Here is a 72,089-nt window from a genome sequence, read left to right as displayed (position 1 = left end):
CAGTCTATCTCTTTTGTTAATCTTCTCAAATAACCAGCTCCTGCATTCACTGATGTTTTGAAGGGTTTTTCGTGTCTCTATCTCCTTCAGTTCTGCTCTGATCTTAGTTATTTCTTGTCTTCTGCTAGCTTTTGAATGTGTTTGCTCTTGCTTCTTTAGCTCTTTTAATTGTGATGTTAGGGGGTCGATTTTAAATCTTTCCTGCTTTCTGACGTGGGCATTTAGTGCTATAAATTTTTCTCTTAACACTGCTCTAGCTGTGTCCCTGAGATTATAGTTTATTGTCTCTTTGTTCTCATTGGTTTCAAATAACTTCATTATTCCTCCCTTAATTTCATTATTTACCCAGTAGTCATTCAGGAGCAGGTTGTTAATGTAATTGTGAGGTTTCATGTAGTTGTGAGGTTTTGAGTGAGTTTCTTAATGCTGAGTTCTAATTTGATTGCACTGTGGTCTGAGAGACTGTTTGTTTTGATTTCCATTCTTTTGCATTTGCTGAGGAGTGTTTTACTTCCAATTATGTAGTCGATTTTAGAATAATTGCTATGTGGTGCTGAGAAGAATGTATATTCTGTTGATTTGGGGTGGAGAGTTCAGTAGATGTCTATTAGGTCTGCTTGGTCCAGAGCTGAATTCAAGTCCTGAATATTCTTGATAATTTTCTGTATCATTGATCTGTCTAATATTGACAGTGGAGTGTTAAAGTCTTCCATTATTATTGTGTGGGAGTCTAAGTCTCTTTGCAGGTCTGTAAGAACTTGTTTTATGAATCTGGGTGCTCCTTTATTGGGTGCATATGTATTTAGGATAGTTAGCTCTTCTTGTTGCATTGATCCCTTTACCATCGTGTAATGCCTTTCTTTGTCTTTTTTGATCTCTGTCGGTTTAAATTCTGTTTTATCAGAGACTAGGATTGCAACCCCTGCTTTTTTTTTCTCTTTCCATTTGCTTGGTAAATATTTCTCTGTCCCTTTGTTTTGAGCCTATGTGTGTCTTTGCACATGAGATGGGTCTCCTGAATACTGCACACTGATGGGTCTTGACACTTTATTCAATTTGCCAGTCTGTGTCTTTTAATTGGGACATTTAGCCCATTTACATTTAAGATTAATATTGTTAGTGTGAATTTGATCCATTCATCATGATGCTAGTTGGTTACTTTGAACATTAGTTGATGCAGTTTCTTCATAGTGTCTTCGGTTTTTATATTATGGTGTGTTTTCGCAGTGGCTGGTACTACTTTTTCCTTTCCCTGTTTAGTGCTTCCTTTAGGAGCTCTTGTAAAGCAGGCCTGGTGGTGACATAATCCCTCAGCATTTGCTTGTCTGTAAATGATTTTATTTCTCCTGCACTTATGAAGCTTAGTTTGGCTGTATGCAAAATTCTGAGTTGAAAATTCTTTTTTTTTAAGAATGTTGAATATTGGTCCCCACTCTCTTCTGGCTTGTGGGTTTTCTGCGGAGAGATCCACTGTTAGTCTGATGGGCTTCCCTTTGTAGGTAACCTGACCTTTCTCTCTGACTGCCCGTAACATTTTTTCTTTCATTTCGACCTTGGATAACCTGATGATTATGTGTCTTGGGGTTGCCCTTCTCGAGGAGTATCTTAGTGGTGTTCTCTGTATTTCCTGAATTTGGATGTTGACCTGTCTTGCTAGGTTGGGGAAGGTCTCCTGGATAATATTTTGAAGTGTGTTTTCCAACTTGGTCTCATTCTCCATGTTACTTTCAGGTATACCACCCAATCACATGTTTGGTCTTTTCACATAGTCCCATATTTCTTGGAGACTTTTTTCCTTCCTTTTCCCTCTTTTTTCTCTAATATTGTCTTCACACCTTATTTTAGTAAGTTGATCTTCAATCTCTGACATCCTTTCTTCTGGTTGATCAATTCAGCTATTGATACTTATGTATGCTTCATGAAGTTCTCATGATGTGTTTTTCAGCTCCATCAGGTCACTTATGTTTTTCTCTGAACTTCTAGTTAGCAGTTCCTGTAATCTTTTGTCAAATTTCTTAGCTTCATTGCATTGGGTTAGAACAAGTTCCAGGGGAGTTTGTTATTTCCCACCTTCTGAAGCCTACTTCTGTGAATTCATCAAACTCATTCTCTGCCCAGTTTTGTGCACTTGCTGGAGAGGAGTTGCAATCATTTGGAGAAAAGACATTTTTCTCTAGAAGAATGTTTTTGGAATTTTCAGCATTTTCGTGCTGGTTTTTCCTCATCTTCATGGATTTATCTACCTTTGATCTTTGAGGTTGATGACCTTTGGATGGGATTTTGTGTGGGGGTCCTTTTTGTTGATGTTGATGTTATTGCTCTCTGTTTGTTAGTTTTTCTTCTACCAGTCAGGCCCCTCTTCTGCAGGTCTGCTGCAGTTTGCTCAAGGTTCACTCCAGACCCTATTTGCCTGAGTATCACCGGTGGAGGCTGCAGAACGGCAACTATTACTGCCTGCTTCTTCCTCTGGAAGCTTCATCCCAAAGGGAAGCCCAGTGCCAGCTGGAGCTCTCCTCTATGAGGTGTCTGTCAACCCCTGTTGGGGAGTCTCTCTCAGTCAGTAGGCACTGGGGTCAGGGATTCACTGGCAGAGGCAGTCTGTCCCTTAGCAGAGCTTGAGCGCTGTGCTGGGAGAACCCTCCTTGTCAGGATCCACTGTTCTCTTCAGAGCCGGCGGGCAGGAATGCTTAAGTCTGATGAAGCTGCGCCCACAGCTGCCCCTTCCCCCAGGTGCTCTGTCCCAGGAAGATGGGAGTTTTACCTCTAAGCCCCTGACTGGGACTGCTGCCTTTCTTTCAGAGATGCCCTCCCCAGTGAGGAGGAATCTAGAGAAGCAGTCTGGCCACAGCCACTTTGCTACGCTGTGTTGAGTTCCACCCAGTCCAAACTTCCAGGCCTCCTTAGCACTGTCAGGGGAAAACTGCCTACTCAAGCCTCACTAATGGTGGATGCCCCTCCCCACAACAAGCTCGATCATCCAGGGTCGACTTCAGACTGCTGTGCTGGCAGTGAGAATTTTAAGCCAGTGGTCCTTAGCTTGCTGGGCTCCATGGGAGTGGGACCCGCTGAGTGAGAGCACTTGGCTTCAGCCCCCTTTCCAGGGGAGTGAACAGTTCTGTCTGTTGATGTTCCAGGTGCCACTGGGGTATGAAAAAAAACTCCTGCAGCCGGCTCAGTGTCTGCCCAAACAGCCACCCAGTTTTGTGCTTGAAACCCAGGCCCCTGGTGGTGTAGGCACATGAGAGAATCTCCTGGTCTGCGGATTGCAAAAACCGTGGGAAAGGTGTAGTATGTGGGTGAATAGCACAGTCCCTCACAGCTTCCCTTGGCTGGGGAGGCTCCTTGCACTTCCCGAGTGAGGCGATGCCGCACCATGCTTCTGCCTGCCCTCCAGGTGCTGCACCTGCTTCCTAACCAGTTACCTAACTGGTACCTCAGTTGGAAATGCAGAAATCTCCTGCCTTCTGCATTGGTCTCACTGGGAGCTGCAGAGCAGAGCTGTTCCTATTCAGCCATCTTGCCAGATTTGCCAACAAGTGCCAATTTCCTGCTTTCATTTCAGAGAATGACACCCCCAGCCATCTGCTTGTTCAATCCAGGAATCTAGATCAGCACAGTGCACTCGTTTAGGCCACAAAGTGAAATGTAAAACCCAATATCACCACTGCAAGTCTGAGTAACTTTAGGCAAATTATTTAATTTCTCTGAAACTTATTTTAAAATTTTTTACTTGTAATATGGACATAATATGTCTCTTTCATTGTGTGCGTGTGTGTTTTTGGTGTGTGTGGGCATGTGAACTGGGTAATACAATGATTGTTGAATGGTTATGTTATAATAAGCATTTAATATATGTTGGTTATGACTACTATCCTTAATTTATCCTTCTTCGTCATTTTATACCAAAATTGTAACACTGTATATTCTAATATCTCTCAAATGCCTCTATTTCTATCCAACCAAATTGTCACCACTCTAGTCTGCAGTATATATATAACGTGATGTTATAATGCATGTATATATTTTGGAATGAGTACAGCAGGCTAAATAACATATCTGCCACCTCACATACTTATCATTACTTTGTGGGGAAAATATTTAAAATCCACTCCATTAGCAATTTTGGAATATACAATACATTTTAACTATAGTCACCATGCTATGCAATAAATCATTAGAAGTTACTTCTCCTGTGTAACTGAAACTTTGTACCCTTTGACCAGTCCACCCCTGTCCACTCCTACCTCAAACTCTGGTAACCACCATTCTATTCTCTACCTCAATAGATTTGACCTTTTTAGATTCCACATATAAGGGAGATCATGCAATACTTGTCTTTCTGTGCCTGGCTCATTTCACTCAGCATAATGTCCTCTAGCTTAACCCATGTCAGAAATGACAGGATTTTCTTTTTCTAAAGGCTGCATAGTATTCCACCAGGTATATATAACATTTCTTTAGTCATTCATCTATTGGTGAAGATTTAGGTTGTTTCCATGGCTACTGTGAATAATGCTGCAAAGACCATGGGAGTGCAGATATCTCTTTGAGATACTGATTTCAATTCCTTTGAATATATATCCAGAAGTGGAATTGCTGGATCACATAGTAGTTGCATTTTTAGTTTTTTGAAGAAACTGCACTGTTTTCTAAAATGGCTCTATTAATTTACATTTCCATTAACACTGTGCCAGTTCCCTTTTTTCCACATTTTTGCCTTAAAATACATTTGTTGAATAAAATGAGTAGAAGGGTTAATTCCTCCTCAGAAGTGGAAGGAAATGTTAAAAAAGATGAAAGGGGAGATAGAGATTTGGAATAGGGAGAAAGATTGATTTGAGAATACAATTTTGGAGTTCTTCTGTAGATGGAATGAAAATTGTCCCAGTGAATTTATTCAGTTGTGGTAATGTGAAATACTATATTATGTGAATTTTTTCAACTTATCCTCTCCCTTCATTAAAAATATCCACAGTAGTTCACGAGGAAAGAAGACAGCAATTACAACAAAAGCACAATTAAGCCACCTCTCAAACTTGACATTGAAATGCATATTTGTCTATAGGTGAGGGCAATCGATAAAGTATATAGTTTGAATGAATATACAACAATTATCTTCATTTTTAAGTTTTTATTTTGCTTTATTTATCTAAGTTTTTATAATTTGCTTCAAACATCAAACTGCAGATTAATTTTTCTCACTTGAATTAGGCCTTGAGCATTTTAAATTAGGGGATTCTCCCTACAACTGTTTTAATTTTATTAAACTTTTTATTAACCAACTTAAACTAAGCTCTAGAAGAGTATCTTTTAATAACACAAACATGAACATTTAAATTAATCTATAGCTGGTCCAGGAAATAAACAACTACACTAGAAATTGATTGTTCAAATAAACATATTCAAATAAAAACCAGGTATTTAGAAACAATTGGATTTAACCATCAAAACACTGCAGGCATAGCACATTGCCATTAACAGTCAGAAATAGAAGTCATAACAATTTGTAACCAGTTAAAATAATTCAGTTGTATGAACGTAGGTTATATTCAAAACAAGAGAAGTGTTTTTTAAGGGCATTCTGTTGTCATAAGTTAATGGAAATTAAATTTTTAGCCACTCAATTGAAAGTATATTAGCTTTGGGAGTGATAAAGCTACCTTTTTTTTACCTGCTAGCTGCGTGACATCTTCCAGACGTTTATCTTGCTGAGGCTTGGTGCTCTCATCCAGAGAATGGGAATGATAAATATTACTTATCTTAAAGGATTTATGTAAAGACTAAATGAGATGCTGTGTAGGAAGTGCTCAGAGATTATCAGCATCCTTCTATATGAAGCACTTAACAATAATTTGTTGAAACAGACACTAATTCCTGCACCAGCCAAATAGCTCTTGAATTTTCCAGATTGATGATCTATAGCAATAGGTTTCTAATTCATTAGGATAAGTCTCTTGGAAAGTTTATAAAAATTCAGATAACCTAACCCCAAATTCAGGGAATCTAATTCAATATGCTTCTTGTTGAAATTTATCATATCAAAAATGAACAAATAAAACAATATAAATATTCATTAATAAGGGTGGGATATATAAAAACTTTGCTATATTCATACAAATACTTGAATACAACTCAAAGATCATGTTTTAGCATAAAATGTATTGCCACGGAAAATTAAGGAAAAATCAGATTAAAATAGGTACTTTTGATCCTCTATTCAACATTTCTATATGGAAAATGGATCAGAAGAACATATACCAAATCATTAATAGAGATTTTCTCTGGTGACTACTAAAGATTTTTAATGTTTTAAATTTTCTTTTCTATATTTTTCCCAAATATTCTAAAACAAATACATTAATTTTAATCGGAAAAGAATATAAAACAAAATTTATATTAACGTTGAAGTATGAAAAAGGAGAGCAGGGATGGCTTCAAAGAAGCAAATGAATACCAGAGATTCTTCTAGAAATCGCATTCTACAGCACAAGTTCACACATCCCCAGGAAAATGCTGGTGAGCATGACCCAGCCATTATTAACAGAGAACTCTAGGACATATGGTGTCCATTTGTATTCTAATTTAAAACTTCCAGTGTTGTATATTTAAAAAGATTTGATCTGCAGGTGAAACATTGGATGTATTTATATCTGTGTTGCATGGTAGGTAGGAGCTATGGTTTGCAAAAGAATGCTGCTTCTCTGGTTTGACATAAATGGTGATTACTTTTATTTGTAACCGTTTTTTCCCTTATTTTTCAGGTAATGCTATTGCAGCATATGATTCATTTTTATAATCTGGTCTTCTCTTTGCCCAATTCCTGAAAGGAAACCAGGCGACATCATGGAAAGAAAGAATAAAACAGCTATAACTGAATTCATCATCTTGGGATTCTCCAACCTAAATGAATTGCAGTTTTTACTATTCACCATCTTCTTTCTGACTTATTTCTGTACTTTGGGAGGAAATATATTAATTATCTTGATGACTGTGACTGATCCACACCTGCGTACACCTATGTATTATTTTCTAGGGAACTTGGCCTTTATTGACATCTGCTACGCCACCAGCAATGTCCCCCAGATGATGGTGCACCTCCTCTCAAAGAAAAAAAGCATTTCTTATGTAGGGTGTGTGGTTCAACTTTTTGCATTTGTTTTCTTTGTAGGATCAGAGTGTCTCCTACTGGCAGCAATGGCATATGATCGTTACATTGCAATCTGCAATCCTTTAAGGTATTCAGTTATTCTGAGCAAGGTTCTATGCAATCAATTAGCAGCCTCATGCTGGGCTGCTGGTTTCCTTAACTCAGTGGTGCATACAGTGTTGACATTCCGCCTGCCCTTCTGTGGCAACAATCAGATTAATTACTTCTTCTGTGACATCCCCCCTTTGCTGATCTTGTCTTGTGGAAACACTTCTGTCAATGAGTTGGCACTGCTATCTACTGGGGTCTTCATTGGTTGGACTCCTTTCCTTTGTATCATACTTTCCTACATTTGCATAATCTCCACCATCTTGAGGATCCACTCCTCAGAGGGAAGACGAAAAGCCTTTTCTACATGTGCCTCCCACCTGGCCACTGTCTTTCTCTTTTATGGCAGCGCCATCTTTACATATGTACGGCCCATCTCAACTTACTCATTAAAGAAAGATAGGTTGGTTTCAGTGTTGTACAGTGTTGTTACCCCCATGCTAAACCCTATAATTTACACATTGAGGAATAAGGACATCAAAGAAGCTGTCAAAACTATAGGGAGCAAGTGGCAGCCACCAATTTCCTCTTTGGATAGTAAACTCACTTATTGAACCTCACAGGTTCAATAATCTTATACTACAAAATTAACTTTTTCACCAGTCAGCTGTTTTTATTGAAAGTTTAAAAGATAATTCCAATGTTGGGACAGATATTGAAGAGTTGATACACTCCAGTCTAAGTGTACTTATTCTTGAGCTTTAGTTAGTTCTATGAGAGATATCAATGTTGCTCTCTTTAGATATTATCTTCTTATTTATTTTTCCATTCCTGAATCTTGCATCCAAAGACTGTTTCCCTCTTTCATGAGATATTTGTTTAATGGACTTCATCACTTGAAAATTTCCCTGCTTTTTCATATTGCTTTCTGTATATTAAATAATGTGAAATATTTTTCTTCACATTCCTCATATGTGTGTCATATTTTTCTGTTCTTACTACTTAAGCCATGCTTTTGACCTTTCTTTCTTTAGTAGGTCCTTCTTAATAAAACATCATCACCAATAGATTAAGAAATGTAATCACGGTAAAGTGATGTTTTACCTCCAGATCTGTTGGTAGCTACTTTTAATTTTATCACCTGCTGCATGGGCCAAGGCCAATTTATCTTCACATTGGAATGAAGACAGTCATAATTTTCAATCCCATTTGACATGCATTCTTTATTCTATTCAAAAGGCAGAATTTCCTGAGGGATTTTTCTAAAACTAAGTCCCCAAAACATATTACTATTTTATAGAGTATCTTAAATTTGGGAAACTTTTTTCGCTAAAAATTTAGAAAACAGAATCAGATAAAACATACAGAAAAAATAAGGGTTTTTTGATGGGGAATAAAAAGTCTTAGTTATATAATGACTAAATTTAGAAAAAAAAGTAGAAATTACTAATGTTAAAAGTAAAAGTACTTAATTACTATTTTCTATGTGTTATTACCATGTAAAGTACAGTTATGAAGTCAAGACAAATGGGAAGGAAGACTAAGTGGTGGAAGAGAGAAATAAATACAGACACTGGAGAGAAAATTTAAAAGATAAAGAGACTTAGAGATACCAAGAAGGGAAAATAAATAACATACAATGTAAGAGCCTAAGAGATTGAAAGAGAGATAGAAAAAGGCTTATAGATCAGGTAGATACAAGTTGTCTAGCGTCCTTCTTCACTGTTCTCTCAGGATCGTCTTCTTTTTCTTCCCATACCTACTGATGCCTCCCTTGATTAAGTCTTGACTTCCCAGCCCCTCTTTTGTGTAATGTTGTCATAGTGTTCTAGTGGAGTGCCTTGTCTCCATTCCTATCCTGTTTAATGTACCCTGCACATCATTTCTGAGTTAACTTTCTTAACATGGTGTTATGTACAGTCTCCTATACTGTTTTTGTTTTAATAAACTCTACTGGCTTACTGGCACACTCTTCATTTAACTAAATATATTTGTAACCACTGTCTATAAAATCTAAGTACTACCTACTTTGTAACTCATCTCCTGCAGGAACCCTAAATAATTCTTCCCCAGGTATGGCTTGATCTTTCCTGACTACATACCACTATTATGACGATTCCCTTAATTTGGAATTCACATCTCCTCCCTTATTTGTTCAAAATTCTCTTCATTCTTTATAGTTCAATTCAAAATCTACTTTCTCCTCCATCATTCCACCTAATGTTTTCTATTCCTCCTTAAATCACATGGTACTGCCTGAAATGGTGGTGGTGGTGGTAGTGAGAGTTACTTGACTAATCTATTTAAAATTACAACTTCTCACCACTCCCCCACTCAATAACTCTTGATAACTCCACTCTGTCTTTCATTTCATAGCAGTTATCTAAAGTTATTATTATCAGAATTATGTATCCTATTCACCTCTTTATCTTTAGGGCCAAGAAGAGAATAATTCCTGGCCTATCATAGGTGGTAAATACTCCTGAATAAATATATGAACATGGGGGGCAGAAAGGAAAAACCAGTACCAGCCACTGCAAAAACACACTGAAATACAAGGATCAATGACACTATAAAGAAACTGCATCAACTCGTGTGCAAAATAACCAGCTAGCATCATGATGACAGGATCAAATTCACATATAACAATATTAACCTTAAAGGTAAATGGGCTAAATGACCCAATTAAAAGACACAGACTGGCAAATTGGATAAAGAGTCAAGACCCCTCAGTGTGCTGTATTCAGGAGATCCTTGACATGTGCCAGGACACACATAGGCTCAAAATAAAGGGATGGAAAAAATTTACCAAGCAAATGGAAAGTAGAGAAAAGCAAGGATTGTAATCCTAGTTTCTGATAAAACATACTTTAAACCAAAAAAGATAAAAAACACAAAGGAGGGGATAACATAATGGTAAAGGGGTCACTTCAACAAGGAGAGCTAACTATCCTAAATGTATATGCACCCAATACAGGAGCACCCAGATTCATGAAGCAAGCTCTTAGAGAGCTACAAAGAGACGCAGACTTCCACACAATAATACTAAGAGACTTTAACACCCCATTCTCAACATTAGACAGATCATCAAGACAGAAAACTAACAAGGATATTCAGGACTTGAACTTGGCTCTGGATCAAGTGAACCTGATAGATATCTGCAAGCCCTTCCAGCCTGAAACAACAGAATATACATTCTTCTCAGTGCCACGTGGCATTTACTCTAAAATCGATCACATAATGGGAAGAGAAGCACTCCTCAACAAATGCAAAAGAACTGAAATCATAACAGTCTCTCAGACCACAGTTCAATCAAATTAGAACTCAGGATTAAGAACCTCACTCAAAACCAACAACGACATGGAAATTGAACAACCTGCTCCTGACTGACTCCTAGGTAAATAATGAAATTAAGGCAGAAACTAAACCATTCTTGAAACCAATAAGAACAAAGAGACAACATACCAGAATCTCTGGGATGCAGCTAAAGCAATGTTTAGAGGGAAATTTGTAGCACTAGAAAGAACTCAAACTGACACCCTAACATCACAACAAAAGAACTAGAGGAGCAAGGGCAAATAAATCCAAAATTTAGCAGAAAACAAGAAATAACTAAGATCGGAGAAGAACTGAAGAAGAGACAGACACAAGAAAATGCTTCAGCAAATCAATAAATCCAGAAGTTGTTTCTTTTTTGAAGACATTAATAAAATAGATAGACTGCTAGCTAGACTAATAAAGAAGAAAAAAGAGAAGAATCAAATAGACACAATATAAATGATAAAGGGCATATCACCACTGACCCCATAAAAATACAAACTACCATCAGAGAATACTATAAACATCTCATGCAAACAAACTAGAAAATCTAGAAGAAATGAATAAATTCCTGGATGCATACACCCTCCCAAGACTAAACCAGGAAGAAGTCAAATCCTTGAATAGACCAATAACAAATTCTGAAATTGAAGCAGTAATAAATAGCCTAACAACCAAAAAAAGCCCAGCACCAGATGGACTCACAGTCGAATTCCACCAGAGGTACAAAAAGGAGTTGGTACCACTCCTTCTGGAACTATTTCAAACAATTCAAAATGAGGGACTTCTCCCTAACTAATTTTATAAGCCCAGCATCATCCTGATACTAAAACCTGGCAGAGACAGAACAAAATAAGAAAACTTCTGGCCAATATCTCTGATGAACATCAATGTGAAAATCCTCAATAAAATACTGGCAAATCAAATCCAGCAGCACATCAAAAAGCTTATCTGCCACAATCAAGTCGGCTTCATCCCTGGGATGAAGGCTGGTTCAACAGACACAAATCAATAAATGCAATTCATCACATAAACAGAACCAATGACAAAAACCACATGATTATCTAAATAGATGCAGAAAAGGCCTCCGATAAATTTCAACATCCCTTCATACTAAAAACTTTCAATAAACTAGGTATTGATGGAACATATCTCAAAATAATAAGAGCTATTTATGACAAACCCACAGCCAATATCATACTGAATAGGCAAAAGCTGGAAGCATTCCCTTTGAAAACTATCACAAGACAGCGAAATCCTCTTTCAGCATTCCTATTCAACATAGTATTGGATGTTCTGGCCAGGGCAATCAGGCAAGAGAAAGAAATAAAGCGTATTTGAATAAAAAGACTGGAAATCAAATTGTCTCTGTTTGCAGATGACATTGTATATTTAGAAAACCCCATCGTCTCAGCCCAAAATCTCCTTAAGCTGATAAACAACTTCAGCAAAGTCTCAGGATACAAAATCAATGTGCAAAAATCACAAGCATTTCTATACACCAACAATAGACAAACAGAGAACCAAATCATGAATGAACCTTCATTCATAATTGCTACAAAGAGAATAAAATACCTAGGAATACAGCTAACAAGGGATGTGAAAGACTTCAAGGAGAACTACAAGCCACTTCTCAAGGAATTAGAAGAGGACACAAACAAGTGGAAAAACATTTCATCCTTGTGGATACGAGGAACCAATATTGTGAAAATAGCCATGCTGTCCAAAGTAATTTATAGATTCAATGCTATTCCCATCAAACTACCATTGACATTCTTCAGAGAATTAAAAAAAAAAGGCTACTTTAAAACTCATATGGAACCAAGAAGGAGCCTGTATAGCCAAGACAATCCTAAGCAAAAAGAACACAGCTGGAGGCATAATGCCACCTGACTTCAAACTATAATACAAGGCTACAGTAACCAAAACAGCATGGTACTGGTACCAAAGCAGACACATAGACCAACAGATCAGAAATAAGACGGCACATCTACAACCATCTGAATTGCAACAAGCCTGACAAAAACAAGCAATGGGGAAATGATTCCCTATTTAATAAATGGTGCTGGGAAAATGGGCTAGCCATATGCAGCAAACTGAAACTAGACCCCTTCCTTACACCTTATACAAAAATTAACTCAAGATGTATTAAAGACTTAAATGTAAAACCTAAAACGATAAAAATCCTAGAAGAAAATGTAGGTAATACCATTCAGGGAATAGGCATGGGCAAAAATTTTATGATGAAATTGTCAAAAGCAATTGCAACAAAAGCAAAAATTGACAAGCAGGATCTAATTAACTAAAGAGCTTCTGCACACCAAAAGAAACTACCATCAGAGTGAACAGGCAACCTGAAGAATGGGAAAAAAATTTTGCAATCTACCCATCTGATAAAGGTCTAATATCCAGAATTTACAAGGCACTTAAACAAATTTACAATAATAAAACAAATAACCCCATCAAAAAGTGGGCAAAGGATATGAACAGACACTTCTCAGAAGATACTTACACAGCCAACAAATTATGAAGAAAAGCTCAACATCACTGATTGTTAGAGAAATACAAATTAAAACCACAATGAGCTACCATCTTATGCCAGTCAGAAGGGCAATTATCAAAAAGTCAAGAAACAATAGATGCTGGCAAGGCTGTGGAGAAATAGGAACACTTTTACACTGTTGGAGGGAATGTAAATTAGTTCAACCATTGTGGAAGACAGTGTGGCAATTCCTCAAGGATCTAGAACCAGAAATACCATTTAGCCCAGCAATCCCATTACTGGGTATATAACCAAAGGAATATAAATCATTCTATTATAAAGATACACACACATATGTTTATTGCAGCACTATTCACAATAGCAAAGACTTGGAATCAATCCAAATGCCCATCAATGATAGAATACATAAAATGTAGTACATATATATCATGGAATACTATGCAGCCATAAAAAGGAATGGGATCATGTCCTTTGCAGGGACATGGATGAAGCTGGAAGCCATCATCCTCAACAAAGTAACCGAAACAGAAAACCAAACACCGCATGTTCTCACTAATAAGTGGGAGTAGAATAAAGAGAACACATGGACACAGGGAGGGAACAACACACACCAGGGCCTGTCGGCGGGTGGAGGGTGGGAGAGCATCAGGACAAATGGCTAATGCATGCAGGGCTTAATACCTAGGTGATGAGTGGTTAGGTGCAGCAAATCACCATGGCACACGTTTACCTGTGTAACAAACCTGCACGTCTGCACATGTATCCCGGAACCTAAAATAAAATAAAATTTAAAATATATATAAACATACCATAAAACTACCATGACATTGAACATCCTAGAGGGTTTGTGCATGAAAGTTTTTGCTTTCTTACTACTTTTTATGCTCCCAGTTAACACACATCTTACAGGAAGTATACATTTTAGTATTTCTCACATCCCATAGTTTATTTCATTCACCATAGAATATTATTCCAGAATATTATGTTCACAGAATAGATGAATAAGTAGAGATAATAAATGATATAATTTAGTTGGTTGCAAATATTATTTTAAGTCAAAATTTTCTGACACATTTGCTTATTAGATGATAAAAAATTTTTTTTGGTCAACACGTATTTCTCATCAAATATTTCCAAAGTAGGAAACATCCAAGCCTCATACTTTGACAACATGCTCTTCTGTCTCAATGTAGTCTACCTCTTTCACTTTTTTTTTGCTTTAAATATTAACCATGTACCACTGACTTTCACTTTATTTATCTGCAGCTTTTACTTCTATTCTAAATTCAACCAAATCTCACGCCATATTTTGTTTTAATTCAAACTCATAACCCTTTAATAAAAATCAGTTGCCATCTGTTTTATCAATGCCACTGCAATTCTCACATTCTGTTTATATCCCATTCGTTTTCTTTACTTTCTGATGCTCTTCCAATGATTAACTCACAGCTCTGAACAAATATAGCATTTTGTTAAATCTAAGGCTGTTCAGTTTCAGTATACTAAAGAAAATAAGTAAAGAAACATTAAAAACAAAAAAAGTAAAATACACACAATAAAACCTAGAGAAGTGAATCCCAAAAGCAATTTGCTAGCATACTGATAAGGGAGTGCTGGGAAGGGAAGAACGTGGTCCCTTTAAATGATACAAAAGGGGAGAAGAGAAGTGCTGGGTAGAGGAAGGTGTGTTCCCTGACTAGGGCTCCATCCCACGGACCTAGGTGAGGACAGGCACTCCTGCTTTTTCGCCCAAATGTTGCATTTCAAAAGTCCACCCTGACCCACCATGCCCCCATCCTTGGCCTATAAAAACCCGAGGCCCCAGCAGGCAGACACACAGGTGGCCAGACGTCCAGAGGAGTACATTGGCGAAAGAAGATGCAAGCAGCTGGTCCTCGAGAGGATGTCAAGAGGAGCACGCAGGCAGAAGAGCACACAGACAGGCACCAGCATACCAGCAGGCCATCAGCTGGTGGGAGGAGGTGGAGTTTGGCCGCGGCAGAGGAGAGCAAGGCCGAGTGGCCCAACTCCAGGGGAAGACCATCTCCCTTCTGGCTCCCCCATCAGTTGAGAGCTACTTCCACTCAATAAAGCTTTACACTAATTCTCCAAGCCCACGTGTGATCTAATTCTCCCGGTACACCAAGGCAAGAAACCCTGGGATACAGAAAGCCCTCTGTCCTTGGACAAGGTAGAAGGTCTAATTGAGCTAACACAAGCCACCTGTAGACAGCAAACTAAGAGCACCCTGTAACACACGCCCACTGGGGCTTCAGAAGCTGCAAACATTCACCTCTAAACACTGCCATGGGGTTGGAGCTCCACAGTCTGCCTGTCTGTAAGCTCCCCTAGTTGTTTGAGCAGTGGGGCCCTGAAAAAGCGAGCCACATCCCCATCGCATGCCCTGCGAGGGGGACAAGGGAACTTTTCCCATTTCAATACCACTAGAGAGGTTCACAGACAATTTGAGCCCTGTTTTCTCATAACAGAAAAGGAAGGACAGTCAGAACTGTGCGAAGTGAGGATAAAGAAACAGAAAAGGGAGCCAATAGTCATTGGCATTGTACACCTGAGAAAGCAGCAGCAGTTACCATACTGAGCATAGCCGGAGGAGTTCACCACAGTTAGAGAAATGAAGGCAGAAATGGTAGGTACACCTGTGGATTTGGAAGTTAAAAACTGATGAGGTTTTAAATCAAAGGAATCCAAGGTTTGTTTTTCTTTGTAATATAAGAAAATAATTTGCTTACAATCTTTTTTTACCTGTCATACACTATTATTCGTTTATTGTTATAGTTGGCAAATAAAAATTATATTTATCATGTACAACATGATGTCTTGAAATATGTATACCTTGTGAAATGGCTAAACCGAGCTAATCAACGTATGCAATACCTCACATACCTTTTTGTGGTGAGAAAACTCATCTATTCTTTTGGCAATTTTCAAGAATACAAAACGTTATTAACTACAGTCACCATGTTGTACAATAGATCTCTTGAACTTATTTCTCCTATATAACTGAAATATTGTATCCATTTACCAACATCTCCCCACCACATCCCCTCCCAGCCCCTAGTAACCACAATTCTACTCTCTATTTCTATGACTTCAACTTTTAAAAATTCTGCATAATGTGAGATCATGTAGCATTTGTCTTTCTGTTCCTAGCTTACTTCACTTAAAATAACGTTCTCCAGGTTCATCCATGTTGTCACAAATGACAGAATTTGCTTCTTTTTTAAGACTGAATAGTATTCTATTGTGTATATATGCCATATTTTATTTATCCATTCATCCGCTGATGAACACTTAGGTTGATTCCATGTCTTGGCTATTATGAATGGTGCTGCAATAAACATTGGAGTGCACATATTTCTTTGATATGCTGATTTCATTTCCTTGGATATATACCAAGTAATGGGATTCCTTGATCATATGGTGGTTTTATTTTTAATTTTTTAAAGAACTTTCATACTATTTTCTATAATGGCTATACTTACTCACATTTGCATCAACAGTGCGGAAGAGTTCCTTTTTCTTGACATCCTCATCAGCATGTGTTACCTTTTGTCTTTTTAATATTAATTATTCTAACAGATATAAGGTTATATCTCATTGTGGTTTTCATTTGCATTTCTCTGCTGACTATTAATTTAGTATTTTTTCATATACCTGTTGGCCATTTGCATGTCTTCTTCTGAGAAATGTCTCTCCAGGTCATTTGATCGTAACCAGGTTATTTGTTTTATTTAATTGGGTTATTTGTAATATATATTTTGAATAGTAACCTCTTAACAGATGTGTGCTTGGCCGATTACAAAGGTTGTCTCTTCACTCAGTTGATTGTTCGCTTGGCTGTGCTGAAGCATTTTTGTTTGATGTAGTCAAAATTGTCTCTTTTTGGCTTTATTGCCAGTACTTTCAAGGTCGTATCCAAAAAGTCTTTCCCAGATCAATGTCATGGAACTTTTTCCCCAATATTTTCTTCTAGCATTTTTACAATTTCAAATTACACATTTAATCCAAATGTCTTTAATCCATTTTCAGTTTTTTAAAAAAATATTGTGTGAGATAAGGGTCCAATTTCATTCTACTGGCATGCAAATATCCAATTGTTCCAACATTAGTTGTTGAAGGAACTGTCTTTTCTCCATTGTGTGCTATTGGCACTTTTGTCAAAAATCAATGGACTGTAAATGCATACATTTATTTCTGAGTTCTTTATTTTTTTCCATTGGTCTTTCTGTCTGTTTTTATGCCAGTACCATGCTGTCTTAATCGCTTTAGCTTTGGAGTGTATTTTCAAATCAGGTAGTATAATACCTGCAGCTTTGTTCATTTTTTGCAAGATTGCTTTGGCTACTTGGGTTATTTTTTTAGTTCCATAGAATTATAGGATTTTTTCCCATTTCTGTGAAACATGTCATCGATATTTTGATGAGATTATGCTGACTCTATAGATTACTTTGAATAGCATGAACGTTTTAACAATATTAATTCTTCCAATTCGCAGGATATATCCATAGGATGTTTTTCCAATTATTTGTGTCTTTTTCAATTACTTTAATCAATGCTTTATAGTTTTTTTGTGTACAAATCTTTAACCTCCTTGGTTATGTTAATTCCTAAGTATGTTATTTTTCTTTTTTTTGTAGCTATTGTAAGTGGGGTTGTTTTCTTGATTTCTTTTTTAGATTGTTGTTAGTGTATGGAAATAATTTTTATATGTTGATTTGTATCCTGCAACCTTATTGAATTCATTTATTATTTCTAACAGTTTTTTGATAAATTCTTTATAGTTTTTATGTACAATAACATACCACATGCAATCAGGGACAATTTTAACTTTCTCAGGGGAAGAGACAGAATGAGTGTACTTACACCACCGTAATGGGAAAAAGAATGTGCATTTTGAAATTTGATTAACCTTAAGTGAAACAAAATAGTCAGTGTTTATTTCTTCCAGTTACAGTTTTCCATCCCATTTTTAACACTTCCAGTATTGGAAGAGCTTGAATTGTAAATGGATGTGGAAATAGCTATAAGGTGATGGAAGAACCACCATTCTCATAATCAGAAGATGTGCATTTGAAGTTGAACACTACTGATAAATACCAGTGCAATCTTAGTCAAGATAGTTATGGTTTCTTTAATCTGAATTTTCTCTTCTATAAAATAAAAATAATTTTTAAAAACAAAAATACAAAAGTATTTTTTGAAATAACTATAGAAAATAATACATCGTTACTAGGGTGGCTGAATGATGAGCACTAACATCTCTTCCATGCTTATATGTGATGTTATTTAATGTAGTTAATATATATTAACCCATTTAACATGCCACATGTGAGAGATACTATTACCATCTTTTTTACAACTGAGCCACCAAATTAACTAGCTTTCTTTAAGTCACATACTTAACAATTGGTGGTTCATTGTTCAAACTCACACCATCTGATTCTAAAAGATGTATTGTTAACTGGTGTATATGCCATACTGAAAATTAGCTACAAGGTTTATTGCTTTCACAGAACATTTAAAAAGAATGCAGGATTGATTTGTTTATTGGGAGTATTTTATTAGATTATTCTAACCCACTTAGACATAAAACAAAGAAGAATTTGAAATTTTGGAGTTTGAATTCTGTCTCCCAATATAGAGAGTAGGTAACTAGAATAACTTTGGAGGCCTCTACAGTATTTATTTTCTTCTAAGACTACAGGTTATAGCAATTGCTAATTTCTATTAAAGATGTGTGTTCACTGAGGGCTGTACTGGCAAAGAGTCCACACAGTTTACACAGAGCTAACAGCAGCTTCTTAACACCATCATTTTTCAGTTTTCATACAATTAAAAATGGTCTCTTGGAAACTGGCTCTTATCAAGAAAGTTTTTGTTCCACTAGTAGGTCACTTGGGGGCTCATTAGAAAGCTTACAGATAATTGTATTGTTAAGATGTTATAAATGTTTTTGCAAAGTCAATAAGTACATAATTGCTTAGGTGCCTCAAAACTGTTTTCTTTGAAGAGTAAGATGCTCCATCAGGGCATATGTATTAAATACTTCCAAAGTGTCTCCAGAGGTGCCACCTTTGTTAGGTAGTCCCTGGCGCCTTTCTCTCAGGTGTGCCTCATGGTTTTAACAATTACTTCTGCAAGAGGCCTCTTGGGGTAAGCCACTTAACAAACAGCACTGAGATAAACTTTCTTCAAAGTCTATCCTTCAAAGTTGGCCTCCTTAGGGAAAGAGATGGGTGACTTCATGCAAAGCACCACACTCAACTGTAAAGGAGAAAGGGTCCTTACTATTAAAAAAAGAAGACATTTCAGAAAGCCTCAAGGGTGTTTACCTTTTCTCTGAAAGCCCCTTACCCCAGAATGAATGAGAACTGGGTTCTTGTTAATACAAATATATATACATAGAGAGAGGGCAGAGAGAGAGGCAAGGGAGAGAGTTGGTATTAGCAAAGTTCCAGTTCTCATTCACCCTGGGGACTATGTATGTACAGTATATATTCACATAGCCACCCATTCACTTATTCTCTTGTTTTATTTAATTCACTATTCTGATATACTGGATCATCATTATAGTAGTCTACCATATTGAAAGTTCTATTTAAATTACAAATTAAAATACTAATCCAAGTAACATACAACTATAAAGAATGTGCCTCATCTTGTAAAATGGAAGCTTTTTTCCACTTGATATTTATGTTGTAGCATTTAAAATTAATTTTGTTCAGTTTTATAATATGAGATCATGCTTTTCTACTATTTATTGCTATTTGTGAATTATAGTATAAATTTGTCATCTATGAATTCAATTTACTGTTGTATACATAGCCTTATGTTTGATTTTTGTTACTATATCATTCATAGATTCTTTTCATGTAGTTTTGAAAAGCTAGATGCATATTATAAACTTATGTATACTTGTATATATACTTATAAAGCTATGTACAAATTAGTAACATATATATGTAATAAAACTGTGTATTGGAATATTTCATTAGGTTATTTCAGCCATAAAACATGTATCATCATGCTTAAGAACCTATAGGAAGTGAGATTCTGTGTTAGGGAAGAATTACTTTAGACAAGAACAGGACACTTATAATAGTTCTTTGAGAAATCATATTCTTCCTCTATAGCTGTCTTTCCATTCAAAACTTATATTTAAAATTTCCTGCTCTAGGAGTTCATCTAAGATTGCATTTGGCACTAATATTGTTAGGCTTTGTGTCCCCACTCAAATCCACCTTGAATTGTAATCCCCAGGTGTTGTGGAAGAGACCTGGTGGGAAGTGATTGGATTATGGGGGTGGTTTCCCCATTCTGTTCTCATGACAGTGAGTGGATTCTCACAAGATCTGATGTTTTTATGACTGGTAGTTTTTTCTACACTTGCACAAGCTCTCTTGCCTGCCACCCTGTAAGACGTGTCTTTGCTTCTCCCTCACCTTCTGCCATGATTGTAAGTTTCCTGAGGCCTCTCCAGCAATGCAGAACCATGTGTTCATTAGACCTCTTTTCTTTATAAATTATCCAGCCTGGGGTATTTTTCTTCATAGCAGTGTGAGAATGGACTAATACAGGTACAGTCAAATTAGTGACTGCTATTCCCTCTATCCAAGTCCTCTGCTTTTTCTGTATCAAGAAACTAGTATCAGTTTTTATTTGGAGGAAATGAATTGATGTGGTAAATAAATGTTTGCCACATCAATATGAGAAAAATATTCCATCGTATAGCTTTCATATGTTTTATTTTCTAAAATGCATGAAAGTATCATCTGCTCAATGATACTAGACTGCATACATAACTAAGTAAAATATTATATGGGGCAGAGGTACATTATGCAAGGATATTCTCATGTTACTAGTTGGGCAGAGGACGTATACTTTTATCTTGTTCAAAATTGCAGATAATGTCATTTAATTCAAATGAAAATTATATGCTTTTTAAATTTTAATCTGGTTTGGTTTTGAAATGATATATCAAAATTTTAATATCTAATTTACTAGTTGTTTTCCATTACCAATCTCCTGGTGTGTACTTCATGACATAAACAAATATATTACTATTCTACAGCAAAAAAAAAAAAAAAACAACTCCATGAAATAAGTCTCATTGATTTTTATTTATGTATTTGTGTTTTTATATACATACACAAAAGTGATATGACCGAGAGTTAAGTCCTGCTTCAAGGTAATTGGAAACCTTGATAGCTACTCAGACTCACATGCTAGAACCATTCTCATGATCATCCTATTCAAGCCTCACTCAAATCTAACTGTTAATTGAAATCAGACAATAGATAGCTGGTAAAAAGGTGGGGTTATGAGTACAGTGAGCATGATTGTGGACCTATGTATCCTGCCTATTTTCAAACAAATAGAGTGAGAGGTATTCCAATTTTTTAGTTTGAAAATGCAAAATCAGCCTTTAAAAATAAAAAGTTTATTCCATTTGCAACAACATGGATGAACCTGGAGAGCACTATGCTCAGTGAAATAAGCCTCTCAGAAAGACTAATAGTCCATGAGTCCACTTATGTGAGGACCTGTAACATTTAGCCTCTAGAAGTAGAGAATGAAAGTTATTGCCAAGGGTAGGGGATGGGGGAAATGGAGATAGGGAAATTGTTTTCCAATGAGTATACAGTTTCAGTTATGCTAGATGAATAAGAGCTCTACTGTGCAACATAGTGGCTATAGGTATTGTGCACTTCAAAATTTGCTAAGAGGGTAAATCTCATGTTGTGTTCTTATTAAAAAAAACAAAAAAACAAAAAAAGCAAAGGGATGCAACGGAACTTTGGAAGGTGATAGATACGTCTATTACCTTGATTGTGGTAATGGTATCATGGATATTTGTATATGTCAAAGCTCATCAACTTGTACATATTAAGTATGTGCAATTCTTTGTATATTATACTCCCAATAAAGCTGTTTTTTTTAAAAAAGAAAAAATAATCAAACTTAATTTGTGGTAAGACATTTGTATTAGTCCGTTTTCACATTGCTATAAAGAATACTACCTGAGAGTGGGTAATTATAAAAGAAAGAGGCTTAATTGACTCACAGTTCTGCATGGCTGGGGATGCCTCAGGAAACTTACAATTATAGCAGAAAGTGAAGGGAAAACAAGAACCTTCTTCACATGGTGGCAGGAGAGAGAAGAGTGAAGGAGGAACTTCCAAACACTAATAAAGCCATCAGAGCTCTTGAGAACTCACTCACTATCATGAGAACAGCATGGGGGAAACCACCCCCATGATCCAATCACCTCCCTCCCTCGACACTTTGGGATTACAATTCGAGTTGTAAGATGTGGGTGGGGAAACAGAACCAAACCATATCAACATTCAAAATGCCAGTTCACGTAGCTGTAATATTTCTCTTTTGTCCTTTTCAAAGGTCATCTTTTTTAGGAAACTATAGATTAACTTTTATTTTGGAATAGTTATATTAATATGGCAATACAAGTTCTAGTGACTTGTGTTTGATTTATTCTTATGATTTATATATTCTTTGTAAGCACTCTACAATATTTCTTATGTGAGAATTACCTTTATCACATGTCAAACACATCTGAGGGAAAAATAAATTCCATTTTGTTTTTATTACCTGCAGGAAGCACCTAATGCAAACATGTTCTTTTTTTTCCATTTTACAAAATGATTTACAAAAAAGTTGTTTTAAATAATGTTATTGTTGTGTGTGGCAACCGTGATTTGGAGTATAAGTAATTTATACACTGTTATCCAAAAGACTGTTTTGTAAAGCAAAGTGAAACTGTATGTTTCTCTTACTTACAAAAATAATTATGAAATTTTTTATGTCATGCAAGTCACTCTCTCTCATGAGTAAATAGTTGTTATTTAAATAACAATTAACCCACAAGGTTAGCACATCTTTGAAAATAAATTATTTCTTCTCTAGGACCAAAAGGTACATAACTGCATGGTGAAGAAGTGTTTTCATTTGCAAAAGTTCTATCGCTAGAAAAATAAATTCAAGCAACATATTGTTAATTTCTTTTCTTTAACTTAGGTCATCCCACCTTTTCCTATCCCATGCTGTCATTCTTACATTTTGGAATGTTTCTTTTTGAATTCTTTGCTCACTAATAAAATTCCTTAGAACCCTAGCACTATTATGAAAAAGCTCTCCAATACCACTACCTACTCCTGATATTTCTGTGTTGTCATTGACATTTGGTTCTTCTCCCAAAAGCTATTTCTCTTATTCTTCAATTCAAAGCTGCTCCTTCTCTCACAGTTTGAGGAGGTGGGTAGGATCAAGGTCTGTATTCTCTAAGTTTCTTATTTTTTTTCTGACTGTTACTTCTTCTCTTTCATATAAAATATCTTGCACTTTGAGGTCATTTTCTTACCAAAAAAATTGTCTACATCTTCTTATTTTGCTCATATGCTTATTTTCCAGGCATGTTCCTAACTGCATATTGGGTGCCAATACCAGTTTCTTCTCTCCAGTATCAAATATGGCCATCACCCAGGCATCTATGTTGATGATGCAACCTTCCCACTGACCATCATGCTGCCACAATCAATATTAGGTAGATTATCTTGCCTCCCCACACTAACCTCAGACCTCCTTGACCTCCACTCCTTTTTTATTCTTTTTAAAATTATTGTTGATCATCAACCTAATACAAGACATTGTGGCATAATCCAGATATCAAAAATTCAATTGTGTATCAGGTCAAGTCTCAATTCCCCACCTTCAAATCATTCACCTTATAAAGAGAGAAACACATACACCAGATAATTAGAATACAATGTAGTAAGTGCAACAGTTAATATGAAAGTTACAAAAGCAGTGCAGATGTTATGATCACATCATGAAGATTACCTACATGTCTACTCTAAGACTATATCCCACCTTCATAGTCTTTTGTTTGGTATTGGAGTATGCTCTTTGCCATTCTCCCATTACTTCTCTCATTCCAATTTATTTTATAAATGTATAATTTATAGACAGTAACATTCTCTTTTTTAGCATATAATTACTTGATTTTTTGCAAACACATATAATCATGCAACTATAGACACAGGCAAGATATAAAACAATTCTATCACCTCCCAAATCCTCCCATTCCTTTTTATAAACAACACATCACTGACTCCAGCTTCTGGTAACCATAAATTTGTTTCCATCTTTATAGTTTTTTTCTTTTCCCTAATGTAATAATACAAGTAAAATCATATGATATGTGTCTTTTTTCTCTACGTCTTTTTCATTTCTTTGGCTTCAAAGATACTTTCAGTTTCTTAACTGCCCACTTTCCGTAAGTCTTTCAGTTCCTTGTAACTGTACTTATGTCCCTATAGAGCCAGACCTCTATGTCTGTAAAGGGCTAGAACAGTAAGCCAGAGGAAAAAAATTTGCAATTTATTTCTGGGACTTCCAACTTCATAACACATTTATCCTCTAGCCACATCTCCAGGGAATACTCCAAAACAGCATCCAGTATTTTCTATACATACGGTTCAGAAAATCTGGAGAAAACTCCACACTCACACACTCTGATGTTGTTTAAAATTAATAGCAATCTTACTTTTCTCTTACTTTATTTGTTATGGTTACTGCCATCTCCTATTTCCTTCAGGAACTGTTTTAAACATTCATCTTTCCTTCATTAATTTACCCACACTCCCTTCATGCTTGGCAGACAGTCTCACCTTCTGTTCCACAGAAGAAACATAAAGCATTAGATAAGTTCATCTAATGCCATTCTCTGTATTTCCAACCACTCTTCTATCTTACTTCAGTCTATAATCAAGTTCAAATATTTAAAGTATTGTTAAAAATTAGGTCCACCCATGAAACTGTTGCTAAATGCAAGGAAGTTATTATTGCCCCTGACCAGAAAAGTTCTGGTACAGAGGTACAGGTGGAAGCCTGATTTCAATAGGCAGAGTGAATGGGTAGCCTTTCCCACTCCTTATTTTTCATTTCTTTACATCTAATATAGAATGAATGATCAACAACTTCTCTTTAACCAACAACTTATCCTTACTTCCATGTTGGCTGTAATATCCCTAAACTTGGAAGATAAAAATTATATGAACAAATTTATCTGTCTTTGCGTTGGAGTAGTTTTCTTAAGTCACAGTGCACCTAGTTCAGGGTTTCTCAACAGAAGAACAATTGACATTTTGGGCTGCATAATTCTTCATGTGTGGGGCTTTTTAAATATGGTGAAACAAAGCCACAGAAAGCCTAAAGAACTTTCCGTAGCTTCTGGAAACCTTTAGTCACATTTAGTAAGGGGTGGCATGGTGATTTGAAGAGATGATTTTTATGTGTACAGTAAATTTATAAGCAGTTGGTTCCACTATTCCACCTGATTCTCCTATTTTACTGTAGTTTGAATACTTCCATTGAAAAATGTATTTTAAATGTCTGGCCAGAATGAGTCTCTGGAGATGGCTCGTGATTGATAGGGCTATGACAGAGATTAGGATCAGAGTGCAGTCTGAGGTTGTATTCCATAGAAGCACAGTCTCTCCTCTCCACCAACCAACTTCACATGCCAATTATGTAACTCATAACAGCTTAGTGATATGGTCCATACTCTTTTTCAAAATATAAGCAAATTAATATTAGTAAAGTAGTTGCTAAGAGACTCCCATTTGGCCTATGTGTCTGTTTTTGTACCACTATCATGTTGTTTTGGTTAATGTAGCCTTGTAATATAGTTTGAAGTTGGGTAGTATGATGCCTCCAGCATTTTTCTTTTTGCTTAGTATTGCTTTTGCTATTTGGGCTCTTTCTTGATTTCAAATGAAGTTTAGAATATTTTTTCTAATTCTGTGAAAAACAATATTGGTAGTTTGATAGGAATAGCATTGAACGTGTAGATTGCTTTGGAGAGTATGGTCATTTTAACAATATAAATTCTTCCAATCCATGAGCATGGGTTTTTTTCCCCATTTATTTGTATCCTCTATGATTTCTTTCTTCAGTATTTTGTAGTTTTCCTCAAAGAAATCATTCACTGCTTTGGTTACGTGGATTCCAACATACTTTATTCTTTTTGTGGCTATTGTGAATTGGATTGTATTATTGATTTGGCATTCAGCTTCAATGTTATTGGTATATAGAAATACTACTGATTTGTACATTGATTTTGTATCCTGAAACTTTACTGAAGTTTTTATCAGCTCTACAAGTCTTTTGGCAAAGTCTTTAAGGTTTTCTAGGTATAGAATCATATTGTCAGCAAGGAGATAATTTGACTTCCTCTTTTCCTATTTTGTTGCTTTTTATTTCTTTCTCTTGCCTGATTGTTCTGACTAGGATTTCCGGCACTATGTTGAATAGGAATGGTGAGAGTTGGCATCCTTGGCCTGTTCCAGTTCTTAAGTGTAACACTTCCAGCTTTTGCCAATTCAGTATAATGTTGGCTGTGGGTTTGTCATAGTGGGCTCTTATTATCTTGAGGTATGTTTCTTCCATGCCTAGTATGTTGAGGATTTTTTTCATGAAGGGATGTTGGATTTTATCAAAACATTTTTTCTGCATTCATTGAGATGATTAAATGGTTTCGTTTTTAATTGTTTATGCGGCAAGTCATGTTTATTGATTTGCATATGTTGAACCAACCTTGCGTACTGGTAGTGAAGCCTGCATGATAGTGGTGAATTAGCTTTTTGATGTGCTGCTGGATTCCATCTGCTAGTATTTTATTGAGAAATTTTGCATCTATGTTCATCAGGGATATTTGTCTGTAATTTTCTCTTTTGTTGTTGTGTCTTTACTAGATTTTGGTATCAGAGTGATGCTGGCTTCGTAGAATGAGTTAGGGAGGAGTCCTCTTCCCCATTTTAAAAAAATATTTCAGTAGGATTGGTACCAGCTTTTCTTTGTACATCTGGTAGAATTTGGCTATGAATCCACCTGTTTCAGGGCCCTTTTTATTTGGTAGGTTTGTTTCTCAATTTCAGAACTCTATATTGATCTCTCCAGGGTTTTGATTTCTTCCTGGCTCAATCTTGGGGTGTTGTGACCTTCCAGGAATTTATTCATTTCCTCTAGAGTTTCTAGTTTGTGTGCATAGTGGTGTTCATAATAGTCTCTGGGGATTTTTTATATATCCGTGGGATTGGTTGTTAATTCACTTTTGCCATTTCTGATTGCACTTATTTAGATCTTCTCTTTCTTTGTTGTTAATTTAGCTGGTGTCCTATTGATCTGGTTGACAAGAACCAGCTTTCGGTTATTACTTTGCATGTATTTTTGAGTCTCAATTTCATTCAGTTCTCTAATGAATTTTGGTTATTTATTGTCTTCTAGCTTTGGGACTAGTTCTTGTTTTTCTAGTTCTCTAGGTGTGATGTTAGATTGTTAATTTGAGATCTTTCTAATTTTTTGATGTAGGTATTTAGTGATGTAAGCTTTCCTAACACTGCTTTAGCTGTATTCCAGAGATTTTAAAATATTGTGTCTCCATGCACACGTATGTTTATAGCAGCACTACTCACAATAGCAAAGACTTGGAACCAACCCAAATGTCCATCAATGATAGACTGGATTAAGAAAATGTGGCATATATATACCAAGGAATACTATGCAGCCATAAAAAATGATGAGTTCATGTCCTTTGTAGGGACATGGATGAAGCTGGAAACCATCATTCTCAGCAAACTATTGCAAGGACAAAAAAACCAAACACCACATGTTCTCACTCATAGGTGGGAATTGAACAATGAGAACACCTGGACACAGCAAGGGGAACATCACACACCGGGGCCTGTCATGGGGTGGGCGGAGGAGGCAGGGATAGCATTAGGAGATATACCTAATGTAAATGACGAGTTAATGGGTGCAGCACACCAACATGGCACATGTATACATATGTAGCAAACTTGCATGTTGTGCACATGTACCCTAGAACTTAAAGTACAATAAAAATGTGTATATAAAAAAGTAAAAATAAAAAAATAAAATATTTTGTCTGTTTTTATTTTAAATAATTTTCTAAATTTTTGCCTTAATTTTATTGTTTACCCAAAAGTTACTCAGAATAAAGTTATTTAATTTCCATGTAATTTTGTGGTTTTGAGAGAACTTACCGGTATTGATTTGTATTTTTATTCCACCATGGCCCAAAAGTATAGTTTGTATGATTTTGAATTTTTTAACTTTATTGAGACTTGCCTGATGTCCAAGCATGTGGTCAATCTTAGCATATGTTCCATATGCAAATGAGAAGAATGTATATCCTGTGGTTGCTGGGTGGAGTGTTCTGTAGATGTCTATTATGTCTGATTGGTCAAGTGTCGAATTTAACTCCAGGATTTCTTTGTTAGTTTTCTGCCTCGATGATCTAACTCTGTCAGTGGGATGTTGAAGTCACCCACTCTCATGGTGTGGCTAAGTATTTTTGTAGGTCTAGCAGTACTTGTTTTATGAATCTAGGTGCTCCAATTTTAGTTGCATATATATTCAGGATAGTTAAGCCATGTGGTTGGATCAAACCCTTTATCATTGCATAGAGCCCTTCTTTATCCTTTTTTGACTGCTGTTGTTTTAAAGTCTATTTTATCTGAAATAATAATTGTAACCCCTGCTCTTTTTTGTCTTCTGTTTGGGTGATAGATCTTTCTCCTACCCTTTACCTTGAGTCTATCAGTGTCATCACGTGTAAGATGGGTCTCTTGAAGACAGCAGATGGGTGAGTCTTGTTTTTTATCCAACTTGCCACTCTGTGCCTTTGAAGTAGTGTGTTAAGACCATTCACATTCAAGGTTAATATTAATATGTGAGATTTTGATCATATCATAAAGTTGTTAGCTGGTTGCTTTGTAGTTTCTACTGTGTGGTTGCCATATAGGGTCTGTGGACTATGTAGTTAAGTGTGTTTTTGTAGTAGCAGTTATTATTCTTTCCATGTTTAGAAATCCATTATGGATCTCTTGTAAGGCTGGTTTAGTGGTAATGACTTCCCTTAGCTATTGCTTATCTGAAAAATATTTTAGTTCTTGTTAACTTATGAAGCTTGGTTTGGTGGTGTATGAAATTCTTGGCTGGAGTCTCTTCCTTAAAAAATGCTGAATGTAAGTCCCCCATAAGATTTCTGCTGAGAAGGTCCCCAATAAGTTTATAATGTTTCCTCTGTTTGCTGTTAGCCTGATGGGATTCCCTTCGTATGGGATCTAACCTTTTTTTCTAGCTGCCTTTAAAGTTTTTTCTTTAGCATTGACCTTGGGCATTCTGGTCACTATATACCTTGGTGATGTTCATTTTATATAGGATCTGGCAGGTCTTCTCTGGATTTATTATATCTGTATGTCTACTTCCCTAGCAAGATAAAGGAAAATTTCTCAAATTATTCCCTCAAATATGTTTTCCATGTTTTTTACTTTTTCTTTTTCTCTCTCATTAATGCCAGTCATTCATAGGTTTTGCCATTTTACACAACCCATGTGTCTTGGAGACTTTGTGCCAAGAATTTTAAGAATTTTTAAATTTCTTTTTTCTTTGTTTTTGTCTGACTGGGTAAGTTTGAAAGACCAGACTTCAAACTCTGAAATTCTTTCTTCTGTTTGGTCTAGTCTATTGGGAAAGCATTCAATTGTATTTTGAAATTCCCTAAGTGAGTTTTATAGTTTTCATTGCTCTGAATGATTTCTTTTTAAGATGTTTGCATCTTCTTTTATTTCCTGGATTGCTTTACAGGTTTCTTTGTACTGATTTTTAACCTTATTTTGGATCTCATTGAGTTTCCCTGTAATCCATACTTTGAATTCCTCCTCTGTCATCCTCCTGCCTCCATTTTGGTTAAGAACCATTGCTGGAAACCTAGAGTCAGCCTTTGATGATGTCAATCCATTCAGATTTTTAATGGTGGCAGAATTCTTGTGCTGGTTCCTTCTCATCTGGAGAGTGTTGTACTAGGTAGGGTCTTTGGGGTTGTTTCTATAGTCCTATGCACTTCTGTCAGCAGGTTTTGTGTTGGGCTGTGTGGTTTGACCTATAACTCAGGATATGGCATTTGCAGGTAAGAGTCAGCTGCCACACAAGTAGGTGGGAGGGGAGCTGACCTTTATTTACTGTGAGGTGCTCTCTGTTGTTTCAGGTGAAGGACTGGACAGTGGGGTGGGTGTCCAGTGTTCTGAGCTTCCTAATTTGTGAGGGTGGTGGGATATACCTGGGCAGAGCTGGAAACATGGCTTTCCCACGAATATCTCAATGACAGGTGCAGGCACCAGCCCTGATGGGTGTGGCTAGGAGAAGCTCCTGATAAAATGTGCTGAGGTCTTCGTGAGCCCCCTCACTTCCTTGGTGAATCTTGACATGCTCTCTTAGAGAATTCACCTGAAGAGCTACTATTTACTTGCCACTTTCTTTCCTCTCTTTGAGAGTAGCATACTCTAGCTGCTTCCAGTCAGCCATCTTGAACCTCCATAACCATTTTGAAGATGCAAATTGTGGTAGCAGCTGCAGTCAAGAGATATTAAAAATAAGTTATGGCTGGGTGCGGTGGCTCACGCCTGTAATCCCAGCACTTTGGGAGGCTGAGGCAGACAGATCACAAGGTCAGGAGATAGAGACCATCCTGGCCAACATGGTGAAATATATCTCTACTAAAAATTCAAAAATTAGCTGGGCGTGGTGGTGCGTGGTCCTGTAGTCCCAGCTACTCGGGAGGCTGAGGCAGGAGAATCACTTGAACCCGGGAGGCAGAGGTTGCAGTGAGCTGAGATTGCACCACTGCACTCTAGGCTGGTGACAGAGTGAGACTCCATCTCAACAAAAAAAGGGGATTCATTTATTCATTATCTTTTCTTTAGAATTAAGTTTAAGTTTTAAATACAGTATAAGAAATAGCTTTGGAAATAACTAAGGGTTCTACCCTAATTAAAATACATATAATTTAACTGGGTATGATGGCACATGCCAGCAGTCCTAGCTCCTCAGTATGCTGAGGTGGGAGGATGAGCCCAGGAGCTTGAGGCTATAGTGAACCATGATCACACCTGTGAATCACCATGGCACTCCAGCCTGGGCAACATAGCAAGACTGTCTTTAAACAAACAAAACAAAATACACATCAGTATATGAGTGTTGATGAGTCACTTGGTAATGAGTCTCATATTTCTGCATTTTTCTTTTTCATCTGTGAGTTCTAGAAAGAAGTAGGAAAAACCACTATATCAAACAGCCTCTTTGGACTTTATTCTAAACCACGTAAAATCTCACCACATTTCTTTGTGTGTCTCAGTAATTGATCTTAGAAATTATATCTGGAGGTGCAGGTTGAGGTATCCAAAGAGGAAGGAGTGGCAATATTTTGGGAGTTTCCAGTCAACAATAAAGGACTAAGAGTGTCCAGCACAGGAGTGGCCTCAGTGATTGAAGTGAGTGAATTCAGCTATAATTGAAGCTGGTAAGAGGGCCTTTTAAAAATTAAAAGTTGATTCAGTACAAGAAAGCAAGTTACTGCTGCTTACCATTCAGAGACTTACGGGTGCTTGCCTGCATTATAATAAAAGAACTTAATTATTGAGCAAGACCTATATTTATCTCTTCACTTTGGACAGCCTAATAAACTATTATTACAGTTTCTCTACTGACTTTCAAACGTTTTGAAGTTTGAAAGACACCTTTGCAATTAACACAGCATGAGCACAACCAGAACAGAGAACGCTGTTATAATGGGTCTGTCCAGTCAAAATGGTCAGCTGAGGGGTCCCGTGAAACCCAGTGGTGGCCCTAGAGGAGAGGCCACACAGACACAGCAACAGACGAACCAGCTGAAAAACACCAACACAATAATAGCACTCAACCACAAGCGCAGAGTATGACCACCACTATTAAGCCTGGTGATAACTGGAAAAAGACTTTAAAACTCCTTCCAAAGGATCTAAGAATCAAAATGTTGGATGTGACCTCCACAAGAGGAAATTAACTTGAAGATTACTGTTTGAAACGGCAGTTACTGATGAGAATTTTTGAAATGGGATGGAAAAAGCCATCTCCTTTCCAAGAAGAGAGCATTCCCATTGCTTTATCTGGTAGGGATATCTTAGCTAGAGCAAAAAATGGAACAGGCAAGAGCAGTGCCCATGACATTCCCCTACTTAAAAGGCTAGACCTGAAGAAGGACACTATACAAACAATGGTGATTGTTCCCACAGGAGGACCTGCTCTACAGGTCAGTCAAATTTGCATCCAGGTCAGCAAACACATGGGAGGAGTCAAAGTGGTGATGACCACAGGAGGAACCAATTCAGGAGATGACGTACTGAGGCTGGATGATACAGTGCACATGGTGATTGCTGCCCCTGGGAGAATCCTGAATCTTATTAAGAAAGGAGTAGCAAAGGTCAGTCATGTCCAGGTGATAGTATTGGATGAGGCAGATAAGTTGCTGTCCCAGGATTTTCTGCAGTTAATGGAAGATATTATTCTCATGCTACCTGAAGACAGGCAGATTTTACTATATTCTGCTACTTTCCCTCTTAGTATACAGAAGTTCATGAATTCCCATTTGCAGAAACCCTGAGACTAACCTGATGGAAAAACTAACTCTGAAGGACATAACCCAGTACTATGCATATGTAACTGAGCACCAAAAAGTACACGGCCTCACCACACTTTTCTCCAGGCTTCAGCTAAACCAGATGATCATTTTCTTTAACTGCTCTCAGCGAGTTGAATGGCCAGCCAAAATTTCTCAACTGGGTTATTTTTGTTTCTACGTTCATGCTAAAATGAGGCAGGAACATCAAAATTGTGTATTTTATTACTTCTGAAATGGCTTATTCTCATTTGCACTGATCTGTTTACTTGAGGTATTGATATACAAGCTGTGAATGTGGTAATAAACTTTGACTTTTCAAAGCTAGAAGAGACCTATCTCCGTCATATTGGAAGACCAGGTCGCTTTGGCCATTTTGGCTTAGCCATCAACTTGATCACATATGGTGATCACTTCAACCTGAAAGGTATTGAGGAGCAGCTGGGAAAAGAAATAAAACCTATTCCAAGTAACAATGACAAGAGCCTGCATGTGGCAGAATTCCACAGCAAGGCTGTAGAAAATGAGAAGCCTTAATAAGCACTCTTTGACAAACTGTGGAAGCCTTGTTTGGGTCTATGACATACCATTTTTTAGAGAGGAGTGCTCTTCTCTTTGTGAGTTTTTCATCTTTTATTTCAGAACTATGAAGACTTAAAAGAGTTCAGAATTTTTTTTTTCCTTTTTTAACTGGTGAAGAGAAAAAAGCTGAAAAGAAGGAATATTCCTTTTTTTTTGTTCCATCTGTTTGCACTGTATGCTAAGTGAACATTAGTTGCACTAACTGCTGGTTTTAAAAAAATGTTTTCTGGGGAAAGGGGACAGGAAAGGAAAAGAAAGAAGGGGAGAAACCCTAAAAAGAGAAGAATCTTAATGAACACAAAAGCTTGTCTATTATTTCAAAATTCTCCAACATCTGACTCTCGAGGACATTTCAACTTCTCCCTAGTCATCCATTTTTTTTTAAGCCTGAGGAGCTTATTACTCATTTGTGTGAAGTGCTGTATGCTCTGAGATATTCAGAATATCATCTTTTAGACACAGACCAAAGAATCAACAGTAGTACTCTTTCTTTCCTTTATTCTTTAAAAAATTTTTGTCTTTTCATTTTGGTTTTAGGGTGAAGTCTCTCTGTTTTCTTTCTACCCAATACTGAAGCCCAGAGCTGGTAGATGAAACTTATTAGTCAGTTAAATACCATTTTCTTTTTCTTTATATTGGAGGAGTTGATATGCAGCTGCAGTTCATCCACACTGTAAACACATGTATTAAAAAAAATCCCAACAGGGCATGGTGGCTCACGCCTGTAATCCCAGCACTTTGGGAGGCCGAGGCAGATAGATTATCTGAGGTCAGGATCTCGAGACCAGCCTGACCAACACAGTGAAACCCTGTCTTTACTAAAAATACAAAAAAATTAGCCAGGCGTGGTGGCAGGTGCCTGTAATCCCAGCTACTTGGGAGGCTGGGGCAAGAGAATTGCTTGAACCTGGGAGGCGGAAATTGCAGTGAACTGAGATCATGCCATTGCACTCCAGCCTGGGCAACAGAGCAAGACTCTGTCTCAAAATAATAATAATTCCAAGTAAAAATTTATTCTGGTCTGAGTAGATAAAACATCAATGCTCCCAAAGGAAAAGCAGTCTATCATTGGAGGAGCCATATGACAAGCCTTTGTGCTCTACAGCAAACACTAAAGACTGGTTTACATACGTCTCCAGTAACAATATGGCACTTGACTTGTAGACATGTCAGAACCTTGACCCTATTTCTTTTGTGGCAGAGTGTGTTGCGTTGAAAATTGAGTGTGTATACTTCTATCAACCTTGTAAATAAGTGTATATGTATATATACATATATATGATGAAGGTTGATGGGATTAAGGGGATTAGAGTGATTATGGGAGCAGCTAAAGATGAAGGGGCTCAGTTTACTCAGCACTAAATTCTAGAAAGCACTTTGGCCTCTTGCTGTAGAGAGCAGGTTTCTATGGTACCCTTGGTTAGGAAAGGGACACAGAAATCTGGGATGTCCTGTTTGCTCCCACACTGTCTCATCTAGTACCCCTGGAGGAGGCTTACCAGAGAGAGCAAGGAAGCATCAAAAATTGATAATTCAAGATTTTTTTTTGAGAAGCTCTTTTATTTTGCTTCTTCACCCTTTCTAAAAGTTTAAGGAATTTTTCAAGCTCTCCAAAAGAGGGCAAAGATTAATCTACCATGCATCTACCTTGCAGTGTGGGGATTCTGTTGAGTGGTAGTATTGTTGAGCAGTACATGCATAAAGCACAGATTCGCATTTCATAGTATTAGCCAATACCAGCTTTGGTGATGTTAGCAGTTCTGGAGCTTAATTTTCTATGGATCATCTGTAGTGTGTAAATGTATTGCCTTCTGCCCACCTTGATACATAAACTTTTGCAGGAATGGACAACCCCTGAGAGCTGTTTAACTTTCATACCACACAAAGCTGCTTGCCATTCTCTTGTGTTATGACAATAATTGTTATCTGTCATTTTGTACTGTAAATTCCTGGCAAATGCTTTACAGTCAATAATGTTGCTTTAAATTGTTGCCCTCCCAACATGCTTGATGTTTGGCCTAATCTCCAGGCCAAAAGACTGAGATGAATCAAAACCAGTGAACTATTTTTTAATGTTTTTGAATTCCCTTTTAACCCAGTGTACTAGGTCAATCAGAAGGCATCTGAGAGGAGAAAAAAAAGCAAAAAATAATTTTTAAAAAATTGATTCCCATATTGCATTGATTTTTAAAAACCTAAAATATGTACGTTTGTGTTTAACTCATATGGACAAAGGGATTAATTATTTGAAGTTGCTTTTTTGACTCTGCCCACTTCTATTTTTTTTTCCCAAGACAGAGTGTCACTGTGTCACCCAGGCTGGAATGCAATGGCGTGATCTTGGCTCAGGGCAACCTCCGCCTCCCGGGTTCAAGAGATTCTCCCTGTCTCAGCCTCCCAAGTAGCTGGGATTACAGGTGCCCACCTGTAATACACCAGGTGTATGTGACTCACCCACAATTCCTTGGAGATCAAAATCCTACAGATGCCTCCTGATCAGACACAGCCCTAACTCTTCAACAACTGTAGCAAAAGCTGCACAGTACAAACCCAAAAAAGAGCAAGCTCATTTATTTGGAATCCAAGTCACGTATGTTCTGTCCAGTCAATGTTGGTTACTAAATACAAACCTTAATTCAGGAAGTAACCTTTTTTTTTTTGCATGAAGCGTTGGGAGAGGGAATTTAAACGGTATCAACTTTTGACCAAAAAGTCTTGTTCTTGTACTGACGCAGCACTCTTTCTCCTACACCTCCTGCAAGAGGGATCATTAATATAGAAGAAATGCAAGGAAAGAGTGTAAATGTAATTCTATATCTCGCTAGAAAACATGTGAGTGACCAATCAAAAGTTCAGTCTTCTTTTCCAGTCTTACACTGCTCTGCCTGGTGCTGAGTTCCTGTGGGTCCCTCTTAAAGTACAGACTTAAAATTGGAAGTATTGCTGAAGTATAACATCTAATGACGAGTGGCACTTAAACTATCTGGGACACCACTATTGGACACAGTGTTACAGAGGCAGCTGTCCAGCTTGTTGCTTGGTTCTTGAATATAAATCATGAAATGGAAATATGCTCTAAGGACTTGGTCAAAGCCTGGTCTTTTTTTTGTCCCTCATATTAAGGAGGATTGTTACTACTGGAAAGTGTTTTCAGATTATTTCCAATATTGGAATGTATTTTTTAAAGTAATGGTAATTTTTTTCCAGTGGTTCATTTGGATGATAACTAGTTCCTATTTTTAATATTAAAACTATATTCAACTCATGGTTTAGCCTTTGGTTGCATCGCTGTGTAATGGGTTATGGACTGTCACACACCTTCCCACCTCTGGGCCTGTGTGTTTTCTCTCCCCGTATGTTCTGATGGGAGAGAAACTTTTTTGTCTTTCCCTTAGGAAAGGAATAAAGTTATTCTAAAATGATCTTTTACTGAAGTAAGGGAGAGGGAAACCTAAATATACCTCTAAATTATTTCAAGTTGGTCCCAGTATCATAAGATGGGTTGGCCTGAAGTGGTAGGAGGGTGGGGTTGGTTATCAGTATTTGTTTTCAGAATGAGGCGGGAGTGTCTTTCGTTTGCCACGTGCTTTGTGCTTGACACCTTCATGCTTGATTAGAACAAGACAACTCAGCATAAAGGCTTGAGTGTAAATTGTTAGAGTCAAAATATCTCATTCTGATAACTTAAACTGTTTTCTTTTTAATAGGGATGGGAGAAACCGTACTTTGCCCCCAAAGGGAGAGTGTCTGCACTAAAAATGTAGAAACTCTTTGGAAGCTCATAACCTTATCAGACACTGCCTTTACCACACTCCTGACCTTCTAGATTAGTAACAAAAGAGATGAAATAAGTTCTTGGGAATTAAGCTATATTATCTTAATTTGAGAATTTTTTTCAATGTTCTGGGTATCTTTAAATGTGTTATTGTGGAATTATTTTCTTGCCAAATACCTTCGTCAAGCAAAAATTACTGGTCTCATGAGAGCTGAAGTAACTCAGCTCTTTGGCGAACTTCAGTGGACTTTGGTGAGCTCATAGCTCTACTTTACGTCTTTAAAAACAGTTTTTTTAAAAACTCTCATATCTACTCTCAGATACTTTTAAACATATTGTTTCCTTAGAAGATTCAGGATTTTTTTTATTTTACGTCTTTCATACTGGAAGTCTGGACTATATGATAAAAATATTTCAATTTCGTACTCTTCTAACACCTGAAATTTGGAGCCCTTAAAATTTTCATATAGAAGGGAAATAGTTTAGTAAGTTATGGGGTTTTGTCGTCCTTAGTATTGGTTCTCAAATTTTAGCAGACATTTGAGTTGCCTGAAGATCTTGTTAAAACATAAGGACCTAAGTCTAAGCCTCAAACTCATGAATTCTGATTCAGTAGGTCTGGAATGGCACTCATGAATTTGAATGCCTAGCAAGCACCCAGGTACTGCTGCTGCTAGTCCAAGAGCCAAACTTGGAGAATCAATGCACTCTAAATCACATATTTCCAAAAAAGAAACAGGAACATTTAACCCTTTAAAAAATTAATGGATCTCTAATGCCAGACCTCCTGGAAAACTAGAAGTCAGTACTTAACATTTTTTTATGCTACAAATTTGAGCCTTTGTGTCAAAATTAGATTTAGAACAGCTATTTTGGTCATAAATTATGATCTCTAACAATCATAAATATCTACAGAAATATTCAAAAACAAATCTAGCAACAATATCTGCAAATCTCATATGATAGCTAAATCCATTAATATGTATATTAAAACTTTTGCAACAACTTTGTAAGTACTTAGAAATAAAGGTAAGTCCATAATGTTGTTTTATATTTTGGAGTTGTCTCACCATCTTGTATACACATTTTAGTATTTTTAATAATAATATAATTGTTACAAAAATTCCTTTGAAGCTATGTGGATATACATTATTTTTTTAAAGGCTACATAGCATTCTGCTCAGATAACAACTCACAATTTGCAGAAAAATTTTCTTTATTTATTTAACAAATATTTATTGATTGCCTATTGTATACCAGTCACTTTTCCAGTTTTTCATTATTATAAGCAGCATTAGTCAATGTTTTCTGTAATCATTATCACATTCAACAAACAGGTTAAATAGCTCTATTAATATTTTTTCTTAATTATGAATAACATAACAACTAAGTGATAGCATAATTGTATTTATAAATATTGCATTTTCTGCAGTTGGTTTTTTCCTTAAAATTAAAGAATATAAGATTATTCAGTTTAAGTTTATTTCTAAAACTGTATGCATTTAAATATTGATAAATTCCTTTCTAAAATTATTGTAAAATATTATATTGCTTCCAGTATTGTTCTCCCTCAGTCTAGCCAACATGAGGAATTTATCATTTGTTATTTTTTATACTTAATAATAGAAGGCATACTGTATCATATATAAGTACATAACAACTACAGTCAGATTGCTTGGGTTTAATTCTAGTGCTACCATTTATCCTTTGTGAGGTGACTTTAGTTGCTTAATCTTTCTGCATCTGTAAAATAAGCATATTGAATAAATAATTCTGTAAAGTGCTTAGCAGAGTGACTCAAAAATGGACACTTAATGGTGCTACATATTATGTCCATTAATGTTTTATTTAAAATTTTATTACAAAGAAATCATAGACAAGACAAACAAATGGAAACACATTCCTATGCTCATGGATGGGGAGAATCAATATTTTGAAAATGACCATACTGCCAAAAGCAATCTACAAATTCAATGCAATTCCCATCAAAATACCCCCACCATTCTTCACAGAATTAGAAAAACAATTTTAAAATTGATATGGAACCTAAAAAGAGCCTGCATAGTCAAAGCAAGACTCAGCAAACAGAACAAATCTGGAGGCATCACATTATCCAACTTCAAACTATACTGTAAGGCCATAGTCACCAAAACAGCACAGTACTGGTCTAAAAATAGGCACATAGACTAATGGAACAGAATAAATAACCCAAAAATAAAACCAAATACTTACAGCCAACTGATCTTTGACAAAGCAAAGAAAAACATGAAGTGGGGAAAGGACACCCTGTTCAACAAATGGTGCTGGGATAAATTGGCAAGCCACATGTAGGAGAATGAAACTGGATCATCATCTCTCACCTTATACAAAAATCAACTGAAAATGAGTCAAATACTTAAATCTAAAACCTGAAACCATAAAAACTCATGACATCAGAAAAACCCTTCTAGATATTGGCTTAGGCAACGATTTCATGACCAAGAACCCAAAAGCAAATGCAACAAAAACAAGGATAAATAGATAGGACTAAAAAGCTTCTGCACAGCAAATGAAATAATCAGCAGAGTTAACAGACAACTTACAGAGTGGGAGAAAATATTCACAATCTATACATCTGACAAAGGACTAATATCCAGAATCTACGAAGAACCCAAACAAATCAGCAAGAAGAAAACAAAGAATTATATCAAAAATTGGGCTAAGGACAGGAATAGACAACTCTAAAAAGAAAATATACAAACGGCCGACAAGCATATGGAAAAATGCTCAACATCACTAATGATCAGGGAAATATAAATCAAAACCACAGTGTGATACCACGTTACTTTTGCAAGAATGGCCATAATCAAAAATTCAAAAAATAATAGATGTTGGCGTGGATGTGGTGAAAAGAGAACACTTTTACACTGTTGGTGGGAATGTAAACTAGTACAACCATTATGGAAAACAATGTGGAGATTCCTTAAAGAACTAAAAGTAGAACTACCAGTTGATCCAGCAATCCCACTACTAGGTATCTATCCAGAGGAAAAGAAGTCATTATATGAAAAAGATTCCTTGCACACACATGTTTATAGCAGCACAATTTGCAACTGCAAAAATATGTAACCAGTCCAAATGCCCATCAATCAATGAGTGGATAAAGAACATGTGGGAAATGTATACATATACACCATGGAGTACTATTCAGCCATTAAAAGGAACAAAATAATGGCATTCACAGCAACCAAGATGGAATTGGAGGCCATTATTCTAAGTGCAGTAACTCAGGAATGGAAAACCAAACATCGCATGTTCTCATTCATAAGTGGGAGCTAAGCTATGAGGATGCAAAGGCCTAAGAATGCCACAATGGATTTTGAGGACTCAGGGGAAAGGGTGCGAGCAGGGTGAGGGATAAAAGACTACATATTGGGTACAGTGTACACTGCTTGGGTGATGAGTTTACCAAAATCTCAAAAATCACCACTAAAGACTTTATTCATGTAACCAAACACTGTCTGTTCCCCAAAAACCTATTGAAATAAAAAATAAATTTAAAAAATTGTTTAATAGCAGGGGATTTAATATCTTTAAGTAGAACATCAACTAATAAATGTGAAAGAGATGGTAGACTTAGAAAATCACCATTTTGCTACAATTATAATAAAAATTATAAGGAAAAATTTAAGCAAAAATTATCAGTGAATACTTAAATGAGTAGGTCAAAGTTTGGGGAATAAAGAATATTTATGTATTGTCAAAGTACCTCTCCACAAATTACTTATAAGTTACTAAGGGGAAAATAGTAAATTTATAATGGAGAAACCTGGCAGAACCATCTTAGCCAACTGATTATAGCTAATATCACCAGTAATGGGACAGATCAACATCATGTGCCTTCCAACGTAATGTGCTGAGAAGACAATCTCATGTCTGTTTTCCTATATGACATTTATGACCTAGATCTAATCAGAGGAAATATCAGACAGATCCAAACTGAGTGACATTCTACAAAATAACAGGAACTCTAAGCTGCCAACGTTATAAGAGAAAAGACTGAGGAGCTAATCCAGATTAAAAGACCCTCAAAGGACATGACCACTAAGTGAAATTTTTATTCCTGAGTTGAATTTTAGACTAGGAAATAAAATCAATATAGGATATCATTTGGATAATGGATTAAATTTGAATATTGGCTCTGGATGACATAATATTATTGTATGAATGGTATTTTTTTATATTGGTCATTTTACTAGTTATGCAAGAGAATGTCTGTTCTTAGGAAATACACATTGTTCAAAAGGTTAAAAAAAGTTTATTAAAAGAGTAAATGATAAAGCAACTAGGGCAAAAATGTTAATAATTTGTGAATCTGGGTAAAGGATATATGAGTATTATTTGTTCTATTCTGATAATCTCTATGTAACCTTGAAATTATGTCAAAATAAAATGTTTATAAATAAATAAATAAATAGATAGATAAAATTTTATTACACAAAATTGTCCAGGAAATAGGGAAGAAGAAACACTTCCAATTTGTCTTATGAGGCCAGTGTCAACTTGATAACAAAATTAAACGAAGACATTATACACACACACACACACACACACAGACAAACACACAGACGAAAAATAACTTTAACCATTCCAATAGATACAGCAAAACATTTGAAAAAATTTAACATTTACTAAAGATAAAATCGCTGAATTACTGAGCATACTCAGATGAAAAGGGAATGTTTGATCTGAAGAAAAGACTCTACATAAAAGCTACAGTATATATCATACTTGATGAAATACTTTAAATTTCCACTATAGGTTAAGAAATAAGATAAGAATGACTACTGTCGATATTTCTGCTCAGTAGCCCAATAGAGCCAGGAAAATGATAAAGAAGGTATAAAATTTGAAAATAGATGATGTGGTTGGGTGCATAAAGATTTGGAAAGGAAATATACCTAAACTATTAGAATTAAATAGTAAACTAAATAAAATACAAAGGCCATAAAATTTTAGTAGCATCAAAAGGCTCCCAATATTTAGGAACAAATTTAATTAAATATTGGCAAAATCTCTACATTGAAAACTACAAACGATTACTAAAAAAATTTTAAATAGACAATAAATCAAGGAATATTACATTTTTATAAAGTGGAAATTTCAATATTGCTAAGAAGTCAATTCTTCCCAAATTTATGTTTAAATTCATTGTGATTCTCAGTAAAATGCAAGTAGGTTTTTGGCTTTATGGAAATTCACAAAATGATTCTATTAATATCTAAATGCATGCAACCAAAAGCCACAATGACATGAAGAAAAACCAAGTTGGAGAATTCACACCACTGGATATCAAAACTTACAAAGCTATGATAATTAACTAGAACTATGGCATAGAATCAAGTATCAAGAATCACATCACATATAAACATCACCAAATTTATGACAAATATGCTAAACTGATTTTAATGATAATTTTAGCCATAAATACTTATATTAAAAAAGAAAAAAATAAATGTTAACTAGCTAAGTCTCTAATGTGAAAAATTACAAATACAAATGGAAAAATTTCAAAATAAGTGCAACAACTGATACAGTGTTACGATAAGAGCAAGAGTTATTGAAATTAAGAACAATAGAGGGAAAGATATTAAATGTCAAATTTCTGGCAAAATCTTTTAAGAATAATACCTGATAATGCACAAATTAATAATATTAGGGATTGAAAGGAAACATAACTTCAGGTAACCACAAAAATAAGATAAGATAAAAGAATAAATTATGAAACGTTATGCCAATAGGTTTGAAAAAACAGTGAATATAATTTAGTAACGGTGAAGAACAATTTAAAAAAATATACTGGCTTCCTTGCTATTAATTATACATTCTAAGAATGCTCCTATCTCTGGACTTTGCATTGGTTTCTCTGCTTGGAATGTTTTTCCTCAGATACTCAATTAGCTAACTGTATTTAAGCTTTATTTTTACATGTGGTGCTATTAGTGAAAACTTTACAATATAAAATAGTTTGTTTCCTGCACTATGTCACTTGCCTTGCTTTCTTTACCTCTGTAATGTGTGTTGCCATCTAACCCAGTTCATGCTTACATGTTTATTTGTTAGTGGTTTCTCTACCACTATAGATTGTACTTCATGAATATGAAAACTTTGTCTAATTCATCACTACTGGATTTTCAGTTGGAGTTCCAATAAATTCACATGAATAAATGATGAATAAAAGAATTAAAACTGTATGATGGTCTTAAAAGATATAGGAAAAAGAAACATTGCATACAAGTCAGCATATATTTATGATGAAAAGTTTAGCAGACCTGAAATAAGAAGGGACTTTGTCAATTTAATAAAGCCTCCTGGGGTAGATCAGTACTTTAATGGGCTCAATGAACCATGCCCCCAGTACTCACATTTGTTTCACAATGACTTACTCCACAGTTGGCCATGTGATAAGTTTGACCAATGTGACAGATCTAAGCAGAGGCTTGATAAATGGTTGTACCTGTGGCTTATATTCTTCAAACACCTGTTCTTCAGATTATCCTTGGAACCTAGCCATCATTTTGTGAGGAGCCCAACCTAGCCATGTAGGAAGGTCATATGGAGAACCATATGGAGGACCAGCCAACAGCTCTAGCTAGACTTCTAGGTAAAACCTAATACTAACTTTATTGGAACAGTGGCAAGCTGTCTTTACCAAGCTCTGCTAAAGTAAATAAGTTAAATAGTTATTGTTTGAAGTCACTGTTTTGGGATGTCTCCTTATACACAAATAGATAAATGAAACAGTTGTCCATCTAAAACCTAGGTCAAAACATGTACTCAGTGAGAACAAGACATGACTGCCACTTGTTATCACTTTAATTCCACACTGTTTTGATTGTTTTAGCTGGTTCATTAAGATAAAGAAAATTAATAGGAACTAGAATGGAAGTTTAAAAACTTTCCTTAATTATAGGAGCTATATTTCCCTACTTAAAAAAATCCCTGGCCGGGCGCAGTGGCTCACGCCTGTAATCCCAGCATTTTGGAAGGCCGAGGCGGGTGGATTACGAGGTCAGGAGATCGAGACCATCCTGGCTAACACTGAAACCTCGTCTCTACTAAAAATACAAAAAAATTAGCCGGGCGTGGTGGCAGGCGCCTGTGGTCCCAGCTACTCCAGAGGCTGAGGCAGGAGAATGGCGTGAATCCGGGACGCGGAGCTTGCAGTGAGCTGAGATCATGCCACTGCACTCCAGCCTGGGCCACAGAGCAAGACTCCGTCTCAAGAAAAAAAAAAAAAAAAATCCCTAAGAATCTGCAGATAAAACATTAGAAAAATGAGATAATTTAGCAAATCCCTTGGCCCAGGTATCAAATTGGTATATTTCTATATACCAGCAACAAAGAGTAAAATGTAGTTTGGAAAATATAATTTTGATAACTACCAAAGTAATAATGTCCAGATGTAAATCTAATAGAACATAGAAAAGCTTTACACAGAATATTATAAAGCTTTACTGAAATACATTAGAGAAGATCTAAATAAACATGGATATTTACCTTGATAGTGGTCGAGGAGTTATCTTTAGTAACTTTTTTTTTTGCTAACATATAGAGTCAATGAAATTTTAATTAAAAGATACTTTTAATTTATAAAAAAATTTATTGCACCAATTCTCACATTTATGCAAAGAGGGAAGAGTGCAAGATAACAAAAAAAAGTTAAAAAAAAGGAATAAAATTCAGAGATTTGTTCTAATAGCAAGATTTACAATGTATAGGAAATAAGACAGTACAGTGTTAGCACAGGAACAGACAGGTAGATGAGTGGACAAAAAGAGAGGACACCAAAGAGATCTGTGTATATATATATATATACATACACACACACACACATTGCAAGTCAGTAAATGGCACTGGGGCAATTGGTTTTCCACATTAAGAAAAGAAAAATAAATAGATTGAAATATTTCTCACTATGAGTGTATCTAAAAATGAGTTTCAGGTGGATTAAAGATTGAAATATTAAAGTCAAAACTTTAAAACTTTTTAAAGTACCTATAAAGTGATTATCTTCATGTCCTTGGGAGTGGAAAACATTCCTTAACAAAAGAACTAAAAAAGACTTTAGCATAAAGAGAAAGACTTATTTTAATAATTCTGCAATCTAAAATTAGAGCATCTTCACATCAAAGGAAACCACAGAATGAATGAAAAATCAGGCTACAGAAGGGAAAGGGATATCTGCCACTTCTATTAAGTGGCACAGTTTAGTATTCTAAAGAGACACATAATTCCCTTAAAAATAAGAAAAAGAAAATGGCCAAAATGAAAATGAGCAAAAGTCTGCAAACAAACCCAAATGCCTAGTAAACACATAAACAAAAATGTCTAATAAGATAGAAAAAGCAAATTAAAAGTAGAGTGTGCTGTATCTGTCAGTATCCTTAGAGTAGTAACTCGTTGGATAAGTATGTAAAGCTCTGAGAGCTCATATACAAGGTTGGTAAGGGTGTAAATTGCTAAAACTACTTTGAAGAATGGTTTCACATTATATCAGGAAGCTTTAGATGTCAAAGGGAAAAACATAATTTTTCAGAAATTTATAGTGGATACCTTTTAGAAACAGGGAAGTAGGAAAAGGAGCCTAGAGCTGTGCATAAAGGGAAATAAAATACGCTCATAAAGAATTATGCCTTTTAAAGTTATTGGACTCAAATCTTATGAACTATTAATGGTTATTGCTTTAACCATTATTATGAAGTATGAATTTCAGTTGCATTGTTTTTTGTAATCTTCCTTCTGAGGGTAAAAATCAAACAAAGAGTTATAAACGTAGGGATTCTGTTTATAATGCTATGACTTTTGGTCTCAAGTTGTGTCATGTTTCTTTAGGGAAAGGCTGGAATTCCTTCCCTTTCCTTTCTTATTCTTTCATTTTCTTTTCTTTCATTTATTTATTTCTTTCCTTTTCTTTCCATCCCATTCCTTTCCTTTTCTTTTCCTATCTCTCTCTATAAACATGTAAGAATGCATGCATATTCACTGCACTACTCTGGTAATGTCTTACTGATATATTCCTGTCCATTTATAAATCAAAATAGAAAGCTGCTATAATTTAACAACATGGACAGCATTGAAAGGTATGGATAACAGGACAATTTTAACTCATGTGTTGATGTGATAATATGTCTCATAGAACGTCAACTCAAGAAAGATATAAGACATGGCATAATGTGTGTATGTGCATATTTGTGTCCCTGTTAGTATTGAAAAGTTATCATATTAAAAATGAACAAAGGGAAAAAGTGCATGAGGTGCCGGGAGTCTAGGAGAAACCAGGAATAAGCTTCCAGGTGTTTTCTTCCAGTGAGTTACATTGATGTGCTTAATTGTGCCATCAATGGTACGATAACACATGCAGAATAATGCCAACCAGGAAGCTCACTCAAGTTTGATGTAGAAGGTTTTTATGGGGAATCAGTCAGGTAGGCATACGGCACCTGTGTAGCTGACCTCAGCTACTCAGACCCCAGCCCACCAGAGCAAAAATAGTCACCATAAATCGCCTTGTTAGCATAATCTATCTGATCAAATTTATATTGTGTGACCCAATAAAACAAATTATTTTTTTAAAAAAACATTTTATTAGGCAGGATATTCAAAGAACTTAGAGCTCCTCTTCCAGGAGCCTGCCAAGGGCCAGTCCTGAATATAGGCCTTTCTTGGGAATATACAGCGTTCTGCAACACAGACATGGAAAGTTAACCCTTTTCTGCATAATGGTTGACTGATATATTTTGATATATCAGATGCGTTAGGTCTTTTGCAACTGAAAAAAAGAGAAGCAAAACTATATTCATAAAATAATATCAAATTTTTCCTTAAAATACCATAGTGGTAAAGAATGAAAACTTGGGGGCCAAACTGCCTTGAGTTTGAGTCCCAGGTTAGCTAGTAGTTTGCTAGTGACTGTAGATAAGTTGATTAGTGACCTGTGCCTTAATTTCCTTATCTTTAAAATAGGAATATCAATATTATTTGCCTCACAAGATTTATTGTGAATGTTGAACACAATAATACCTTTGAAGCCTAGAATAATCCTTGGCATAAGTAGTACTTATTACATGTCATTATTATTATTATAGTTTTATTATACACTAGCACAGGCATAAGAAAGCAGATCGAGAGATATGAGCAAAAAGTGTTCCAAAAAGTTAAAAGCGAAAAAACAAAAACAAAAAAACACCTCAAGCTATTTAGGCTATTTTATAAAGAGAGAAGAGTTATGATTTTGTTAAGATAGTAACATTAGGGAAACAAGGTGAGGGATAAAAAGAGAAGCCTCTGTATTGTTTTTACAAATTTTTTACAGGTTTAAAATTTCTCCAAAGTTTAAAAGTGAGGTAACATTGTATTCTATTTGAGTAATAAGTATTAGAAAGCAGGGTAGTGCCAAGAATTGGGACAGCTGAGGAAATGACAGGAACACGTCTGCCCCGCTGGTAGGAGTGTAGCCTCATGGAAGCATTCTGGAGCACATTCTGGGTATAAAAATTCAAATTAAGTCTCTCATATATTGGACCTGAGCAATTTTGCTTCCAGGTATATATCCTAAATAAATCCTTACACAGGTCCATAACAACACTTGTTTGGCATAATTTATGGTAATGGGGAATTAGAAGCAACCCAGATGTCCATCAACGGGAGAGCGGATTTGCGAAGGTTGAGGATGTACAACATCAAAAAACATGCAGTTTTTAGAAAAAGTGGGATAGATATAGACATTGTAACGTGATAGCTCTTAAAAGTAGTGTGCTGAGTGAAAAAAAGTAAGAAACTGAATAAGATTATAATGTAATACTATTTTATAGAATAAAATATCCTAAAACAACAATACTAATAGAAATTAAGAGCCCATAAAATGTTACACATGAAACTTATAATAATTGTTTTCCTTAGGGGGAATGGTAGTAGAAACAGACAAGAAAGAAATGTTATAAATAAAGATGAGAGAGATCGTGCACATATTAATGAGGACAGGGTGCCATGAACTGATAAATGTAATGAACTCAACCTTCTGCACTTGAGATCCAACCACATAATAAAAGGAAAAAAGAAATAATATATGCAATTTTGTCTATATATATATATCAAAATTAAAATAGTGATAACCTCTAGGAATCACTATTAAAGAGGAAATTCTTATTTTAATGTTATTTCTACAACATTTGAAACAATTTAAGGAGCATGATGTGTAATTTTTGTATTCAAAACTTAAAATGTGAATAATTAGTAATAAATTTAATAAAGGAACAAGACTGCCTCACTGAAAGCCATGTAACGTTACTGAAAGAAATTAAAGACCTAAAAAATGGGAAGCTATGTTGTGTTTATGAATTAAATGACTCAATATTAAGACTTCTATTTTCTCAGAAATGATCTATAGATTTGATGCAATCCTAATAAAAATGCCAGCATGATTCTTTTTAGTACGAATTAACAAGCTAATTCTAAAGTGTATATGGAAATGCAAAAGACTTGGAAAATCAAAGCCTAGAAAATCAAAAGATTAGAGGCATTAAACTACCTGACTTCAAGAATTGTTATAAAGGGCACGGCGTGGTGGCTCACGCCTGTAATCCCACCACTTTGGGAGGCCGAGGTGGGCGGATCACGAGGTCAGGAGATCGAGACCATCCTGGCTACCACGGTGAAACCCCGTCTCTACTAAAAATACAAAAAAATTAGCCAGGCATGGTGGTGGGCGCCTATAGTCCCAGCTACTTAGGAGGCTGAGGCAGGAGAATGGCGTGAACCCGGGAGGCGGAGCTTGCAGTGAGCCGAGATGGTGCCACTGCACTCCAGCCTGGGCGACAGAGCAAGACTCTGTCTCAAAAAAAAAAAAAATCGTTATAAAGTTGCTGAAATCAGTATGGTATGGTATTAGTTAAAAATAAACACATAGATCAATGAAAAAGAATAGTAAGCCCATATATTGACAAGGTGCTAAGGCAAATCAATGGGGGAAAATAATGTCTTTTCAATAAATCACACTAAAAACTATATATCTGTATAGAAAAAGAATGAGCACTAACACTCACTTTATACTACACTCAAAAATTAACTCAATAAGGATCACAGACTTAATGAAGTATAGAAGCTAAAACTATTCATTTTCTAAATGGTCACATAGAAAAATATCTTTATAATTTTAGGCCGGGCGCGGTGGCTCATGCCTGTAATCCCAGCATATTAGGAGGCCAAGGCAGGTGGATCATTTGAGGTGAGGAGTTCAAAACCAGCCTGGCCAACATAGTGAAATCCCATCTCTATTAAAAATACAAAAAAAAAAAAAAAAGACAGAAAGAAAGAAAATGAGCCAGCATAGCAGCACACACTTGTAATCTCAGCTACTTGAGAGGCTGAGGCACGAGAATTGCTTGAACCAGGAGGTGGAGGTTGCAGTGAGCCAAGATTGCACCACTGCACTCCAGCCTGGGTGACAGAGTGAGACCCTGTCTCAAAAGAAAAAAAACTTTGTAATTTTAAAGAAGGTATTTTTGGAAGATAGGACACCAAACATGAATTATAAAACACAAAGTTGATAGATTGAACTACATCAAAATTTTTAAAGTTTTACTCTCCAAAAGAACCTGATGGAAAAAAAAGACAACCACAGGAGATTAGAAAAAACATTTGTAATACGTGTATCTGACAAAAGATTTTTACCCAGTATATATACATATATACACACATATGTAAATGTCTTCATAATAGAAAGATTAACAACTTGTTTTAAAAATGGGCCAAGTGTCTGAGCAAACACTTCACAAATGAAGACACACAAATAACTAATAAGTCCATGAAAAGATGTTCAACCTTGTTGAACAGGGCAATACAAAATAAACTCATCGATATATATCACCATGAATGTGTTTAAAAAGCTAAAAGTTTTTCAAAACACCTGACAAGGTAGCCAAGATGGTCTTGATCTCCTGACCTCGTCATCCACCCACCTCGGCCTCCCAAAGTGCTGGGATTACAGGCATGAGCCACCACGCCCAGCCCTTTATAACAATTCTTGATTATCTAGGGAATATAATATGGAACAACTACTTTAGAAATCAGTGTGGGTGGCTGGAAAGATGGTGGAATAGAAACAGCTTCGGTCTGCAGCTCCCACTGAGATCAGTGCAGAAGCCAGATGATTTCTGCATTTCTAACTGAGATACCCGACTAACCTCACTGGGACTGGTTAGACAGTGGGTGCAGCCCAGGGAGGGCTAGCCGAAGCAGGGTGGGGCATCGCCTCACCCGGGGAAACGCAAAGGGTCAGACAACTCCCTCCCCTAGCCAAGGGAAGCCATGAGGGACTGAGCCATGAGGAACAGTGCACTCCAGCCCAGATACTACGCTTTTCCCATGGATTTCGCAAACCACAGAACAGTAGATTCCCTTGGGTGCCTACGCTACTGGGGTCCTGGGTTTCAAGCACAAAACTGGGCGGCTTTTTGGGCAGAGACTGAGCTAGCTGCAAGAGTACAGCTAAGGCAGTGTTTAAAGGGAAATTTATAGCACTAAATGCCCACAGGAGAAAGCAGGAAAGATCTAAAATCGACACCCTAATATCGCAATTAAAAGAACTAGAGAAGCAAGAGAAAACAAATTCAAAAGCTAGCAGAAGACAAGAAATAACTAAGATCAGAGCAGAAATGAAGGAGATAGAGACACACAAAAAAATTCAAAAAATCAATGAATCCAGGAGCTGGTTTTTTTGAAATAATTAACAAAGTAGACTGCTAGCCAGACTAATAAAGAAGACAAGAGAGAAAAATCAATAGATACTATGAAAATGATGAATGGAATATCACTGCTGATCCCACAGAAATAGAAACTACCATCAGGGAATACTATAAACATCTCTATGCAAATAAACTACAAAATCTAGAAAAAATGGATAAATGCCTGGACACATAAACCCTTCCAAGACTAAACCAGGAAGAAGTCTAATGCCTGAATAGACCAATAACAAGTTCTGAAATTGAGGTAGTAATTAATAGCCTACCAACCAAGAAAAGCCCAGAACCAGACAGATTCACAGCCGAATTCTACCGCAAGTACAAAAAGGAGCTGGTACCATTCCTTCTGAAAATATTTCAAACAATAGAAAAAGAGGGAATCCTCCATAACTCATTTTATGAGGCCAGCATCAACCTGATACCAAAACCTGGCAGAGACACAACAAAAAAAGAAAATTTCAGGCCAATATCCCTGATGAACATTGATGTGAAAATCCTCAATAAAATACTGGCAAACCGAATCCAGCAGCACATCAAAAACTCATCTACCATGATCAAGTCAGCTTCATCCCTGGGATGCAAAGCTGATTCAAATATGCAAATCAATAAATGGAATCTATCACATAAACAGAACCAATGACAAAAACCACATGATTATCTCAATAGATGCAGAAAAGGCCTTCGACAAAATTCAACAGCCCTTCATGCTAAAAACTCTCAATAAACTAGATATTGATGGAATGTATCTCAAAATAATAAAAGCTATCTATGACAAACTCACAGCCAATATCATACTGAATGGGCAAAAGCTGGAAGCATTCCCTGAGAAAACTGTCACAAGACAAGGATGCCCTCTGTCACCACTCTTATTCAACATAATGTTGGAAGTTCTGGCCAGGGCAATCAGGCAAGAGAAAAAAATAAAAGGTATTCAAATAGAAAGAGAGGAATTCAAATTGTCTCTGTTTGCAGATGACATGATTCTATACTTAGAAAACCCCATCATCTCAGCCCAAAATCTCCTTAAGCTTATAAGCAATTTCAGCAAAGTCTCAGGATACAAAATCAATGTGCAAAAACCACAAGCATTCCTATACACCAATAATAAAAAAAACAGAGAGCCAAATCATGAGTGAACTCCCATTCATAACTGCTACAAAGAGAATAAAATACCCAGGAATACAACTTACAAGGCATGTGAAGGACCTCTTCAAGGAGAACTACAAACCACTGCTCAAGGAGAGAGGGCACAAACAAATGGAAAAACATTCCATCCTCATGGGTAGGAAGAATCAATATCATGAAAAATGGCCATATTGCCCAAAGTAATTTATAGATTTAATGCTATCCCCATCAAGTTACCATTGACTTTCTTCACAGAATAGGAAAAAACTACTTTAAATTTCATATGGAACCAAACAAGAGCCCACATAGCCAAGATAATCCTAAGCAAAAAGAACAAAGCTGGAAGCATCATGCTACCTGACTTCAAAGTATATTACAAAGCTACAGTAACCAAAATAGCATGGTACTGGTACCAAAACAGATATATAGACCAACAGAACAGAACAGAGGCCTCAAAAATAATGCCACACATCTACAACCATCTGATCTTTGACAAACTTGACAAAAACAAGCAATGGGGAAAGAATCCCCTATTTAATAAATGCTGTTGAGAAAACTGGCTAGCCATATGCAGAAAACTGAAACTGGACTCCTTCCTTATACCTTATACAAAAATTAACTCAAGATGGATTAAAGACTTAAACGTAAGACCTAAAACCATAAAAACCCAAGAAGAAAACCTAGGCAATACCATTCAGGATTTAGGCATGGGCAGAGACTTCATGACTAAAACATCAAAAGCAATGACAACAAAAGCCAAAATTGACAAATGGGATCAAATTAAACTAAAGAGCTTCTGCACAGCAAAAGAAACCATCAGCAGAGTGAATAGGCAACCTACAGAATGGGAGAACATTTTTGTAATCTATCCATCTGACAAAGGGCTAATATCCAGAATCTACAAAGAATTTAAACAAATTTACAAGAAAAAAACAAACAACCCCATCAAAATGTGGGCAAAGGATGTGAACAGACACTTTTTGGATTCTCCAGGTTCAAGCAATTCTCCTGCCTCAGCCTCCTGAGTAGCCGGGATTACAGGTGCATGGCACCACGCCCAGCTAAGTTTTTGTATTTTTAGTTGAGATGGAGTTTCACCATGTTAGCCAGGATGGTCTCAATCTCCTGACCTCATGATCTGCCCACTGCAGCCCCCTAAAATGCTGTGATTACAGGCATGAGCCAATGCCCTGGCCTGACAGACACTTTTTAAAATAAGACATTTATGTGGCCAACAAACATATGAAAAAAAGCTAATCATCACTGGTCATCAGAGAAATGCGAATCAAAACCATAATGAGATACCATCTCATGCCAGTTAGAATGGCTATCGTTAAAAAGGCAGGAAACAACAGATGCTAGAGAGGACGTGGAGAAACAGGAACACTTTTACATTGTTGGTGGGACTGTAAACTAGTTCAACCATTGTGGAAACAGTGTGGCAATTCCTCAAGGATCTAGAATCAAAAATACCATTTGACCCAGGAATCCCTTTACAGGGTATATACCCAAAGGATTATAAATCATTCTACTATAAAGACACATGCACACATATGTTTATTGTGGAACTGTTTACAATAGCAAAGACTTGAAACCAACCCAAATGCCCATCAATAATACACTGGATAAAGAAAAGATGGCACATATACACCCATGGAATACTATGGAATACTATGCAGCCATAAAAAAGATGATTTCATGTCCTTTGCAGGGACATGGATGAAGCTGGAAATCATCATTCTCAGCAAACTAACACAAGAACATAAAACTAAACATTGCATGTTCTCACTCATAAGTAGGAGCTGAACAATGAGAACACATGGACACAGGTAGGGGAACATCACACACTGGGGCCTGTTTGGGGGTGAGGGGGTAGGGGAGGGATAGCATTAGGAGAAATACCTAACGTAGTTGACAGGTTGATGGGTGCAGCAAACCACCATGGTATGTGTATACCTATGTAACAAACCTGCAAGTTCTGCACATGTACCCCAGAGCTTAAAGTATATAAAAAAAAAGAAAAAATCTCATGTGGCAGATTAAAGAAAAAAAAACTTACTAAGGTATATGCATATGTAGATATTATAACCATTAATTCAAAAAAGTCCTATAAAAACATTTCCCATTACTGAGCAATTGCTCATTCCCTTTGTCATTAAAACATGCACTTTGATTTACTTCAAAACTGAGGGGACTAGTCCAGTTTTGTACTCTTGTAAATTATGAGTCTTTCTTGAAGAAATCTGCAGCATTACACAAAATTGAATCAGATATTCAGATTCACAAGATTTATGCCTCCTTATCTCACACATTCATAAGTTGGATCTCTTCATTTGCAGTTTATCTATATTCTGTTTCATGGAACTAGGGAGCATCCCCTGCCTAACTCTGTAAAACCAGTTTGTCAAACTCTTGTACAGATCAGAAAAGTAAAGGAATTAATATAAATACCTCCAGTAATAGGGATGCACAAGGGTGATGACAATTTTATTAATAGATTATAGTAGTATATGCTTATATTTATAGATTATACACATCACACACACACATAAACATACACACTCACATTTGGGTAATAATGCATTTGCCATCAGTAAGGAACATAAATGACCTTATTGTTTGAGTCAGACAAATATTAATTTGAATCACAGCTTAACTACCATTTATTTGAGAAATCTCAGGAAAATTAATTAATCCTTCCTAAATTTATTGTTCCTATTGGCAAAATGGGGACAATATGTTATAGCTAGAAGAGTTGTTTTCTTGAGTCAAAAAAATGTATATATATAAAGCACTTGATACTTACTAGGGGCTGAATAAATTGTTGAAATCACCACTGTAATAATAGTAAAAGAACTTAATATGAATACTTAATATGGATAGAAAACTAGGAGGCCCACTGGAAATACCATATATGCACCATCATATTAACCCAGTTAGCTTCATCTATCTCCAACCTTATTTGTTAATAACAAGTTTTAAATTATACAGGCCAGACTCCAAACTAATTGTCTTTCTCCTTCATTTCAGAAAAATTTTCCAAAGATGACTTAAAATAACACTTGAATTGGAGGGAGGAAGGAAAGCTAATATTATTAGAGCACAACATCTTAAATTTTAAAGAATTATATTTGAGAGGAATATATACAATAGACAGCTTGGAAGAGCGTTCTGGGAAGAAGCAAGATTCACCTCTCTTCCAATCTGAAACATAATAAAAATGCCTTTCATTTGTATGGTTCTTCAGAGTTTAAACATGGCTTTTAAGCACATTTTTCTCTGAGGAAGCTCTTCCTTTGACAGCATCTTCCTCAGTGCTGCCTTCATGGCATCATTCCGTAAGCTATAGATGACTGGATTGAGTGTTGGAGGTATCACAGTATAGAATACGGAGAATACAAGGTCCACAGTCGATGAGGAATCAGAAGGCAGTCTGAGAAACTCAAAGCCTGCAGCTGAAAGAAAGAAGGTGGCTACAAATAGGTGTGGTAGGCAGGTGGAGAAGACCTTGGTCCGGCCCTCAGCTGATGGGATTCTCAGCACTGTAGAGAAGATGCGAATGTAGGAGAGCACAATGGAGATCAAACAGATAAATGCTGCAGACGTTGTGAATGCAGCCAGTGCAATCTCATTAATGAATTCATAAGAACAGGCTAGTTTCAGCATCTGAGGAACATCACAGAAGAATTGGTGAATGACTCTCTTCCCACAGAGAGGTATGGAGAAGTTAATGGCAGCATGCATGAGCCCAGAGAGGCCCCCAGCAATCCACACAGCTATCACCGCATGCCTACAGGCACGGGGATCCATAATAGTCTCATAATGAAGTGGTTGACAGATTGCTGCGTACCTGTCATAAGACATCACTGTGAGAATGGCCACTTCTGATGAGGCCAGAGCTATGAAGAAGAAAACCTGAAGAATGCACTGAACAAGAGAAATGTAACCGTTGCCCATAAGTGAATTTGCAATGGACTGGGGGACTGTGACAGAGATGAAGCAGAGGTCCAGAACAGAGAGGTGCTTTAAAAAGTAATACATGGGGGAATGGAGACGACGGTCCACAGTAATGATGGTGATAATGAGGAGGTTGCCTGTCAAAGCCAGCAGGTATGTCACCAGAAATACCAATGCATGTAAAATCTGAAGCTTACGCTCATCAGAAAACCCCATAAGAAGGAATCCACTCATTGAAGTCAAATTGACCATAGTCTCTCTGAAGATACCAAGTGTGACTCTGTTTAGGAAGCCAAAGAACAGTAGGAAGAAAATGCATGACATCTAATATATTTGTGTGTCAAGTAACTCAATTCCTCAGCATGGAGGTACTGAAATGAGATGAATTTATTTTCATTGTGATTAGTTAATATTCAATTCAAAAACGTTTTAGCAATTATTCAGAAATAGAATCCCTGAATGTGATCAACAAGTCATAAACATTTTCTGGAGCAGAGTTTGCATTGTCAAAGAGGGAGAAATTGATGGAAATGATAAAGTCTTTACCTTCAATAAAGTCAATGAAAATGATTCTAGCATACCAATCTCATTACATCTTCTATATGATGCCTTAGTATTACAACGATGCACTATATAGCTTCTTTTGCTAACCAGCTAACATGAAGTTATTGATACCGCCTTGCAAATGGATCTAGAAACAGCTCAGAGGCAGATCTAGAAACAGCTCAGAAGCTAATCTAGAAGACAGGTTAGCTCAAAGAACAGTCATATTTTTTCCTTTGAAAAGCTCTTAACATTTTAAAAAGATTACATTTGATTGTAATAAACTTTTCATAGAAATTTTGAAAAATGAAATGTCTCAAAATTGTAAAATGCAGATGCCACTGATATCAGGCATTGAATCCTGAGCTTTGGAGATCTTGCAACTAAGTGACAAAGTTCACCGTCAAAGAACGTTTAATTCTCAAAATTCTTATGACAACTTGGGGTTGGACATTTTCAATCAAATCCATTTGAAGAAATAAAGAGATTTTCTAAAATCTATGTGATAGGCAGAATGCTAGGTAGTAGAGTATATATCTTTCTAGTGCTGTGTCTCATTGTGACTTCCTGAATGAAAATATATATATATATATATTTCTTTCTAGGACTTGAAATATATTAGATAGTGGGAGCCCATTTCTTAAAATAACCAACCAAACAAAAAAAAATCTATACCAGATGTAACAATTGTTAGGAGGATTAAATGATGTAACTTTTCCTATTTCATTTTAAATGTGCTATTATTATAGAATCAACATCATCATAGAATTATTTTGTGTATCAGAATCACTCTGCTAACTAATTTTTGCCTCTTTTTTTTCTTTTTAAATCTGTGCATTTGTTGAAAGGTCAATCAGTATCATTTTCACTGAGTTTCTTCTGCACAAAGACTATTCCTTCATCATTTCTGTCCATTTCTTCACCCTTGACCAAAGGTATCTAACATATAGGTTCTAAGTAAATACTTATTTAACGGGATATCTACATAATTGATTTCAGTTCTATACAGACAAAAACTTAATGGCTAAGTTACCTGAGTTAATGCATCTGATTTTGAAGTAACTGCATCTGATATTGTAGTTTGTTTCACTTATTAATCCCTAAGCTGTAGGAAAAGGTTAAAAATCACTTAAACCAAGATCTTTTTGATTTTGCTGTAATTTATTTTGAGAACTGACTGAAACTAATTTCTAGGAAATTTTTTTTTTCCACAAGGAACAGTCTGAGGGCTGGAAGGGCCCTTAATCCCTCACTGATGGTCACACCCCCTGCTTCATGGCAGTAGGAATCAGAGGAAAACAGGGGTTACTTTCTTCAAAGTTTCTCTAGCTTTCTTGCTCCTACAGTTTTCCTGGTCCTCCATTAGGTATAGCTTAATCCCCAGTGTTGCCAATCTTAATGCCTGGCTTAACTTGCTCCAAATATTTGATGGTAGTTTTGGAATTTAAAATAAAATGTGAATAGATGAAAGCAATTCACTTATATTTTAAAACTTACTGTCTCTGGCTTGAAAATCAAAAGCATCATGTTACTTACCACTTCTAATACACATTGTTAATGTAATCTAAGAAAAACCTCTATCATTTAGCCTCCCCATTAAGGTTTCTCCATAGAGGGAAGGAGGAGAAAAATCGTAAGAAAAAACTTGAATGCACACATCATATTCTCCTCTCAACAACTCCCACCAACCTATTTTCATTTTTATTTTCTTTGAAGACATAGATAATAATTTTTATATCTGATTAATAAACGGAAAATGTCATCATTTTAATTTCACTAGTTCCAAATTGTACTGATTAATTCATCACTTATCAAATAAGAAGGAAGGGAATCATATACGTGTGGAGATACTCTTAGGATTAACGATGATACTGCGAGAACATATAAAACCTGTGTTCAATCCTTCCAAGTCATACCTGCATTAAATACTTTATTTTATAATAAAACTAAACATTTTTTGGTGGAGAGTATAATGATTCTTTCAATGTCATTTGTTTCCCCCAAGCATTTTTTTCTGTCTTCACTAACCACTTATATGCAAATTTTATCCTACAAAACATTTCTAAACTTTTCCGTTTTTTACCTCTCATATGTTGAAACCCTCAATTTTTTTGAAAGTAGTTCTCTTTTAGGTTCAGTGGTACATGTGCAAATATGTTATGTAGGTAAACTCTAATTCATTCCAGTAGCTGCTCTAAAGAGTTAGCATCCTGTGTCTCTTCTTCACTATTTTCCTCTATTTCCTGGGAGGTAGCATTGCCAATAACTTCAATGAGAAAACATAGGTAATTATATGTTAAGCCCCTCAGTTTCCTACCTGTATATAAACGAAATGATCTCTAACATGATTTAATTCCACCCACTCTAGGGTTTCAAAGGCAGAGAAAGAGCTCTTTTTTCCTTTCCAAGTCAGTGACCAACCATATACTCAACCTTGCTCTATCGCAAAGGGCATCTTTGCCACAGTGTGCGCTTGCTCTCTCTCTCTCTTTCATAATAGTGCACATTTTATGTGTGTGTGTGTGTCTGTATATGTGTGTGTATAAAATCAACACAAACTCCATGTCTAAAAATTCTAATAATGTTGATTTACTGAGATTACTCTTAATGAACCAGATTGTTTCACTATGCTCTGTTGATAGATGACAGATTAGAGATAGATAGATGATGATAGATAGATGATAGATAGATAGATAGATAGAGATAATCTTAAGACTCATCCATTTTAAAGAAAAAGAAAAGTCTTCACTCCACACTTAGGACTTACTTATAATGTCCCTTCTCTTTACAGCCATGCTTTATGAGCAGAATAGGGTATCATTCTGTGCCCTGGCACATTTGGTTCAATTTTTGAACCATGTTAATCATTCTTGCTTCATGAGTCCTCACAAACAGCTCCAGCAAATCCACAAATAACTATCACAATGGTAAATTCAATGCACTCTTTCTATTTTGTTTTTATTTTAAATTTTCTTTCTCAAATATATGACACTATTATACAGTTCTTTCTTCTAAAACAGCTGACTTCCATTGGCTCTATGCCACTTAGTTCTGGTTTTCTATTTCCTCTCTGAATATTTTTTCTTAGTCTCATTATCTGGGTCTTCTTTTAACATTTATTGAAATTTGATGGTTTGCAAAAATTTGTCCTGACACTTTCTTTCTGTACTTTTTTTTACTCAAAAATATCCCGGTGCCTTTTAAAGAAGACAGATTAACTATTTTCCTACACAATAGAAAATAATAGTCTGCTGTTTCGAGCACTACCATAGGTCTTCTGGGTTGCAGGTCCTCATATCCTGCTTCACGGTTGGCACATCACTGCCCCTGAATGGGTCTTTCCCATAAAGACTCATCTCTTCTCCCAGACATCTCCCTGTCACTGTGACCTATTTCAAAGAATGGCACAACTTTGCTTTAATCTGTATATCCAATCAAACACCAAAATTTTATTTGCTTACTATCTGTTGTAGTTATTACATCTTGCTGTCACACGTACAGATTAGTTCAAACCTTCATTATCTCTGGCAATATTTTATTCTTCAGTTTTATGTATTTCTAATCCAACTTCAATGCTGTTGCCAGGACAAATGGTGATGCAGATCACATCTTGTAACATTAATTTAGCTTTTAACTCTTTATTGACTTGATTATGCAATGATGCCCAAAAAGCTTAGGATGGCAAACAATATCTTTACAATGCTTCCTGACTGCCATTCCAGTATTATCTATCATTGTGACTTCTCTAACCCCATGCCAATCTCCATGTCTAATAATGGCGACTGACTTAATTACTCTTAATAAATCAATCAGGTTGTATCACCATGCTGTGTTTCTTTTCTTAAATCACACTATCCCTCCTGTCTGGAAGTCCTCCCATTAGAATTGCCCCTCATCGCTGAGCACGGTTGCTCACACCTGTAATCCCAGCACTTTGGGAGGCTGAGGTGGGGCAGATCACCTGAGGTCAGGATTTCAAAACCAGCCTGGCCAACATGGTGAAACCCCATCTCTACTAAAAATACAAAAATTAGCCAGGCACGGTGGTGGGCACCTGTAATCCCAGCTACTAGGGAGGCTGAGGCAGGAGAATTGTTTGAACCCAGGAGGCGGAGGTTACAGTGAGCCAAGGTCGCGCCATTGCACTCCAGCCTGGGTGACAGAGCGAGACTCGTCTCAAAAAAAGAAAAAAAAAAAGAAAAAGAAAAAGAAAGAAAAAAAATCTCCCCTCATTTGTTTGGCAAATACTTAACTATCTTTTAACACAGCTACATTGTCTCTTTCCATTTATAATTCACCTGAGTTTAACTGTCGACCCAAGAAGAATTGTCACTCTTTGGAGCCCAGATTGCATTCATTTAAGATTCCTTATAATTTATACTAACTTTTTTATGCTTTATATACTTTTTTATAATTTATACTAACTTATTTGCATAGATATCCCAGCTTATTTAAACTGTTCTTAGTTAAGGAGTGAGAAATTATATATCTTATTTAGAGTTATAACTTTGAAGACTCGCATAGTCACTGGCACTAAGCAGGTGCTACATAAATGTTGGATAAATTCCATAAAATTTGAACAAGTTTTACTCACCAGAGTGGATCTCTCGGTAGAAACAAATCTCAATTGATCCTGAGACTGAGCATCTTTGTTCTAGAATCAAGCTGGTGTTTCAGTCTGTGAAATTTCCATGTAAGGAAAGGACTGAAACGCTTTTATATAGGACCAAACAGGATGTAACTGCCCAGGGACATTTAAATTTCCTATTAACTAAGGGGTATTTGAAATGAAGCTAGTGCTGTCCAGGCACTGGGGACAAAAATCCTGTGCAGGAAAGTTGGTGTTTCAGATAAAAACTATGAGTTCAAAGCAGGGGATTTCATGGACCTCTCCCTCAAGGAATTGCCTCAGTGGAAAGTAGTTAATTATTATCTTGGTTTAGCTAACTCTTGCAGTCGATGCATTTCAGGTTAAAAAAATGAATATTATACATAACTCGTTTTCTGTAACATAGGTTCACAGGTTTTTCTAGTAAAAAGGATTTTTTTCATTAATTAACAGTTTCATTTTAACTGGTCACCAATAAAATCACACATGATTGCATTGGCCTTATGTAAAAAAAAAAAAGGAATACTTAGTAATTGTTTATTTACATAAACCCATACATAATAGTAGAATCAAAGAATCTCAGAATAAAACCATGACTTAGAGAGCTAAACTTTCTTCAAACATTCTAAAATTACTCTGAAACTGATAATCCAGCCCTCATTTTAACAATCCCCCAGATGAATAATTTTTACTCAAAAGTGAATGAATTCCATTCTTAAATACGTGTGATTATGGAAAAGGCATTTTTTAAAATTATACTTTAAATTTTAGGGTACATGTGCACAACGTGCAGGTTTGTTACATATGTATACATGTGCCATGTTGGTGTGCTGCACCCATTAACTAGTCATTTAGCATTAGGTATATCTCCTAATGCTATCCCTCCCCGCTGCCCCCACCCCACAACAGGCCCCAGAGTGTGATGTTCCCCTTCCTGTGTCCATGTGTTCTCATTGTTCAATTCCCACCTATGAGTGAGAACATGCGATGTTTGGGTTTTTGTCCTTTTGATAGTTTGCTGAAAATGATGGTTTCCAGCTTCATCCATGTCCCTACAAAGGACATGAACTCATCATTTTTTATGGCTGCATAGTATTCCATGGTGTATACGTGCCACATTTTCTTAATCCAGTCTATCATTGTTGGACATTTGGGTTGGTTCCAAGTCTTTGCTATTGTGAATAGTGCCACAATAAACATATGTGTGCATGTGTCTTTCTAGCAGCATGATTTATAATCCTTTGTGTATATATCCAGTAATGGGATGGCTGGGTCAAATGGTATTTCCAGTTCTAGATCCCTGAGGAATCACCACACTGACTTCCACAATGGTTGAACTAGTTTACAGTCCCACCAACAGTGTAAAAGTGTTCCTGTTTCTCCATATCCTCTCCAGCACCTGTTGTTTCCTGACTTTTTAATGATTGCCATTCTAACTGATGTGAGATGGTATCTCATTGTGGTTTTGATTTGCATTTCTCTGATGGCCAGTGATGATGAGCATTTTTTCATGTGTTTTTTGGCTGCATAAATGTCTTCTTTTGAGAAGTGTCTGTTCATATCCTTCACCCACTTTTTGATGGGGTTGTTTTTTTCTTGTAAATTTGTTTGAGTTCATTGTAGATTCTGGATATTAGCCCTTTGTCAGATGCGTAGGTTGCAAAAATTTTCTCCCATTCTGTAGGTTGCCTGTTCACTCTGATGGTGGTTTCTTTTGCTGTGCAGAAGCTCTTTAGTTTAATTAGATTCCATTTGTCAATTTTGGCTTTTGTTGCCATTGCTTTTGGTGTTTTAGACATGAAGTCCTTGCCCATGCCTATGTCCTGAATGGTATTGCCTAGGTTTTGTTCTAGGGTTTTTCTGGTTTTAGGTCTAACATTGAAATCTTTAATCCATCTTGAATTAATTTTTGTATAAGGTGTAAGGAAGGGATCCAGTTTCAGCTTTCTACATATGGCTAGCCAGTTTTCCCAGCACCATTTATTAAATAGAGAATCCTTTCCCCATTGCTTGTTTTTGTCAGGTTTGTCAAAGATCAGATACTGGTAGATATGTGGCATTATTTCTGAGGCCTCTGTTCTGTTCCATTGGTCTATATCTGTTTTGGTACCAGTACCATGCTATTTTGGTTACTGTAGCCTTGTAGTATAGTTTGAAGTCAGGTAGCATGATGCCTCCAGCTTTGTTCTTCTGGCTTAGGATTGACTTGGCAATGTGGGCTCTTTTTTGGTTCCATATGAACTTTAAAGTAGTTTTTTCCAACTCTGTGAAGAAAGTCATTGGTAGCTTGATGGGGATGGCATTGAATCTATAAATTACCTTGGGCAGTATGGCCATTTTCACGATATTGATTCTTCCTACCCATGAGCATGGAATGTTCTTCCATTTGTTTGTATCCTCTTTTATTTCATTGAGCAGTGGTTTGTAGTTCTCCTTGAAGAGGTCCTTCACATCCCTTGTAAGTTGGATTCCTAGGTTTTTATTCTCTTTGAAGCAATTGTGAATGGGAGTTCAGTCATGATTTGGCTCTCTGTCTGTTATCTGTGTATAAGAATGCTTGTGATTTTTGCACATTGATTTTTTATCCTCAGACTTTGCTGAAGTTGCCTATCAGCTTAAGGAGATTTTGGGCTGAGATGATGGGGTTTTCTAGATATACAATCATATCATCTGCAAAGAGGGACAATTTGACTTCCTCTTTTCCTAATTGAATGCCTTGGAAAAGGCATTTTTGAAATCATGATAAGGACACTTAACATAAAATCTACCTTCTTAGCATTGAAAGAAAAATTTTTAAAACTTTTAATATCAAAAATTTAATATATTGTATATGCTACTTGGCAAACGTTTAAAAATAGCTCTAAGTTCCCGTGCGTGTATATATATATATAATATATATGATTTATATCGTGTATTATATATATGAATTATATATATAAATATAAGAAACTGAATTGTAAATGTTGCTGACCAATAAACTTTATTTTGATCTCCAGTGACAAATATAGTACCACATTAAGTACCACAATATGGTGTCTCAGTAAGGATCACACGTTTTCATAAGGCTGTTTATGAACAATAAGAGACAATTAATGAATGATTAAAAAATACTCTGAGGTTTTTTTCATTTTGAGGAAAGAATTTTCTATTTTAACATTGACTTTGATTGTGATCTGATCAATGTTTTTGTAAAAGCTTTGGATACAGATGGTAGGTGGATTCAATATTATACATGGTGGTTAGTAGACAAATAATCCAAAAATTTCAACATACAACAATAATGGATAATTTAGAGAAAATTGTGGGATAGTTCAAATAGGATAAACTTTAATAAAATACTTTCCATAGATAAAGGCACATTAAAATTTGAGAGATGTGTGTTTTTCTTTTTTTTTAAGATTGATTAAATCTAATCAATACATGCTAAGAGCATCCAATGACAAAGAAAACAGTTACAAAAAGACCCTATAGTAATATTTCAATTGATGAGTAATATTTTCGCTTTACTCTCTTCATCAGACCGAAACTGAATGAATCATTTCAGAATTAAATACATTAAGAAAATTGTAGACAAATGGATGTGTTAGCAAACAAAAGCGATTGTCATTCATTCCAATTACTAGAAAGCTCAGGGTGACCTATATTTTCAAATATTAAAAATGTTTGTCTTTTAAAAATAAATTTAAATTTATCTATGTTCCTAGAATCAATCTAGTAATAATGGTTATTAGTTATATTCAGATAGTTGTTTTCTCAGCATAAACAATAATTTTCAAAACCTGTTCCTGATGATACAGTAACTACAGACTGATATTAAGAAATATTTATTTATTTATTTTTTAAAGGAAGGGTTTGAATCCCTTACAAAAGTTTTGTGGAGACCTTTTTGAATTCAGTGAAAAAATCTAATTTTGATATTGTAAAATTCTTTTTCTTTTTTTTTCATCTACACTTTCAATTTCCAACTCCTGTGTCTATGCCTTTAATATTCTGACTCATAATTCATGCCATGAGGATGTTTTTCCACAACTCCTCTAGGATAAAAGAAAGCCTACATTAATTTATGTTAGTAATAATAACATTGGACAGTCTGAAACTGCTTGTGGCTTATATAAAAGGGGTTTTCCACTAGAAGTTTAACTCAGGCAGGGCGAGGTGGCTCATGCCTGCAATCCCAACACTTTGGGAGGCCAAGGCAGGCAGATCACTAGAGCTCATGAGTTCAAGACCAGCCTGGGCAACATGGTGAGACCCTGTCTCTACAAAAAATACAAAAATTAATTTATCTATTATTTTCTATTTTATTAATTTCTATTATTAAATATTTTCTTTATTATTTCCTGGCTTCTACTGATATGGATTTATTTTTCTTTTTTTCCCTAGCTTTTTAAAATTTTCTATCCAGATCACAAAAAATTTTCTCCATATCAGCAATAAGACTGTTTTGCTATCTTATTTATGTGTTTACTGGAGTAGCGCATTTTAATTTTTTTCAATAACTTTTCTTTACATTCACAACTTGGCTAACTGGTGCAAAAGCCCTAGCTTCTGGCCTGTCTTGGCTTTTGATAGGCCTTCTTCACTAAGCTTAATCATTTCTAGCTTTTGATTTAAATAAGAGACATGTGACTCTTCCTTTCACTTGAATACTTAAAGGCCATTGTAGGATTATTAATTGGTCTCATTTCAATATTGTTGTGTCTTAGAAAACAGAGAGGCCTGAAGAGAGGGAGAGATGGTGGAACAGCCAGTGGGTGGAGCAATCAAAACATACATCATTTATCAATTAAGTTCACTGAATTACATGGGCAGTTTGTGGTTCCCTAAAACAATTACAATAGTAACATCAAAGATCACTGATCACACATCATCATAACTTTCACTCGCGTCCGTGTGAAGAGACCACCAAACAGGCTTTGTGTGAGCAATAAAGCTTTTTAATCACCTGGGTGCAGGCGGGCTGAGTCCGAAAAGAGAGTCAGCTAAGGGAGATAGGGGTGGGGCCTTATTATAAGATTTGGGTAGGTAAAGGAAAATTAGTCAAAGGGGGGTTGTTCTCTGGCGGGCAGGAGTGGGGGTCACAAGGTGCTCAGTGGGGGAGGTTTTTTGAGCCAGGATGAGCCAGGAAAAGGAATTTCACAAGGTAATGTCATCAGTTAAGGCAAGGACCGGCCATTTTCACTTCTTTTGTGGTGGAATGTCATCAGTTAAGGCAGGAACAGGCCATTTTCACTTATTTTGTGATTCTTCAGTTACTTCAGGCCATCTGGGCATATACGTGCAGGTCACAGGGGATGCGATGGCTTAGCTTGGTCTCAGAGGCCTGACAATAACGATACAATAATAACGAAAAAGTTTGAAATATTGTGAGAATTACCAAAACGTCACATAGAGATATGAAGGGAGCACATGCCGTTGGAAAAATGATACTGATAGATTTGCTCATTGCAAGGTTGCCACAAACCTTCAGGTGCAATAAAGTGAAGCACAATAAAATGAGACAGGCCTATATTTAGTCGAACATCATTCTGGGTGTGTTTGGAGAGGTGGCTCCTCTCTGCAGGCAGGTCCCCATTGACTTCCCAGCTCTCAGCAGAGAGGATAGCTACTCTCTGCAGCTGGTCATCCCGTCATCTCTCAGTTGTCCTCTACCATGCTATCGCTGATCCTGGGGCTTTTATGGACCTCAGAGGGGAGGAAGTGCATATGGAGTGGTCCATCCGTGGCCATGGGTGGGCAGAAAAAGGCACCACAAGACCCCACTCCAGTCCACCGGTGTGGCAGCCTGACCCCCAGCCTTCAGGCTCTTCCTGGCCTGAGGATGGGGCCTTACAGGGACCCGCTCCCTTCCACCTAGGAGCCCGTCTGCCTCCTGACGCCTTTCATGGTGCCAAGGGGCACCTGCAGGCCAACGCTTCCCCCGCATCCACTCTTGTCTGGCCCAACATCCAGAGGGGGCTGAGGTGGCAGGGCTCGATCATGCATATACCTGGCAGGGTTGTGACAGTGCCTGGGCTCAGCTCCACCTACTCCTAGATTGGATCAGTTGCAGAGAGTGGGGAGAGACCAGGCAGTAGGAGCAGGCACCTCCGAGCCTGCAATGGCAAAGGGGGCCTTCCCCGGCTCTCAAGAGCACACAGAGGCCCACATCTACTGTCTCGATTTGGACAGCTGCAGCTGTGCCTGGGGGTGTGGGGCTCCTGCCTGCTCCCAGCCCTCAAGAGCACATGGAGGCCCAAGTCTACAACCCTGACGTGGGTGGCTGCAGCCGCGCCCAGGGTGGGCAGAGCTCCTGCCTGCTCCCAGCACACAGGAGCCCCGGGTATACTGCACCGACTTTGGCGGCTGCAGCTGTGCCTAGTCGGGCAGGGGCTTTCAGGGAGGCCCTGGATAGAGCAGAACGCAGGCCCTGGGTCTGGCTGTCGGGAGTGGCAGGCTCCGAGGTCACCCTAACGCCTCGGGTGACCTGTATAGAGCAGACCCCAGGGGACTGGCCCTGGGAGGCCTGCACAGAGCCTCCTCCCAAGGCCCAGGAACTCCAGCATGCCAACTGCAGATCATGGGACTTCTCAATGTTTAGTGTACTATGAATTACATTCAGTGCTTTTAGGTATTATGTATATTTAAACGTTGTGGTTTTCATCTCTAGAAGTTTGATTTTTTAAAGTATCTTCCTCGTCTCTAAATTTTTGAACATATGGTAAACAGTAAAATTGTTTTAATGCCATAACTTGAATCATTCTAACATATGTGTCAGTTCTGAGTCAGGTTTGATTTATTGATTTTTCTCCTTACATCATATTTTCCTGCTTTTTTTCATGCTTAGTAAATTTTCATTGGAAAATTTTCTTTTACTGGGTATATCTGTAATCCTATAAATACCCTTGAGTTTATTCTGGAGTGTTACTAAGTTACTTGGATACAGTTTGATACTTTAGTCACTTGTTTTGAAGATTTGTTAGGTAAAACCAGAACAGTGTTTAGTTTAGAGCTAATTATTGAAATTCTTGAAGCAAGACACTTTTGATTGCTAAACTCAATGCCTCAGGAATTCTTAGGTTTTCATTCTGGCACATAAATAGCTTGAGAACCCACAAAATTCCCAGCCTTTGCATAAGCATTGGGCACTATTTACCTTAATCCATTAAGTGGTTCTTTACTCATTCTTGGATAGCTTCCTCACACACATATGCAAATCAGCGCTCAGCTAAACTCAAGCAGGGCCCTCTCTCTGTGTATTAGTCCATTTTCATACTGCTATAAGGAAATACCTAAGACTGGGTAATTTGTAAAGAAAAGAGGTTTAATTGACTCACAGTTCCACATGGCTGGGGAGGCCTCAAGAAACTTACAATCATGGTGGAAGGTAAAGAGGAAGCACTGACCTTCTTCACATGGTGGCAGGAGAGAGAAGTGCAAGCAGGGGAAATGCCAGAGGCTTGTAAAACCATCAGATCTCATGAAAACTAACTCACTGTCACGAGACCAGAATAGGAGAAACCGCCCCCACAATCCAGTCACCTCCCTCCCTCAACATATGGGGATTACAATCGAGATGAGATTTGGATGGGGACACAGAGCCAAATCACATCATTCTGCAAGTCGTGAAAGATTTTTCTATGTTTAGCATTATCTTTTCTGACACTTTTTATGACAAATTCTGCCTTAGTCTGGATGCTCAGTTCTGCCTTTTTTATTTATTTCACAGTTTTTTTCAAAAGTTGTATTCCTTGATGTAAAGGTAAATGTCTAATTTTATTTCAGTGACTTGTACATAGTTGCCATCAATAAATATTTACCAAATAAAGGAATACATTTTCATCATAAGATAAACCTCATCATAGCAACAGCTCATTTAAATGTTGCTGTTTATGTTGTTTTATAAGATATAACAAATAAATATTTTTATTTAATAATTTACTAATATTATTTTTAAATCATGTTGGGTAGTTAATCCAAACCAACAATATATAACTGTGATGAGAGTCAGAAAATTTCTATTATTTCTAAAAGTGTTGGGAATTATCCACTTCTCCTAGAATAAATATGATAGTAGACTTTGTTCTGATATAAATATTTTTACCTTATTGAATATGTTTTCCTACTGCTCCTATAGCACAGGGCCTATTTCTATTTAATGGCTTGCCAATTATTTGCATAATTGATGTAATATTTAGTAACTTTTAATATTTAATAACTTTACTAATGTTTTGGTAATACTTTCAGGAATGCGTAAAATATTTCCTTATTAAACTTGTTCAACATTGCCTTATTTTGATTTGCTTGCTTGATAGTACAGGTATATAATTTATTTAATGATATATTTAAATATATAGCCTTCCAAAATCTCAGGCAGCATACATGCAGAAATATTATACCTTTATAAAGTCAAAAATTTAAAACTGTTTAAAGATAAAATTTTTCTCTGGCATATCTGTAATAATGAAAGTGAATCAAAATATATTTCTAGGGCTTGGGGGACATATCTTGAGCAGCCACCCACATCAGCAAAACATTTCTCCAAGCACCCATATTTTTATTTAAAAATACATGCGATTTTCTCAACATAATATATCCATGTTTATTCCAATGCAACACAGTAGTTTCAATGTTCAATTATTTTGAGTTCTATTTATACTTCTAAGTTAAACAAACAAACCCAAGAATATGTTAACATTTCTATTAAATGACCACAAAAACTCCCAACATTCAACCTCTGAGAAATATACTGCTTTAATAGAATAAATAAATACAATAAGAGTTTTTTTCATAATACATATTAGGATGTATTTTATTTCATGCCAATAGCAGACTCCATGTATAAATGAACCATGGGTTGGGAAAAATACTGTGATCAAAAAAATGCAAAATGTCTAGGATCCTTTTCCAGATTATACTAGAATTAAGGAAATGAACTCACTTTCTCTTATATAGCCACGGGCCTTCAAAAGTGTTCCCAAAAACCTTTTATCTGTGTTCCAGCTTCTCATCTGTCTCACCACCGGGAGCCACAGAAAGTGGACATGCTCATAGTACAGGAAATAGAGCTTTGCACTGTTCTTTTAATGATGTGGATTTTTTGGTGAACTCACTCTATTTTGTCTTGGTTTCTTCGGCTCATAGGTTTGTGAGGCAGTTTATAGCAAAAGGCTATAAAAGTCTTTTTTTTTCTAAATAAAGATAATAGATCAACCAAAGTTTTGAATTCCACATGGTATTCTCAAACCCCCACACTGAAATAGGACTAAATTACCCAGCCAAGTGGTGAAGAAAGCTGCCTTGTCAAAACATGTAAATTCCCACTGAGTTTGTGTCCCTAAATTAGAATTTTTTCCACCTCAGGTTTTTCCCCTGCTGATCACTGTCCAAAGCATCTCACTGTTCATCTTTCCCCCCAGAGTAAGTTCTATTTGCATTGACCTAGGCCTCATTGTTGTGTACCACAAGAGCATAAGATTGACTAAGGCAAAACATTTATGGCAAAAAAAATTGTATTTAAAAGAATTCATGGCAAAAAAAATATATTTAAAATCATCACCTCTAAATTTGTTCATTAATTTCTCTTTCCATAATTCCATCTTAATGTTTTTGAACTAATTGTCTCTTGATTTTACTTGCCTGTGAGACCTTACAAAAGCATTTGAGGGTGATATAATTGGACATCGAATGTTAGAAGATGGCTAAATGGTGGCAATACATGTTGATCAAAATTAACTCACGATAGTACTGGCATGTTTTTCTAAGAGTTGGGATCATTTCTAATTTAATTGGGATTCATTTATAAACAATTTATGCTAAATATATTTCCTAAACTTTCTCAGTATCTTTTTCTCTAGCTATTATACCATTTTCCCTTACTTTAACTAGATTAACTAGTCATTAGGAATAGGGAGAAAAAAGACTGACTTGATGGAATCCAATATTGTAAAGCAGATAGTCTCGTAAGTGAAAAAATGCTATGTAGATTTTACCAAGAGTTAATTGTTTTTTTCTTAGTCTTGTTCCACTTGTAAACTTTGTGTCACTTGATACTGTTCCCTCATCAATTCCATGTCCAACATCTTTTTGAAAGTCAAACACATCTATCCTCGCTTCTTAGGACTTCTTTTCAGATATCATCTTGTCTTAATCCAAAACTCTTTAGTCAGTGACCTTCTCAGGGCAGCTTTCACATCCTTGTTTCTCAATGTGTAGACGAATGGGTTGAGGGTGGGTGTGACAATGCCATAAAAGAGAGCCATGGTCTTCCCCCGGTCATGAGAATAGCTAGAGGGAGGCTGGACATACATACTGATGGCTGTGAAGTAGAAGAGGGAGACCACCAGCAAATGTGAGGCACAGGTATTGAAAGCCTTCCAGCGACTTTCAGCAGAGCAGATTCTCATTACTGCCTGAGCAATGAACACATAAGTGCCCAGGATGAGGGTGAGTGGTACCAGGAGAAGCAAAGCGCCTAGTACATTGAGCTCCATTTCATTCACACGAATATCAATACAGGCTAGTTTCAAAAGGGCTGGAACTTCACAGAAGAAATGGTCCAACACCCTCTGTCCACATCTTGGGGCCACCACTGTGAGAGTGGACTGGACAAGGGAGTTAGCAAAGCCACTGATCCAAGTGCCAGCAGCCATGTGGATACAGCGTCTATGGTTCATGATGACTGGGTAGTGAAGGGGCTTGCAAATGGCAGCGTAACGGTCAAAGGCCATGATGGCTAGAAGTATGCATTCAGTAGAACCCAGGGCCAAAAATATATAGAGTTGGGCAACACAACCCCCATAGCTAATGGTCTTTTCTGGTCCCCGGAGGTTGACCAGCATCTGTGGGACAGTGCTGGTGGTATAGCAGAGGTCCAGAAAGGATAGACTGGAGACAAAAAAGTACATGGGACTGTCAAGCTGGGGATCCAGATGGGAAACTAAGATAATGGAGATATTTCCAAATAGGGAAAAGATGTAGGCCACCAGAAAGATTACAGAGGGGTGTCTCTAGCCAGGGACGGTCAGAAAATCCCAATAGGATAAAATCATCTAGCGAGCTTTGATTGTTGATCCACATGTTAGCACTGGGAGGTGAAATTCCAGCTGAGACCTCTAAATACCCACAGTTAGGGATAGACATCAACAGTAGGAGGAAGCCACTGAGA

At 36.5% G+C, this 72,089-nt stretch overlaps 3 protein-coding genes, 1 long non-coding RNA gene and 1 pseudogene across 4 annotated transcripts in view; 3 read left to right on the top strand and 2 right to left on the bottom strand.

Annotated features, from left to right (window-relative positions):
- Positions 1–9,290, top strand: part of OR5V1 (olfactory receptor family 5 subfamily V member 1) — a 14,803-nt gene extending 5,513 nt beyond the window's left edge. Inside the window, exon 2 of the mRNA XM_054685679.1 lies at positions 6,762–9,290. Within this exon, the coding sequence (XP_054541654.1) occupies positions 6,844–7,809 (966 nt within the window). The 5' untranslated portion in view covers positions 6,762–6,843 and the 3' untranslated portion in view covers positions 7,810–9,290. The remainder of the gene's footprint in view (positions 1–6,761) is intronic.
- A 19,024-nt stretch (positions 9,291–28,314) lies between these two features.
- On the top strand, positions 28,315–56,833 carry LOC129144231 (uncharacterized). Its single transcript, XR_008548456.1, has 3 exons — positions 28,315–28,433; positions 28,647–28,722; positions 54,865–56,833. It is a non-coding gene; the product is annotated as an uncharacterized LOC129144231 (long non-coding RNA).
- Positions 31,673–33,108, top strand: LOC471936 (probable ATP-dependent RNA helicase DDX6; annotated as a pseudogene).
- On the bottom strand, positions 49,716–61,013 carry OR14J1 (olfactory receptor family 14 subfamily J member 1). Its single transcript, XM_054685678.1, has 2 exons — positions 60,929–61,013; positions 49,716–56,071 (listed from the first exon to the last, which is right to left on the bottom strand). Exon 2 carries the CDS (start codon positions 56,041–56,043, stop codon positions 55,078–55,080), a length of 966 nt encoding a protein of 321 aa, XP_054541653.1. The 5' UTR covers positions 56,044–56,071; positions 60,929–61,013; the 3' UTR covers positions 49,716–55,077.
- A 10,045-nt stretch (positions 61,014–71,058) lies between these two features.
- Positions 71,059–72,001, bottom strand: LOC104006768 (olfactory receptor 2B2-like). The gene is given in 2 exon segments (XM_009450771.2): positions 71,059–71,920; positions 71,922–72,001. Coding segments are annotated over 2 exon segments (942 nt in total).
- Positions 72,002–72,089: the final 88 nt, after the last annotated feature.

This window comes from Pan troglodytes, chromosome 5 (genome assembly GCF_028858775.2).
Source record: "Pan troglodytes isolate AG18354 chromosome 5, NHGRI_mPanTro3-v2.0_pri, whole genome shotgun sequence".
In the NCBI taxonomy this organism is placed as follows: Eukaryota; Metazoa; Chordata; class Mammalia; order Primates; family Hominidae; genus Pan; species Pan troglodytes.
This window is presented reverse-complemented; position numbering and strand designations above follow the sequence as displayed.

Coding starts and splice junctions, on each gene's coding strand:
- OR14J1 (XM_054685678.1), bottom strand. CDS start 56,043: ATGGTCAATTTGACTTCAATGAGTGGATTCCTTCTTATGGGGTTTTCT.